The sequence below is a fragment of the Rhipicephalus sanguineus genome, chromosome 10 (assembly GCF_013339695.2).
Source record: "Rhipicephalus sanguineus isolate Rsan-2018 chromosome 10, BIME_Rsan_1.4, whole genome shotgun sequence".
Lineage (NCBI taxonomy): Eukaryota > Metazoa > Arthropoda > Arachnida > Ixodida > Ixodidae > Rhipicephalus > Rhipicephalus sanguineus.
In genome coordinates, this window is record NC_051185.1 from 41,940,926 (window position 1) to 42,013,014 (window position 72,089).

At 47.6% G+C, this 72,089-nt stretch overlaps 1 protein-coding gene across 1 annotated transcript; it reads left to right on the forward strand.

The window, feature by feature from the left end:
• The first annotated feature begins 22,230 nt into the window (after positions 1-22,230).
• Positions 22,231-43,264, forward strand: LOC119406360 (probable glutamate receptor). The gene is made up of 8 exons (XM_037673100.1): positions 22,231-22,266; positions 23,036-23,139; positions 26,145-26,235; positions 28,110-28,271; positions 30,379-30,532; positions 31,746-31,963; positions 35,614-35,900; positions 42,898-43,264. Exons 1-8 carry the CDS (start codon positions 22,231-22,233, stop codon positions 43,262-43,264), a joined length of 1,419 nt encoding a protein of 472 aa, XP_037529028.1.
• The last annotated feature ends 28,825 nt before the right edge of the window (positions 43,265-72,089 follow it).

A 72,089-nucleotide genomic window follows, 5' to 3' on the forward strand; every position in this document is an offset into this window, starting at 1 on the left:
TGACTTTGCACGTCTGATTTGTGAGAGCACATGTGCCACGACGAAAAAGGAGGAGGGGGGGGGAGAACAAAAGAGAAAAAAGAGAAAAAAGGAAGAAGAGTGTTGTGGTGAGAATCAAAAAGTTAGCGCAGCATGGTAATCAAATGGGAATACTCTTTCTCTATCGGGGCAATAGACGGGTGGCTGACACATCGATCCCCGCATCTCTTGATATAGAACGCTTCGATTAGTTCACAAGTGGCCAGTGTGGCCCATGTGTAAACGTGGGCCGCACTGGCCGGTGCTTAAATATTCGTTTACAGGCGTACAAAAGAGCAGTGGCGTCAAAGCAAGGTGCCTACTTGGCGCGGCACTGCACCACGTGCGGCTGTTCACCCTTTTTCGTTGACGCAACTGTTCTATCTAGGCATCGTGATAAAACCCCTCGTGTCTTTATATGTCTTTATATGGCATATATTTTATAGGTCTATTCTCGCCGTTCTTGGTTTGATATACACTCAATCACATTTGCAGCAAACTCGCATACAACGTTAGAGAATCGCCTGGCGCATATGCCTTGAAAACCTCTCCCAAAGTCACGTTTGTTGCATACCCGGATAACACAGCCCGTGGTATGCAAGTGTGCGCCAATTCAGGCTATTCATGTCCGAGTTAAAGAGGCGACAACGAGAGCCTGCACACGTGGATAGATAGATAGATAGATAGATAGATAGATAGATAGATAGATAGATAGATAGATAGATAGATAGATAGATAGATAGATAGATAGATAGATAGATAGATAGATAGATAGATAGATAGATAGATAGATAGATAGATAGATAGATAGATAGATAGATAGATAGATAGATAGATAGATAGATAGATAGATAGATAGATAGATAGATAGATAGATAGATAGATAGATAGGGCGAAGTGCCTTTGGTTTGCCAAGAAATTTTTGGCATTTCCAGCAAAACAGTCATAGACAGCCACAATAAATTCACATCGCAAACGTATTTTGAACCTTCCATATTGTATAGAGAAGAAATTGCAAAGGTTTAAGCTTAGTCTTTACACTCATCTTTTATCAGCAATGACTCAACCAATAAGAGAATGTAACTTTCGGGATGACAATGCCTCATTAAATTTTGACCATCGGTACCTCATCTGAGCTGATGAGCGGTTACCTCTGCCCGGCAACCCGAGCATCAGTTCCGCATCGGCTGCGCAAACAAATGATGATAACGGGCCGTGCTATCAGAGGACCTCTTGCCTGCGTCGCTATCAAGGCGAGCACAATCTCATCGGAGCGCCATGAAAAGTGCCGCAGTGCTTCGCTTCACTCGCAAAGCCACTTTGTTGCACTACAGACCCTTTCGAGGGGAGCATGTCAGAACCAACAAATGAACCTCTGGCCAAATAAGAAGCAGCGGTGCTCTATAGGAATCGCCAACTCCAAGCGACAAGCCCTCAGAGCCATTCCCTTCCGGGCCACACCACTGTGCCTGCCAGCTCGGAACATTCGTCACCTTGTTCGAGCTACGCGACGTGCAAGCCAAGGTTGAGTCGCTCAGCGAGAAAAACGTTGAGGATACGATAGAAAGCGAAGCCGGCAACTTGAGCGGCTACACGGCAGGTCTAAAATGCAGACTGAAGATGGACGACAAAGGAGCAATCAGTGCCTCCTTTGTCCTGTGTATCCGATGCGGTGAATGGGACACTTACATGGACTGGCCGTTCGCCAAGAAGCTGACCGTGGTCCTCTCGCACGTCGGCGGCCAAGATAAGGGCATCAGGCTGCTTATAACAACGAGCGACGAAAGTGACGTCATCAAGAAACCAGCTCCAGGATGCTGCAACAAAGAACGCCAGAGCGAGTCGCTGTGCTGGCAGAAGATTGAAATGAGAGGTCTCGTATTCAACAACACCTTGTACGTGAAAGTCGAATTCGAATAATGTAATCAGTGATCAGTATACTATTTACCGCAGGCTATAGCTCTCTTGATTTCAGGCCGCTTCACTCACAGTTAGTTCAAGCGTGTGTCTTCAACAATGCGCGTGTGTATGTGACATTTGAACACTACGAGGTAGTGGTATTTGTTGCTATTCTTTGGAAATAAGTAACACCCTTATTGGAGTTCAAACACCGGCGTCTGTTTGAATGCGTTGCTGAACACAGGCATGATTTTGAGGACGAAAAGTTTCATCTTTGCAAAGTGTATAACTTATACCCCTGTCACACGGGCCAACTTAAGTGCACTTTGAGGGAGTGCACTTCGCCGCTAGTGTCATTCACACGCTGTCACACGAGAACGCTAAGTGACACTCGCTGCAAAGCGCACTTGGCGGCGAGTGCGTTCGCCAAACTCACTTCGCTGCGAGGGAGTGTCGAGCCTGGGTAGCAGTGGCTCAAGAGAAAATAAGTGACTATCCGAAGCAGAGTTCGTTTTCGTTATTAGGAATATTGTTATGCGTTGAAACATGCTATACCACAAAAAATAATCTGCTATTCTCCCTCTCAGGCAGTTTACAGCCATGACCGCCAGGGGCATAGCCAGCACACGCCGTGCAAATTGGAGATCAGTGGCCGCAGCTGCCGCGTTTGTATGTAAAGTTTATTTTTTTTTGTTTATAGCTGTAACACATTATTACTACAGAAAAATTGCCTGAAACAACTAATATCTAATGTGCTGCATAAGTATCCATCGCGGTTGCAATCATTTCGTAAGAACACTTCCTTTTCTCGTGTAGCAGCGCGCCGCCAAAGTGACATTCTGGACGTTTAAGTGCACTCGCTCAAAATGACACTAAATTTGCCAGTGTGAGCGGGGTATTAGGAGGCAGAACCCATGACTTAGTCAAAGACCCATCAATAAATGCGAGGAGCGAAAGTAACCGACATGGCCAAACTGTACTTGTCGACTTTAGTAATATTCCACTGATAAGCCAATAAAATTTTATGTGTGTATCACGTGCACCAAGGGTAGAACACAAACTTTCAACGCGGTAACGTTAAAGTGGCCAAGTCGCAGAATTTCTGTTGCCGGCGTCGTTCGTTGTGAGCGACAAATCGTGAAGAATGCTAAAAATAATGATGATGATGGGAACAGTACGCGAACCCAGGCCTTCAGCCGGGCCAGTCAGGTGATCCACCACTGAACACGCCAGAGCTTGTTTTTTTTTTTCCCTTGAAGCATAAAAATATTGATTCAGTGCGAGAACAACAAGAGTGCTCGAAATTATTTCGAAAGGAAACCGCAAGCCACCGTCTTAGAACGGTGGCTTGCGGACAACGAGGTTTGTCACTTTTGCATTTCACATGCCCGCGAAACACAACTACATTGATTTCATTAATACCCTCAGCATGACACGCGGCCGTAGGCGTTGCGCACAGGAGGGCAGGGGTATAGCGGTAGCCCTTCTTAATCATCGCAGGCGAGCGCCAAATGTGCCCTAAACCTTTACTCAGTAGGGCCTGTCCCGTCATTGTTTAAAGTGTAGGCTTATGGCCGTGAAGGTTTTTGACGATCGAGCGAGGACACCTGATGTTGCGTTCCAGTAGCTCCCATCACTACCCCCGGAATCTCCGACCGCAGGCAGGATGTTTTAAGAAGCACGTCATCGCTTCATTTGCATTTTTGAATCCACCGCGAAGCTGGTTTTCTTTCGGACTCGTGCATTTTCTTTCGGACTCGTCCAATAAGGGGATAGGGGAGGCGATGCGGTGAAACTTGATTCCCTAAATGAGAACCCTGCTCAGGGCTATGCAGGTGAGAACACATGACAGAAAAAAAAACAATGTTTAACGTACGCTTTGTTTCTTTTCCAAGAATAAACGTTGTGAAGCTGTGCTTCTGACGCTTCCTTAATAAAAAAAATATCTGGGGTTTTACGTGCGAAAACCACCATATGATTATGAGGCAAGCTGCAGTGGAGGGCTCCGGAAATTTCGACCCTCTGGTGTTTTTTAACGTGCTCTCACATCGCACAGCACACTGGTCTCTACCATTTCGCCTCCACCGAAATGCGACCGCCGCGGCAGGGATCGAACCCGCGACCTCCGGGTCGACAGCCGAGCACCCCAACCACTGATCTACCGCGGCGGACTCTCACGCTTCTTTGATTGCTTAAAAGTTTTAACTGGAAATATGCACGGCATAGATTTCCGTAAGTGACTGCAGGAGCTGGTCGTCCAGAACATCGATAAGCACGGATCCAGAGTGTCTGACACATATCTGTAACTCGAGTAAAGATATGTTATGCCACATTTTATTTCAATGTAATGATTAGACATAGATTGTAATACTTGTTTGAGTTACCATGAGACTGTAATTATAATAAAATGTCCTCCAAAAGTAACCGGATAGTTATGTTTGTATGATAGTCAGGCTCCTGCCGTCTTTGCACACAAACCTTACACCAAAGAGAGAATACTTTGTCGCAGCTAAAGTGACCTATTAGGAACTAATTCACAAGAACTAGTGTGATAACATTTTAATGATCTCCAGGTGGAGGGGGGTTGCTTATATGAGAAGGTTGTAGGCCGTCATAATTTATGGCGTGCTGATTTTTAGAAATCACAAGAGCTTCAACTAATTTAAAATATTCATAGAATTTTAATGGGAACATTGAAACTGAGCGCGCCTGGCGTGCAAGAAGCATCGCCGCTCTGTTGCTTTAGGCTGAAACTTCCCGTGAAGAGGATGAAGTACAGAGAAGATTGACATACCGAAAAATACCACAACAGCAAAAAGTAAAGCGACCCCAACGCAAGACCTAGGACTCTGAGAGTGGCACTCGCACTGGCTGTGTTGGTAAGCTTGTGACAAACAGTGAGACATCTTTTTCTTCTCAGTCCATGCATTGGTCCTTGCGCACAACCTCCTCGAATGTTTTCTGCCCCTAAAGCGGTTTTGCACGGCCTCCGGGATCCGAACCATTGCAAGCTTTCCGCAGCTTACCTGGTATTGCGCTGCCTCCGGGATGGGCACAGCTTTGACCATGCGATGATTTCGTGTGATCACGTCATCGTGTAACGTAAGGTCATGTGATAGTGATGACACAGGACTGCACAATGTTATAAATTTAGCGGCCTTTGACGTCTTGACGACGTCACATGATGACTTAATTAAGAGCGTCGTCTCTGATCACGTGCCTTTTTGCATTTCTTGTGTTGACGCGGACGGTCACCTCGTTGGATGAGACATGCAAAGCTTCTGCCTTAAAATATAACTGTTCGCTCCTTTTTTTCTCACTTTATGGACACTTGAAATAACATAATAAGCGTATATGATCTTTTCGTTTTAGACAACTTTTTTCACGTCGTACTTTTTCATACGGGCGTTGGGCAGGTATTTAAAAAAACCTGTTATGCTATAATGCTCACACGAAACAGCTTAAATCGATCCTGGTGCTTCAAACATTACTCGCGACAACCATAATTACCGAAAAAAATTATGTGAAGAAACAGTTCTGTGAATTCGGTTCCACAGACTGTGCCAGAAAGTGAAACTGAGGGGTAAATAGGACTTATATAAGGGCCGATGTTGAAAATATGCATTTATAAGCATCAAAAACACAATTCGGCATTTAAAGAAAGTAACAAGGGTCTTATCAACGCTCATTTGAAAGTCAGGCAGGCTTGCTTCACTGAGGCTGGAAACAAAACTGAATTTGCCTGAAGTCCACTCTGTAATCAATATACAACGTTTTGCAATAAACTGGAAAGGCGGGCTAGTTGGTTTGGCTGCATAATAACAATTTTGCGCACGCAACACGAACACACAGACGAAAAGTTCACATGGTCCTTGTGAACTTTTCGTCTGTGTCTTCGTGTTGCGTGCGCAAAATTATCGTTACACAACGTTTTATTTAGGGTCATTTCCTTTGCATTATTGAATTTACATTCCCTACTTATTGTGCCTACATTCAGCAGACTGCACTGCCTAGCCAGATGTCTGCTTTTTCGGAAGTTACTTCTGAAAAATCCAAGTCAAATCAAGCATCACAATCCTTACTCAGTCTAAATACCGTGCGAGTCGACGACTTCATATTACGAAATCACCAAAAGAAGACAACGGAAATTCCGGCAGGACCCACGCAATGTGTAAATCGATTTCATGCGAAGTAGTCCACGAGTAGCAGGATGCATACACTTTGCAGATTACGGATTCTTTATTGCTTAGAGCCAAGCGTTACGAGGTGGATCAACGTCTTTGTGTACTTGGAGTAGTTGTGCGGACATCGTGGTCTTACCAGGCACGTCCACCACACTGGTGGGTAGCTCATGCTCCAACGTAACGTCATCACTCATGGTGCTGAACAGGCGTTAGTTTAATCGAAACAAAGTGCACGCCATGGTGCGACGATGTGCGTATCATAAGTAGCGGTTCCTGCGTCCGTTCGAACGGCAGAACATTCACTTTGTGGGGCACGTACACAGTATATATACATCGATGCTAAATCTACAGGTTAACTCGACACACTTTCTTTAATATTTAACCGAGGACATTCATAAAAAACAACAGAATTACGCATGGTAGCTACTTGAGTTCAATGTGAACGTACAGCGATTTGTTGACGATGAAACCGTCAGAGTCGAGCAGATCCCAGTCCACTGTGCCGCTACAAGAGCCGGCGTTTCCACGACCCGGCTCTGGTTTCCTCACCATGCCTTTCTGCTCCAGTGGTATGGGCCAGGACATGTCCTTGGTGTGGTCCAAAGGATGGGCGAGTGTGAGCGTGATCTTCCTTCCGAACGGCCACACAACGTTGTTGTCCCATGGACCGTCTATCAGGTAGAGAAAGAAGAGTACGGTTGAAGACCCGGTCTTCTCCTTCGTGAGGCGGCACTGCACTGCCAGGGTGTAGCCCGCAATAGTGCGCGTCTTCGTGTCCGCATTGGACGGGTTTGCGAAGAGGGAGTTGAACCGGGCGTACATGTCCGGAAACTCGAGCGTCCCGACGTATACGCCACCCTTGCTAGCTGGCCGGTAAGGTCCTGGAGTTGGTGACTTCGAAGCCAGTAGCCCCATGTCCTATTTGGCTCTGGATTTCCAAAAGCAACGTGCTGGTTCTGACACCCTTATGGCAGAAACGTGTGAAATATCATCGACGCTGAAGCTACACCACCACCGTGCTCGCGTGTCGCGTTGGAAGGAGTCGTTTTGAGTCTGACTTTCGAACCACTCTAGTATAGTTTGCGCCCTTTGTCACTGCGTGGTCGTTGTAGTTAAATATATTCTTTACGATAAGTGTTGTCAGTCACGTGTTTGAAAACGCAAGCGCCTCTACCGCGCTGGCCGGCTCTATCAGGCTGAAGATAACGCCTATCGAAGTTAGAAAAAGACGCTCGAAGGTCGATAAACAGACCCTTTGGTTTACATGCATTCGTCCATGACAAATAAACATGACGTAAAACCGAATCGCCAATCGATATTTCCTTGCAAAATAGGACAAAAATGGGTTACATAGGACTAGGGTAGCTGTTTGGGCTTGTTGGTTTGGCATGACACAGGTTGAAAGCGCAAAAAGACGAAGACAGAGAAGAGGCTTGACACACACGAGCGCTGACTTACAACATCTTTGTGCAACATCTGCGATCTTTGTGCAGATTGACTAGCGTGTGTGCCCCCAAGAATAGTGAGTGTGATAAGAAGCACAAAAATTCTTTCGTTGACTGCGCAAAAGGCACAGTTTATCAACTGCCTTTGACTTGCGGTAGCTATTATGTTGGCCAAAGTGGACGATGCCTTAATGATAGGCTCCGGGAGCATCGTTACAACGTATCCGAGATGAGAGGGGGGTTTTTAGATGCACACTGTAGATCTTGCACTGTTATGACCACGTGTGACCCGTCTTACGACGAGTGTTCAGTTGTGAGTAGAAATAGAAATAGGCTAACCCGAGAGATTATTGAGGCGGAGTTAATTGATAGATTAGGCGACGCATGTGTATCACAACCGTCTATTGCTCTTTCTAGGAAAGAATTATGTTTCTTGCGTCGGGAGATGAATTTTGTGCCGACAGCGCACACGTGATGTCTCACGGCTTCCGTGCTATATATGTGGTTGCCTGGTTCCGAATAAAATACTGTTGTAAGTCAGCGCTCGTGTGTGTCAAGCCTCTTCTCTGTCTTCGTCTTTTTGCGCTTTCAACCTGTGTCGTTACATAGGAGCTATGTAGAAGTGTTTAATAAATGCCGTGTTCTTTTTTGTTTTTTTTTTTCTGCAGCGTTGAATAGCCTTGGGGTCCGCTGACTCAACATACGAGAATAGCTCGCTGCGATTTGTCCTTTCTCTCCCAAAGCATTGGGTGATTTTTTGAAAACTGATCTATTTCATCTGGCTGTAACGTTGTTACAAAGTATCAGATTTTAATGCGGTTTGCAACAAAACATTCAGGAAAGATAAAAATTTAATGGGCCGTCCCATTTCATTCATTTGCAATGCCAAAAAATATAAATAAATAAGAATAAAGAAAAATGGCGAAAGGTTATGCAAAGAGAGACGGCTTGCGCCTATAGAACGTTGTTAAAAACTCTGATTGCTATGGGTCATACCGAACGTGACTGGCAAAGATTTGTAAAGCTTGTAAACATTCATAGTGATTTACCCTACTGCAGGTGTTCAAACGACGGCCCAAAATGTATGTGACTTGAACAGAACGATATCCCTCATGTATATAATTCCGCGGAATGTCACGGTTTCCTTTATTTCTTATTCATTCTTCGTTTTTCGGTGTTGCAAATTAAAAAAAAAACGGCATGAGCCATTAAATTTTCATTCCTTCCTGAATTGTTTTGCCGCAAACCGCCATAAGATCACATAATTTGCACCAAAAGTACAGCCCAACGATATAGGTCAGTTATAAAAGAATCACCCCGTATAACTACGACGCGCGATGTCCTTCGTTGCCTTTTTAATTCCTAATTCTTGTGCTAACGATTGTACAACCATTAATTCATGAAGCACTGCTTCCCAGTGCAATTCGAGCTACAATTCATAAGCGTAAGGTCTTTATTAAATTGATAATTAGTGGTTCAATGAGTTGATAACTTCGTCACGGTGAAACACACACGCAAAACCAAACAAAACGATGTGAAACAAACGAGGAAGAATATTTAATAATATAATATCTGGGTTTTAACGTCCCAAAACCACGAGACGCCGTAGTGGAGGGCTCCGGAAATTTTGACCACCTGGGGTTCTTTAACGTGCACCTAAATCTAAGTACACGAGCCTCAAACATTTTCGCCTCCATCGAAAATGCAGCCGCCGCGGCCGGGATTCGATCCCGCGACCTTCGGGTCAGCAGTCGAGCGCCATAACCACTAGACCACCGTGGCGGGGCGCGGAAGAATATTTATAAAGACAAATTTATTAACAAAAAAAAATTACAGAGGTTACCCTAATGCTGGATTTAGGTGTCTGGCAGTGGCTCTAGCATGTCGGCGTTTGTGTGCTCTGTTGAATTCCTTGAGTTAACATTGCGTTTTGTCACAATGCGAAAGCGGATCTCGGTGGCCACGTAGAAACAAGCGCGTGGTTGAGATCTGCTCCGCCAGGGAACGCAACAATCGTAGCTGCTCAGAATAAAAGCGCCCGCTCTTTCAATGAACTCATTCAATTAATTTGCATTATTTTCTTGACAGCTAACTGGTGCTTATCTTAAAGGGACCAACAACCGTTTTTTCTCGACCCAGATTTTTTACTGGACAACAGAAAGCTCACTCTTCGCAGTGTTTGTAGCTGCAGCGGCTAATCCCAAAAGCGCATGGTTATTTTATTAGCAGTATTTTTCTATCCGAAATGCCCCTGAACTGGACGTAGATGTCCTCCAGCGACGCTGTGAAGCGATAGCAATGCCGATAGCCCTCCTCGCATTATGCTCAAGAATTTGCTTTCACAGGAGTGGGTGAAACTGTGCTTAACCACCTTCATATTCACATTTTCGGCCGTTTTGGAATATATAAAGCAGGTAGAATAAGTTTTTCGAATGCTTGTCGTCACGTGAGATCGCTTTGCCATCCCGCGAGCTAGGCACTCGTGGCCTCCGCGATTAGTTCCGGCAACGCGTCGCCGGAGGTAATCTCGGACGCCGCGAGGCGCTCTTCGTACATTTCAAACACGTCGGCAGGTGCCGCTAGGCCCTCACCTAACAACGTCCATGCTGCCGCTCATGAGCATCGGGATATACGTAAAGCGAAAGCGGCGCCACGGTTCTGCCCAGTGCAAACTAATGCATATCTGCACGTTTTACGTTAGGAAAGATTATAATAAAAGGGCTGTATTTCAACGCTAATATAGGGGCAATTAATAGCGTACACCAATAAAAGGTCACGTGATCGGTACATGTGCACGTTCACTTTCTTGCTTCTAGAGGCGCCAAAAGTATTTTTCAGTGAAGAAATAAAAATACGAATCCGCGTTTAATGATAAGAACAGGGTTCGTTTTAGACAATACAAGATACAATCCTTCTATTAGTGGGGTTATCTCAACTCGCGTTCTGAGCGGTTGTCGGTCCCTTCAAGTAAACTTATGCTCCGGTATCATATGCCCCAATATAACTCTTAAGTTGAAACAGAACCATTGGTTTTGTACCAGTTTGATGTTTTTGAAAAATTTTCCTTAATACTCGGAAAACCGGAAGTAAGTGCTCGACCGGAAGCGCTTGGAAGAGAAACAAGATTGTCACTCGGTGTTCGTGCCATTAATTAAGAAGTCCTTTAATTGTCTCGATCAAGGGCCTTAAACACACGGCCGGCGGGTTAGATTGGCAAGCCTGATACATAAAGTTGAGTAGGGTACGTCAGCATCCGCACTGAGCTGCGTTCAAGAATTAACAGATGGGTCTGGACATCAGGAGCCCAATAAGGTCACCATCAAACCACTCCGTACGGATATCTAGCCAGCGAAGTTGAAACGTTCGGCCCCGGTATTTATCGCGAGCTGGAATCTATCGGTGCGTCTTCTGTGTCAGTTTTGGTCTCTCTATCACCACATGTTAAGCGATACATGCCTCAAACTTTGCGCTCGGTGACGTTAGCTTCAAAGATATCAAGAACACTTGGATTTTAGGGGTAGCTATTCATCCTGCGGCGCGTACCGTCGAAACCTGGAGAGAAACTAGTGCAAGCGCGGAGGCCCTTCGAGGTAGCGTGTGTTAGCATTGCTTCAATATAGCTTCTGCGCACTCACGTAGCTCCACGTTTTCCACCTCTTACCGTACTCATCTTCGCTGTAATAAGTGTACAACCTTTAGCACAAGTATTATGTGTTAAAGAAGGGCAATGCCGGACACGTACACCAGGGCGCGCGTCATAATTGTACCTCAGTCGAAGAAGGTCCGAACCGCTGTCACTTTTCATGGTATGTTGCGTCAGCGCACGCCAAGGCCTGAAATCAATAACCTGAAAATCTTGTCAGTTAGGCCTTCATTATGACGTCGCAACTGTGTAAAATTAGACACAACGCTAGATAAATGCACAAAAGACAACAAAAAAAGGTGGCCCTCGTTCAAGAATATTACATAGTTGTCACTGTTTAAACATTTCTTTGTCTTACTTTAGGGTGGCATAACGGTCAGCCTGATTTAGCCATTTTGTTTGTTGGCAATGGGCTAATGCGTGTAGTCAGAAGGGTCGCTTTATCGACCTTCGAGCATCTGTCATCCAACGTAGATAATCGTTATCTTCAGCTTGATAAACGCTGACAGCTATCAGTGAACTTTGACGCCTCCTAGTGGCGGCGGCTATACTTTATCGCAATGAGAAAAGAAACAAGAAACACTCAAACACTATGACAATATCTAACAACACAGGCACGATTACAGGACGGCACGAAGTAAATAGCAGAACACGTACAAGCAGCAAAACGAGCACCCAGTGGCACCCTTGTCCATAGGTCGGCAAAAAATGTGGAGCTCACTCAGACTCACTCATGAAATATATTTTGCCTTTAGGGCTCACTCGGACTCACACTCATCAAACTTTTCCTCATTCGGACTCACTCGGACTCACGAGTCACTGAAATTTTTCTTAACTAGGCTCACTCGGACTCCGGCTCACGAAAATGCTGCTCGCTCGGACTCACTCAGACTCCGACTCACGGCTCATTTCTTGCAGCAAAAACATGTTTCGTTGTCGCAAGGACACGATAAAGCCCATTCCGACGCAACGTTACCTTTTACAAAATCACCGTGCGCGGCCCTCGTGGTTTCCATATCGGTGGCCAAAGCAGACGACGCCGGCAGTCAGGACGCTGTCTAAGGCATTATGAGGACGTAATATTTTTTTCGGCCCTCGTGGTTTCCATATCGGTGGCCATAGCAGACGACGCCGGCAGTCAGGACGCTGTCTAAGGCATTATGAGGACGTAATATTTTTTTCTGCGCATGTGTGGAAGTTTACTTGTTTTTCAGCCTGCGCTGGCAATAAACAGTTGGTAGTTTGGCGCTCTTCTGTCTCTTTCCTCCGGCCCTTTTGCATGTTTCTAGCTTCGCGCCAGTTGCGATATGTTCAGCAAACTAAGGCACCAACTCGCCCAAAAACAAGTTCTCCATTGTTAGTCCTTCATTAAACTTTCGGGATTTACGTGACAGCACGGTGTGATTACGATTCACGCCTTACTAGAGGACGCCTTCATTATTATGGCCACCTGGAGCTCTGTAATGCGCACCTAGATCTAAGCACGCACACGCTTATGCCAGGTAACCTAGATCACGAAGCCTTGTGTAAATGTTGCCTCCATGGCTTCCAATTGAACCCGCTCCGTCAATCTCTGCTGCGCAAGACATCAGTCGCTGAGCTACCACGACGGGTGTGTATTACACCTTGAATTGTCCGAATGTGTTTTGGGCTTGTTTTCACAAAGAAAATTTAATCCAGTGCTAACGTTGCACTTACGAATTTGTGCATAACCTTGCGTTCATGGATGCGCGTAGTCCAGAGTTGCGGCTCTAAGATCTCGGAAACTTAATTACGCGACGTATGTTTGAGGTCATTTTCTTATGTAATTAATATTGTGAAAATCATATTATGCTGCACAGAAAATGTATCACCGATACGCTTAAAAACAAAAATAACGACAAAGACGGGGGGCAAATTCAGCTTGAAGTTAGTGGCATTCTTGTACGTTATTAACGATTTTAATCTTTGTTTTGTTTTAACGTCACAGCGTATATGTGATTTTTGTCCATGTTTCCTTGAAGGTTATGTTATATCTGTTACGTTTTATGTTATGCATGTTACGTTTTAGTTCAACAAAACCATGTATATACATATATGCCATTGTTGGCTATGTTGACTATGTTGTCATGACTTATGAGTGTACAGGATAATTCATCTACATGATTTACGTGCCACCTGCTGACTTCAGAACTTCATAAAGAGGGCATTATTTTTAGTGTTTTTCAGACGTCAAGTTGGAGTATATCGGAGTATAAAACTGTATATCGTATGCGCTGTGTATTTGTTATGGGCTAGTGTTACTGGTAGAAGGCCATTTTATATGTAATTTTATGACCCTGTACGTTCTATGTACGACCCCGTCAATAGCTAAGGAGTAGCCGGTGCCTTATTTGTGCGCCAAAACTTCCCTTATATCATGTAAAACAAAAGCGCTTAAAAGCATTTCGAACCTTCCAGACTATCCTGCGCAGGAATCAAGTCATGCTGTAAGGGACCATCATATAATCCCACATTTGTCGTAAGTCCAAGCAAACTGCAGTATTAAAAAATGTCGATAATTCTTATAAACATCGTGTAAAATTTTATTGATATAAAACATGAGAGCGTATTAATGCCAGGCGGGGTCATTGATGACGTCAGAGTCTTTGAATTTACAGCAATTTATTGGGCACATTAAGTGTCCAATATATAGATATGTATTACTGTGGCAGAGTGTACCTTGACGAATCTGCTTTTGCGGTATGAAGGTGTTCCGGATCTTGCCGATTGCATTTCTAAAGAAAGCAGCGTTAGAAGGTGACATGTTAGGAGGTGACATACGAGGTTCGTGAATGAATCTCCAAAACTTTGTCAAGCACCAAAAATGCATGCTTTGAAGCCATGCCAAAATGTTCCTAAAGTATTCGTATTTCCATATGTGTTTCATTATGAAGCAGTAAATAGCACGTGTGAAACCACTCTGTTTAGGTTGTTATCGGTAGGGATACCGCCACACTCCCTCAGATGATATATTGCGCTTGACAGTACACTTGCGCGAACCTAATACTTGGTTACCGGGACCAAAAGAACCACTGCCTTCTTGTAGTTCTACCTATAGCTTCGGTCAGTATGCAAATGAATTGGTGTAGCCGGGGAGGAGGGCGTAAAGGTGTTGAACCCCGCCCCCCCTCCCCCCGAATATTTGTGGGTTTAGCATGTGTGTTTACACGCACCGACATAAAACACACGCGCAAACACGCCAAATATGAATGAACCACCTCCCCCCCCCCTGAAAAACATTTGCCAATACGCCCTTGAAATGATGGTCGACTAGGATTGAGTAGAACAAATGATGCACGAAGCAGCATTACTGACAACGAATGACAGTGCAGAAAGTAACATTTCCTAGACAGAATAACGATGCACAAACCGGCATTACTGAAGGAATGATGGGGCCGAAACGAGCATTGATAACAAGGCATTGCGATGCGGAAAGCGTCATTGGTTAGAGGAGATGAAGATGCAAAAACAAGCATTTGCACTGAACTAATGATGGTTTAGAAACAAGCGTCGCTGACAAGCGTCGCATTTGCTCCGAATGATAGTGCAAATGCCAACACTGCTTAGAACAAGTGAAGAGCGAATTGAAATTTTTCGTAAAGTAATGATGGCACGGAAAGTAGCCCCGCTCACAGCGAATGGAAGTGCAAACATTGATGAGAACGTGTAGCACTGCAGAAACGAGCTTTGCTCATGACGAACGACAGTTCCGAAACCGGCGTTGCTCAGAATGACGACGCGGAAAGCATCGCAGCTGCGATAAAGAATTAGAACGCGTAAGCAACCATTGTTAAGAAAAAATGACGATGCGGAAAGGAGCCTTGTTCAGAACAAATGACAGAGCAGAAACGAGAATTGCGTGGGAAGAATGACGACGCACGAACCAGCGTTACGCAGAATAAGATAGTAGATGAGAAAGAGACGATTAATTAAGAAATAACAAAGAGGTCGATCTGGCACCGATTGCTAAAATCTGCGAGCATACAGAGGAGTAAAAGAAAAGATGACGGAAGGAAGGATTAGGAATGATGGTGTGATGAGGAGAGAGATGTACCCCGCCCTCGAGCGGATGGTATTTCACAGCCATCAGTCATGATCCACGTGCCTACATTAGTTGCTGAAAGTTGAGGGTGTTTGTGTGAAGCAGTACGTTAAAAAACGCTGCAGAGGAACTATTACAGTTATCATTCAGGATAATGAGCCTTACTATAAATAAGGTACGCATAATTGATTAATAAATAATCAGTCATCATTTCCGGGGCGTTCAGTGCCAAAACCACGATATCACTATGAGGCATGACATAGTGACGGCTGCTGGCGTAGCCAGGGGGGGGGGGGCCTGAAAATTTTCAATTTTGGATATGTGTATACAGATATACATATACAGCGACGCAAGCAAACGCACGCACAAATGTATATTCAGTAAGGTGAACCCACCCCTCCCCCATCCCCTGAAAAAAGTTTCTGCCGACGTTACTGGTGGTGGGCTTCGTAGGTTTTGACCATCTGGTGTTCTTTCACGTGCACTGACATCGAACAGCACACGCACCTCTAGCATTTTGCCTCCAGCGATGTGCGACCGCCGCGGCCGGGATCAGAACCGCGATTTGTGGGTCAACAGCCGAGATTAATAAATTTATGATGCTGTCGTTGAGAAAGACACCCGAGCTCTGTACGCTGTATTAATCGGGGTGCTCTCTATTCTACTTTAGCGTTAGTGATTACTGTGCATTCTTTAATTGATCCAAATTAACCAAAGTCTTTAAAGAGGCTAAACTTGAAATTCCGTGAGATGGTCCATAGCTTTTCGGAACATTAGAGCACAAAACCTGACTACACAATTCCTCTGTCTCTCGTTCCTGAGAATGTCTGGTGTTGCGCTCTAATGGTCCCAAAATCTTTAAAGAGACGCTGCCGTTATTCCAACTTAATTCATTGATTTAACGAACAAATCGTTGTTACAGGCTTGACAGTAGAATTATGATGCCCTCGCACGTATTATTGTTCAAAGCCGCACGACTCGATGCACTGAGCTAAACGGGGATTAACAATCACACGGGATTTGACCCTGACAAGAATAGCAGGAAAAAAATGCGGGCGCGGTTGCACTGTGAGCGACGAGGCGTCTTGTTTGCCCCGTGCACACAGTAAATGCCGTTTGATCAAAACAACATTCAAAAGGGCGCTCGACGTTCGTGAGTGCTTCAGCGTTGCGCGTGACAAACATTGCCGCACGAGAAAAATGCAACACAGACAGGTGGTAGGCTCAAGGGACTATTGCCTTTTTGGTCACAGATAACCACAAGGCAACGAGTATTTACGATCAACGGCCGTGAAACATGCTTTCATGAGTCACTACGACTGCAGTTGTTATCGATAGGTAGATATGAATTCCAACCGGGTGCAGGCAGTTATCTTCGGCAAGCACGTGACCTCACTTCCAATCACCAGTTACGCATCTCTGCCTGGTGCGACCCGTCGCTTACAAAGAAAGAATTTGCGATTGCCATTGAGTGGGTCCTTTAACAACGTAACTCTTTTTGTACGTTTATTTACATACGACATATCGTATCACCCCACGCCTGCTATAGCTCTATAAAGGGCTGCAGTATGTGTAAACAACAGAAAATAAAAAATGAAAAAAAGTAGGTAGGCGCCGGATGACGACGTAGCTGGTCAGACGAGGCCCCGTATATAAGAGCCGCGCGCCCGCACGATTTGCTGATCAGGAAAGCATCGGTGTGCCACTCCGGTTGAGCGTACACCACCTCGCTTGTTGTATATCCGCAACACACAGTCCCAGACATGCCGGAGTCAGGGAGGCCTGATAACAAGCGGAGAGGCAGCAACGAGCTACCGACGTCTTCAGATCCAGAACCGCTGAACGTTCCAGTTACTCCTGGCGGCCCGTACCGAGCCGCTTCCAAGCCCGGCGTCTTCATGTTCCTGCTCGAGTTTTCCGGAGTGCAAGACAAGTTCAGAAGTCTTGTCGAGGACGGCGAAAAGGCGGAGGAGACGATTGAGGTAGAGGCCGTCTCGATAGGTGGGTACACGTTCGGCGTCCTGTGCAGGCTCAGCAAGGACGATGAGGGCGAAGTGAGAGCGGTCTTCGACGTCCACCTGACCAGCGGAGCCTGGGACAACAACGTGCCGTGGCCGTTCGCCAAGAAGATCACGCTCATCCTCGCGCACACCGGGAATCGGGAAAATGACGTCAAGTTGCCCTTGTGCTCGAGCCGCGAGTGTGCGGTCGTCAAGAAACCCGAGCCGGGTCGCTGCAACCGGGGCCACCGGAGCGAACCAGTGAGCTGGACGGAGATTAAGAAGAAGGGACTTATATGTAATGACACCCTCTACGTGCACGTCGAACTTGAATAGTGGCTTTATTACTGGCTGCGCTTCTGCGTCCCTATGGCTATGGCTACGACTATGACTATGGCTGTGAGGTCGAGGTTAACCTTTCATTCGGCGACAGAATATACGGGAACAGTAAAGCCTGCGCCTGTCTTGTGTTTTTTTTTGGGTCAACCATTCGACGAAAGTTGGTCTCGTCAAGTAGGCGTTTTGTATTTAACGAAAATTGCGATCGCTAACGAAGTCAGAAAGAAGAACAGTTTTGACGTTTCGGAACCTGTATGTACAGTACTCTGGGAATGAAACAGGACAATTTAGGGCTAAGCGACGCACATACTTTCGTTTCCACAGTCTTCATTTCGGGTCACATCAGCGTAGTTTCGACTCAAACGTGTAGATCAGAGCCAACATTATCTTTAGAGACCGAATTCGTTGCGACAGGACGCGGTCATCTCGAGAAATTGAGTAAACCAGTCGTGATAATAAAAAAAAACATTGCTGTCTTGTTTGAATCCGTGAGTACCGCGCAGGTGCCTCGTTTATGTGGACGTAGCCTATTTAGTTGCTGCTCTTGAAATAAAGGTTTAGATGTTCTTCGATAAAGCACCAGTTTTACCAGGAGCCAGAAGCGCGCGCATCAATTGCATGAAGCTCAAGACAGCGAACCGAGTTTACAAAAAAAAAAAAAAAAATCCCGCGATAATGCTTGCGCTAGTGTCGTTCTTGTGTAGGCCTTGCGCTAGTTATAAATCCTGCGCTTAATGCAGCTCCAACTGCTGTGAAACCTGAGGAAGCGCGCAGCACGGGCAACACAGCGATTTCATTGGCAATCGCGCGCTTGTCAATGCGGTGGCTCCCTCCCTGGCGCGGCGCGGGTATCACGCGGATGCTTCAGAAGCGTTTTTCGCGATGTTAGGTAAAATATTGCGATTATTAAATGCGAAGCATTTCTTAGCGAACCTCAGGCACTTTGGGCGTTTCTATCTACGTATCTATCTATCTATCTATCTATCTAGCCGCCTACGTCTGGGCACTCTCCTGGTCGTCTCTATAACTTCTAATATACCAAAACTGGCATAGCAGGGGATCAGTGTATGGTGAACGCGATTCACTGGTCATGACATGAATAACGCAAAATACCTGTCGCGTACGTCATGAAACCCTTTCTCTCAGTCACGTGTGGCACATACCCGCATACCAGTGTTCAAGTTATGCGGGTATGTGCCACAGGTGATACAAAGTCTCAACCAACAAAGTAAACGCGAACACACACATTGACACGCAAGGAAAGTGATAATAATAATAATTGTTAGGGCTTCAATTTTGACCGTCTGGTATTCTTTATTGTGCACCGAGATCGCACAGTACACAGGCATCTATCATTTTGCATTCATCGCAATGCGACCGCCGCGGCCGGGATCGAACCCGTGACCTTCGGGTCAGCAGACGAGCACCGTAACCTCTACACCACCGTGGCGGACACAAGGCAAGTGAGGAAGCTGAAGACAGAACAACCCTCGAAGACGCTCAACTACAATGCACTCGTTCACGTTGTGGACCACGTCGATTACGCAAGAACCGGGGTCAATCCTTCCTACAATAAATCTGCCGAGAGAACCAGGCCTCTCATCATTACCGGTGGCTTCAACATTGACTTATCAAGACCCAGCAAGGCCTGGTCCTTATACTGCGTGAAAGACGGCTTGGATGTGGACAGGGCATCAAAAGACCTCGCTGCCACGTGCATAACATAGATCATTTCATGGTAAGAGGCATCCAGGATTTCCGCCAGCTGTGCTATACCTCGCACTTCACTACACTTTGACCCCTCGTAGCCGCGATCACGAACGGATCCGATTAACAAGTCCGGTCCAGCTGCTGGTGCTCACTGATCACGGTGATAAGGACGTTTTTCAAGAACTGTCAAGAACCTCTTCTACACATACACACGGGTTCGTGAAACGTGCGTGCGTTCCCATCATAACAGATAAGTATACGCATAACAACTGTAACGCAACTGTAACAACTGCAACTGTGATTGTACCGTACGTGCAGTGCGCCTGCGTGTGCCACTCGGCTGTGTGCATATCCAGGGGAACTTTGCTTAATGAAGCTAAGTTGCGAGTAACGCCTGTCCTGTGCACTTGTGTTTCTTCTTTGTGCTGTTCGGATTCGCGCTATCCAGTATTGAAGAATATAAGCACTACACATCAGCTTACCGCGTCTGGTGATGGTAACACCCATGTTGCTTTTGGCATCGTTACGCAACCGTAAACAACTGGTTATATAGAACATATGCGACTCTTCAACATATAAGTGTGTTTATACCACTTCCACATCTCTCTAGCGTCATACCGCAACGTTCCGCTCAGCATGAAATATTATGCCACAGTCACCATCTCGCGCATGCTTCGCATAACATCTATTCCCACGTTACGTGGGATCTGCCAAATATTTTGTTTGTTATTTCTGTGGTTTATATAATATTTTAGACCTTGTCAGTCTACGGTACATCGCACTTGTTTTCAGCATTGCTAGCCTTGTTTTAGGCCTGTATTGTCCACCACGTGACCACGCGACATGAGACGAGCCGGGCCCCTAGAGTGCTGCGCATTTAGAATAAATGCACATTTAAAAAATCCACCCAGCTCCACTTCGCGAACATTGTCTAAACAGCAAGCTGATGCCCCTTCATCAGGCTACATCCTACTTCTATATTTTTCAAGTCTTCCCTTCGTTGGCGTTTAGCTTCGGCCTTTCTTGCGGAAATATCGCAGTTGGCTCGGCGACGATATGCCCGTTCTCGCGTCAGCTCTCGATGACGCTCACGTCAGGCGGCTTCTTCATCGGGAGAACGAGAAACGTCCGCCATTCTGAAAGCGCAAACTCCTGAACACTGCCACCGACACGCTCTTTTATACTCCACTGAGCATCACCCTCACCCCGTGTTGGCTCGTTTCTCGAAGGTTCACCCCTCCTCCGAGCCTCGACATCCTCCGCCCTCGCCTCTCGCACCATGGCGCAGCCCTCCTCTTCCTACCGAGCCTCACTCTCGCCCCACTGCGAGGCCACGTGATCACCGCTAAGCCGACGCCGGACATGAAAGCCTCGCCTATGAACAGCTTGGCTGTTTAAAAAACTCTGATCACTGTGTTTGTCGCTGTAAAATTCAGTGACAGGCCGACTTCGGCAACCACGAGAGCTTATCTTGAAACGACGACATTGCTAACGAAGTGCGCTTTGTAGAAATGCATTCGTAACTTAGCGGTCTTTATACATTGCTGTGTGACGTGAAATAGCAGCTGGAACGGGGATGCAAGGGCAGGAGCAAGGAGCTAGTTGCCCCCCACTTCTATGCTGCTGCTGTGCTGCAGATGCATGTGCTCACTTGACGTGACCATTAACGCCTCTCCTCTTCTTATTAACCATACGCATATGCATTGCCGTGTTTGGCCATCTGGTTTGCAGTATTGTAGAATGAGCACTGTCCGTTACCCCATGCTTCCTTTATGTATACGACATTCATTTAATTTAAAATAGAACTACACAAGTGCAAATCAACAAGGTAATGAACACGTCATGCGTGTAGTCATCGTGCCACGTGACCAATATTTCCTAAATATACCTGATGTTCCACTCTGACGTGCTTTCTCTATTCCTTGATTGATAGCAGTTCACGACGAAATGATGGCGAGTCAATTAGGAGTGCGCCTCTGATTGATGGTAGCTCGTTGCAAGCTTGTTTGGAAATCGCCTCTATACCTCAATGATGTCGATACCAATGGAGCATTGCGGCCCCAGGTGGCCACATTCACCGGAAACAGAAAAAAAAAATGTGATTGCGGGTCACCGCGGTACCGTTCGCGCACGATAAATAATCGCTGCGTTGCATCGTTCCACATCGTACCTACAGACGTCTTTCTCTAATCGCGGAATACGAGACCGTGTTGCCAGCTCTGGTGAACACTACCGGGATAACGAAATTTTTTTTCTTATTCTTTCTTTTGGTAAATGAAGGCCACGATGCCTTTGAGTTAAGCACAGCAACGCGGGACTTCCCAAGTATCTCCCAGTTTCGGGCAACATATCGAGCGTCCGGTGAATTATGACCTTGTATACGACGTTGCGAATCATACCTCTGAAATAATTTTGCCGTCATATGTGCGATACCGTACGTATTGATCGTAGAGCGCCGCATTATTATTGATTACAGATTGCTTGCGTTAGTGATGAATTCCATCAAGCGGGCCAAACCTAGTCTTCGTTTATCGCCTCATGTTTCGCATGGATCGTGGATACATGCCGATGCTTCTAGGTTGCTCTCTCATTGGCCCGTTAGAATATACTCAGAAGGTAATAGACGTTGAATACAGTCACGTGCTTCCGTTTAGCCCTTCTGATTGGCCCTTGGAATCTGGAGAGGACGGCCTTTCCACTAAAAGGCTCTAAAAGGAAGATTGGCAAGAATGCATCGCTCGGTGCTCCAGCCTCTTGCCAACCACAATTTAGAGGATGTTAAGAAGAATGACTGAACTTTGAAAGTTCTACCAGAGCGGGTCACTTTCTGTTGGTGTGATTGTATTTTGGCGCGAATCTAAGCAACATTCAAGTGACAGTCACGGACTAAGTAGATTTCCATCTTACGGCAGCTAAACAGCACGGCAACATGTACAACAAAACACTGAGAGTATCCATCATACCGGTAAGTACTACTACTACAATATTTTACTAAGTGGGCTCTTTATAGGAGAAAGGCGGCCATATTTACCGCATAATTTGCTTCACCAGTTTGTCACATAATTATGAGTGATATTGGCACAACTTTTAGGGCGGGGGGGGGGGGGGGGGGGCATGCCCTAAATTTTAGGAAATAACTTTTAGGAAGTGAACATATACAGCTTTTTTTTTTTAAAAGATGCACAGAATATAGGGATATGACAGATAGGTGCAGAACGGTATGCGTACGGGCTAGGTTGTATGGTAACATTATGTTTATTAGCTTGTTTATATGGTGTAGATATTTTCTCTACACCATATTGTAAAACCATAAGCAACTGTAATCGAATTCTCCGTGACATCGCTGAAGTTGCAGTCAGTGACGAATTGTTCAGCACGCTACATAATCGTGTCTAAGTCACAGCTAGTCATCCTTGTTTTAAGTGAATCCAATTGTCATTTTTTTCCTACATTATGGAAATCTCTCACACTTGTTTTGTCTCACTGTGCATAACATGTGTCAGTATTGAGATAACCACTCTACTGTTTCTACATTGGGTGAATATCGATATCGTAATGAATAAGTGAAATGCTCACAAATCGAAGGATGGCGGTGATGATGAACACAGTTTAACTCTGACTACCAGGTGCGCGCTTGTTCTATTCCGTTGCTTCTTCGCAGCACACTGTCCCGTACGCTTTAACAGTGTGAATTTTAAGTGAATTGAACAAACTGACCATGCTCCCATGTCCAGTACAAGCCGCACACGACAATGGTTCAAGGCCCTGGTGACCAGGTGACCCTGTACGGTCCGTTGGGAAACATCTTCAATTCCCTGGTTCAAGTCTTGCGCTTCAAGTGAGCCAAAGTTTCTCATTTTCTCGCAGAAATTTCTGTCAGGGGGGACATCGCTGCCTCTGGTGACCAAATTAATCGCTATGAAGATTATCCCACAAATCTAGGCCGACACTGAAATGTTGAGGCTTGCCAAACGCCGCTCAAGCGGTCCTGCTGGCGAAACCACATGGTCAATCATAACTAGGTTTCTGTAGATCGCGGCCAGATGATTCCTGGACTGAGGGACCCTCCCACTTAGGGTGACCCTGAGCTTATGAGCTCGGGAACACTGTCTCGGCAAATTAAAAGTTTATTTCATCATCATCATCATCTGTAGATGTACAGTTGGCGTCAAAAGTTTAGAGACCACTATATTTATTTATTCATGACACTTTACAGGGCTCAATAGGGCACTGAGTAAGCGGGGCAAGCACAAAGCAAATATAAGAGAAAAATTCAACCAGCTCCGCTTCACGGACCCCGATGAAACATCGAAGCTGGTGGCGTTCCCTTCGTCAGGATAACGCATATCTATGTTTTGCAACTCTTTCAGATATGTTGTGGCACTTCTCTTTATTAAACGCTCTTTGTTAAGCGTTCAGGTGGTAGTATAGCTGTATTGCATCTTGACCATACCATCTTATACACAGCTTTACAAAGAAGCCTTCGCTTAGGATGCTCCAGTATGTTGTATCACTGTTCTTTATTGAACACTCTTTATTAAGCTTTGAGATGGTAGTATAGCCACCACCTTTTATAACAACGAAGTATCACGTGACGGTGGTGTGACTGGTTATGCGCAGTCCATTTGTTGTGCTAACTGTAGCCGTTTTTCTTTTTTAATGAAAGTTGTGTGTTGTGGGATTTACCCAATATCTGTGGCGCATACCCGTTTATGATGCCCACAAGCTTTACCACGAATCCCGGACATGAAAAGCTCGACCAAGAACCGCCTCGCTGTTAAAATAGGTAAAAAATTTAGGGAAGAAGATGAATTTAAGGGCTCGTGTTTGTTTGTTAGACACAATATTAATGCGTAATAACAGACAATAATGCCAAGGAAAGTATAAGAGATGTTATTTTGTAGTAGTTAGAACATAAATGTGAAGAAAGTAACGTGATGGAAACGATAACTTGCCGCCGGCAGGGACCGAAGCTGCGACGTTCGAATATGCTCTACCACTGAGCTACGGCGGCGGTCATCCTACGGCGGTGGCTCAGCGGTATAGAGCATCGGACGCCTTATTCGAAGGTCGCAGGTGCGGTCCCTGCCGGCGGCAAGTTATCTTTTCGTCCACATTACTTTCTTCAAATTCATATCCTAATTACTGCAAATAACATCTCCTATACTTTCCTTGGCATTATTATCTGTTATTTCGCAAAAAAATCTGCGCAGCTTGCACCAAGTCAGCTAGGCTGAGCCACAGCAGAGTTCGTGGGCATCTAGCTGGTCCTAGCTGACTTGGCTATACTTTTACACTCTCACCTTTCTCTTTCCTTCAACTTACTATGCTTTCTCACTTTCTTTTTCCTTCCACTGTACATGGCTCTGCTTCCTCTCTCTTTTTCTCTCTTTTGCGTTCGTTTCTTTCTATCTCTCTCTCTCTCTCTCTCTCTGTCTCTTTATTTCACTGTCTTTCTATCGTTTTCTCTCTTTCCTCCCTTTCTTTCTATTTCTCTCTTTGTTTCTATGTATTTCTGTCTTTTCTCTCTTTATTCCCTTTCTTTCTGTCTATTTTTCTTTCTTCCTTTCTTTCTACGTTTTTCTCTTTCTCCCTGTAGTCGCTTTCTCGCATTCTATCTTTTTCTCTTCCTTTCTATGTCTTTCTTTCTCTCTCTCTATACTCGTTCTCTCGCCCATAAGAGGTATTGCATCCCACGCAAGAGAAATCCGCGCACGTGTTCGGGGAGCGAAGCAGAAGAGGACGAAGACAGCGCGTGCCGTTACTTGATAATTTTCTATCAGCAACACACGGCAAACCTCGAGAATAACAGCTGTGAAACACAGGGAAATAATCGGAGGAAAAATTTACGGTAAAGTTAATGAGAAATTATTATACGCTACAAAAAATAGCAAACAAATACGGTGCAAGACAATTTCGAACAGAGAAATAGCATTACTTCTTCAGTGTGTGAGAAAACATCGAATGCCCCAGTAGTATGTGACTGCATTCGCTCGAACTGCATTGTACATTTCAGCTCATTTTAGCAGGGGCCGGTAATCTAAATTTAGGCCTGCCAACCAAAGAAACGGGAATATTCCGCGTTTTCTTGCACCTCGTTGTTCCTAAACTTTTGACGCTGAGTGTACGTGAAACGAGGATCCACGCTTGAGCCCTGACACGGTACACACGAGCTTACAAATCCGACTGCAGGCGCCGAGTTCACAGATGGAATAGTTAAGGATGCTGGACATCGGAGAAGTGGGTGTTAAGGCTCGTCTTGTACAGGTGCACCTGCTTTCATTCGTTTATTCACCACGTTTGCGGATTTGTTAATTGCGGATTGTTCCGGAGAAAGCATAACTGCCATGTTTTGCAAGGAAATTACTTAGTAGAAACTTCTAAGCCCGCGACCAACCAGAGTATTACAGACGTGCGCTTTAAAAACTTTAAAACGCTTTCTTGAAGACAGCAGCATTGCTGGCAAATATTAAGAAAATTGTGTTGATATTAAATAACCTTGCTGATTAGGCATCTCCTGATGTCTATGACGTGTTGAGTGTTATTTTGCCCGTATGTGTGGATTCATCCCCATGATGACCAGATGCATTATTAGAGACTATATTAATTTCCTTTCGGACATTTTCTTTTTCTTTACAATGGTTTTGTTTGATGTCTGATGCATGCATGTGTTCGAGTGTTTATTCTTCATGTACTACTGCTTGGGTGTTTATTTGTTGTGTTCTATGCTCGATCCATTCGAGAGCTACGGAGTTACCAGCGCCTTATGTGTGCACCAACATCTTTTACATCATAGGATTAAAAATAAGCTTTCACTCATGAGTGGAATGGTTATTTGCACAGTTACACAATCGGCGTACCACGAGAGTTGACCACGGGAAGTCCGCAGCCCGACGGCACCTGGACAGGGTCGATGGGCATGCTCCACCGCAATGTGAGTTAGCCCAATCAACGTACACCCAACGTCCAATCGATACGTCAAATCAACGCTGAGTGTAATAGATTGCTTTGAAATAGTAACATAACCAGTGGAAATGCAATGCCGAGAGGACGTCAAAAGCTGCACATCGTTGTCAAAGACTGCCGTATGAGATCGTTTAGATGACTATTGAATGCACACGAAGAAGTAGGACGTTTTTTTGTCGAGGTAGCAAAACTAGCACCGGAGGACATTATCAATAGTCTTTTCACGTCTGCACACAGCGCGTCTGAGTGGGGGAGTAATTTTAATGTGATTCATAATTAGCAAAGGTAACCGCCAAACCAAACGGGACACAGAAAGAGACAAGAAGAAGCGGTTGTTGCTACTTAATGTGTCCCGTTTGGTTTTTCAATGACCTTTGCTAATTGCGAATCACCAACTGGCCTACACCCACATATTTTTAAGTCCAATGCGCTAACTGGCTGAGTTACGAACAGTGCTGCAAGCTATGAGGTGGCTATTATATAGTAAGTGCCTAAAGATCTGGTGTGACACCTTGGCGAACTTTTATGTTGTGTGTGGACGCTTCGTTTGTGTGAATATTCGTGTTTTGGGATATTTTCTGTTCAATGAACATTTGTTTATATTGAAGCACTGAGACTAAGAGCGTGAGTGTTCGTCCATGTGCCTATGCACTACATTGCGTCCGCAACTGTAATGCAAGATACGAGCAGTAGCCGGCGTCACATATTTTTTAAACACGAAAGTGTTTTATGCCGGGGTCCACCAAGACTTCAATGACGTATTTACGTGACGGAAATGACGTCGAAAAAAGGTACACGAATAGATGGCAAAGAAAGAAACGTTCCGTCAGCGGGCATCGAACCCACGACCGCTCGATCCGCAAGAGATGCCGGGCACGCTATCCACTGCGCCACGGTCACAGACTCTAGAAGCTTTACAAACGCGCTTTTTATATCTACCACTCTCCCGGTTGGCGGGGCGGTGTTGCCCTCTGGGAGCGGTAAGGCCTCCGCGATTAGCACCTGCAACGCGTTACACGTCCGTTCCATTCGGCGCCTTTTCAATAGCAGTTCAATTTTGTCAATGCCTTAACACACCGCGAGGTGGCGACATTGGCCCAAGCGTGGTAAAAGCGTCGGCCTCGCTCATGGCATCACGCTAATACAAACCAAAGATAGCTCTGCGACGCGCGCCTGCCACACCTGGCTGTAACACCGCGTGCCCCGCTCACGCGCTCGCCCCGAGAGAAGTCGCGGCCGGGCTACCGGGGCGGCACGACGCGCTTTGCGTTTCCCTCTAGTCCGGCCGTGGTGTTCAATCACATTTTAACATGCCGCGGTATGGCGACCAAGTTCTTCGTCCAATACGCGACGCTCTTCTGGCTATCACAACTCGTTCTCTGGTTAGGCGTTCCCCGTTAACTACTACAGCTACCACAAGGGTTTGTTTAATAATTTAACATGGACGTTAGTCATCGGGATGGAGATGTACCACCAGAAATCAAAGTGGGTGCGTACACGTTAAACGGTGCCATTAGCTGCCAGACATCAATGTACATTTTACAAGCTCTCCTCATATCAATACACAGTAAACATTCAGTTACTTCTGTAAGGGCACGCTTTACTTTCGTGTTATTCCGATTCCTATGATGGAGGGATCCCAACCATATTTTTACATACTCATACTGTTGGCCTCTCTGCCGTTACAGGGTGGGTCAAAAGCTGCAATTCTACAATTACTACATTACAAGAAAAAAAAAAGAAACTAATATTTGGCGCCATCCTCTCTTCACATACAATGCATTAGGCTAAAGAAACCACATGTTTTGCTAGAACACCTGTGTGCTTCGTGATGCGATGTAGGAGAGTGACCTGGCTATGGGCCCATTCTTCCCGGCCACCGAGCGTCTGGAGATTGCGCATCCATCGGCCGTCTTCTACCTCGAGGAACTACGCATCCTGGCCGGCCGAACGACAGCGCAAGAGAGCAGCGTCTTCGGATACATTATGGCCTTTGACTGGATGGTGCGTTGGCGGCAGCAGCCGAGCACATTTGATTCTCGATCCCCATGGTTATGCGTGGGAAATGAAACGCTTGCTTTCGAAAGTCTGAGGGCAATGCTTATCAAGAATTACAATTAGGAAAAGTATTCACATCAGATAGATATATACATCAATGCATCCACATGTGTCGTTGCGTTGCGTGACTGACGTAGACCAAGTTCCCATCACTGCTATGAAGTGCTTGAAGAGATGTTTTGTAATATGATGATCGCACGACTCATAGCCACTAATAAAGGATGTGAGAGTCGCTGGGGGCTGATGGCACCTCAAGCAACTTCATTAGAGTTTTTATATTAGCCTCCTCTGTTGTTTAGTACTTTTTGCACCGAAACAAATACAGAAAGAAAGAGATGGTAAAGTTCAGCAGTTACACTGTTATGAGCATATGTGAGTTGGTCAACTGTCATCATTGCGAGGGGAGTGAAAATTCTGATGCGGGTCACAGAGTTCGAAGGAAGCCGCAGTATACCCGTGAAGTGCATGTGCACGATGTTTCAATAACTCTGTGGTGCACAGTGCTATGAGGCTACGTCATGGCATGAAGAAAAGTCACAGTTTCGTCTCAAGGGCGAAGCAATGAATGCGATAGCAAGAAATTGGAATGTCACAGGAACAAGGGCAAGTAGCTAGAAACTTGCTGCTCGTTGCTCGAGCACAAAGGACGCAGGAAAAAAAAACACACACACAATGCGAGTGCTAACTAACAACTGTCAGAGCTCGACACTTGCAGTGCGCTTCTCCAGCAAAAAGAAGGACGCACGAAAAGAACGCACACGTACACGCAGATCTAGGACGAGCCCAAGATGTCACAGTTGTTACTTTAAGTAGCCTCTACCTTGGCTCTTCTAGATAGCAGCTCGCTCCTTTCGCATACGCGGCCGCTGCAGCGAGCAAGTGACCTTCGTGAGGTCTATAGCTTCAACGCAAGCTTTGCGGTAAAGCACAAGACGTTCAATACTCCCTCTCAAGAGATAAGCGCGCGAGCGCGGTAGACCACCACCTGTATGTCAAAGTACAAGTCGGAGGCGCACATCCCAACTCTGGTGAAGCACTACAGTGTTTTCTAATTGGGGACCGAAGAAATTTGCGAGCCGCCAGGACGCATGCGCAGAACGCAAGGCACTCTCGGATTCTTGCGCTCGCCTTGTCCCAAGACCAGCAGCGCCTTCCTTTGGGCGGCGAACAAAACCGGAGAGCGCGCGACCTCAAGAGAAGAAAATAAAGATGGCGTTTGGCAGTGTGCTTTGTGCTTATGTTAAAATTCAGCACTGGGAATGACGTGAAAACCACCTTTGCAGATAAGTTATGTATCCATGAGGACACAAAGTGAGACAATAATTATCGTGGCCAGGCGCCCAATTAGCTAAGATTGAATAATGAACGTTTTAATGAGTGCCGCAAGCGGGCATGTTTGAATTGAAAAGTTGGAGGCAGTCGCGTTTCTATACATTTCCACTTGGAAGAATTCTTCTAGCATGCCTGTGCCCCCGAGATATCCCACTACAAAGTTTAATTGCGGTTTGCACGATTACACATGCAAGACGGTGAGGATCGGCGCAATGTTCCTCCCTGATGTGACGAGCCGTCATTGCTTGCTATCGCCAGCCGCTAGCAAAAGGGTAGCCGCTATCATCTTTGCCTATGCCTTCGACCCATTGTCAGACGAAACGCCGCACGCAACTGCCGCAGCACATTGAGCAGGAGCTTTGCGCAAGTGCTCACTGTCTTGCATGCGTAATCATGCAAACAGCAATTAAACTTTGCAGCGAGATATCTCGGGGCACAGACACGCTAGAATAATTCTTCCAAGTGGAACTTTGTACGGGCTGGGTTCTCACCGCTCAGTCTGCATTGAAGCGATAGACAGCACGAAGATTGCTTCGATCGCTGCAGCGGCCGCGTTTGCTTACGCCAGAGTTTCGTCGAGTTACTATAGATCACATGCTAAAGGAGTGAGCTGCTAGCCGCACGTCATATAGGATTCCACTTTGTTGCTTTGACACTAATTGCTTCGCCTTCGCGGTGAAACTTACATTTATTTTAAATTGCGCCCTTTTCTTCATTAAAGGTGTGGATGTTTCTTAGCGTAGCCCTGGTTTTCATCTCTCTCATCACGGCCCTGTTCAATTCAATGCACGCATCGAGAGCGGGACGGAGCTACTCCTTCTACGGCTTCTTTAGTGACGCCGTGTGGCAGTACCTAGAGAACCTTTTCTTCGAAGGTGAGCAGATACCGATCACTTCCTGGGCCTTGTGCCGTAAATAGAGTTCTCCTTACCCTCCTCAGACAATGTGCTCATCGGTGTGGACAAGAGCTGTTGAAAGTTTCATTGAGCAACCGGAAGTGGTAAACTGATATGATCGGGGGGTTGTGTTCTCAAGCGACGACTTTCGGCGATACTATTGCGGTACGTTCGCCGGATGCGTCGTCGTCTGCGAACGATAACGCTCCTTAGCGCGTTTGGCTCAGTGCCAGACCACTCTGGCCCTCTGACGGCCCAAAACGTTTATCAGTAGTCTCGCAAAATCTAGCCGTAAATGAAGGTATCCCCGAAAGTTTTCGTCAGAGAACACCTGTCTTTGATGTAATAATTTCTGGCATTTTACTTGATAAATCTCGATGTGATTATGACGCACACAGTAGCGGGTGACTGCGGGTTAATTTCGACCACTTGGGATTCCTTAACGTGCACCTAAATCTAGGCAGTTACACGGGGGTCCTTGCCCTTCGCCCCCATCGAAATGCAGCTGCCGTGACCAGAATCGAACCCGCGACCTGGAGTTCAGCAGCGCGACACCTTACATGCTAAGTTACCAGGGCGTGTTGCCTCTGGTGCAGTGTTCTGCTATAAAGGCCTATACGCATGTTATGCCTTATGTGAAGCGTGTAATAAATGTGTGCGGCTGGCTTTCGAGAAAATGTTTAGGTCGAGTCAAACGCACACTGCCGCATGAAACATAAAGTAAGAAAAAGACTTATGGTGAAACGCCCAAGAGGTAGAAATTTATTTGTGATGTTTAAATTGCGCGCGATACTACAGCGAAAGCTAGCGGAGTTCCACGCGTTTAATAATTGAAACGCGGCCGTTGCTTCGCCTAGTCACGTATAGCACCGTAGCCGCGAGGCTCCCAGCGTGCGCAACTGCGGCGCCTCTGCGCAACGGATGAAGTGGCGTGACGTCACGCCTGCCACACTTAACTCCTACGGCTCGCGCTCTCGCGGCGCAATGTCACTGCGACGCGATAAATGACCTTGGGAGAGATGGCGTAGAACAGCTTTCGCTCTAAAATGAGTGCGTTGCACTTTCATGTCCCACAAGATGGCGTGGCAGTGCAGGATATAAAGCCAAAGCCGGAAACGAAAACGTGAGGTAAAGCATGTACACGTGTTTGTGAGAACAGCCGGCATTGTTAAATGAACCCTTTCCTCTGCAGCATCTGCGCATGCTCCCTCTCTTGGCGGCGAGCGCCTGCTGAGCGCGGCCTGGTGGCTGGCCACCCTGGTGCTGATGAACGCCTTCTGTGGCCACATGCGCGCCTGCCTCATGATCAAGTCCGAGGTGGAGAAGATCGAGAGCGTGCGCCACCTCGTGCGTAAACCGAGCACCGTGCCGCACATGTGGCTCGGCACCTCCTACGTCGCTATGGTCGCCGTGAGTGTCATTTGCGCGCCCTTATTCACTAATGCCTGGTTCTAAACGCCTCATTACAACATAAAATTCAGAAGCCTTTGCCCATAGGGAAAGTTGGGGCAAGCGCATCTTGGCGTGTGCATGTCTGACGTGCTCCTTTATTTATATCGAATTACACAACGCTCCCTCCTAACTGTTTTCTTCCTCCGTGCCAGGCATTGCACCTTCACCTCTAAACACATCTTGGGCGTCTGCCCGCGATATTCGCATTGTCCATAGACTGTCAGGCCACCAAGCGGATGTCAGAAGAACCCCCACGAGGAGGGTCAGCAGACGACAAACTGGCAGCTCTGGCAGCCGTTTCCTTGTTCGTCTGTGCTAGTCCGATTGTTAACGTGTTGGCAGGAAAGGAACACTACGACTTTGCATGTTTCCTGCATCAGTGAACAAACCGGGCCCTCCGTAACAAGAGAAATCTGATTCGTCCTTGCGAGACGCGAATATTTCCCGAAAATACGTGGCAAGTCACCTTTTCAACGATAGCCCACATCGTACACATATCAGCTTCGCGAGGCTTTCTGTAGCCACGTAGGTTAGTTAAATGTCTTCGTCCGACCTTTTCAGTTGAAACTCACTCTGTTATACTTGCGTGTAGCATTTGTCAGTGTTTTTGTAGTGCATGAATACCATAACATTGTACGCGGAAAGTCGCGCGGGCTCGCGATGTGCTCTTCTATAACTGAGCAATTTCAAATTGGCTTTACTTCAAAATAGGGCCTCTATCCTTTGTCAGGAAAGCGCTCTTATGAATCGTGCGAGGGACGTTTCAGTCATTCGAGGACGCGTCCGCTCTGGAGCGAACGCTCTGAATGCCGTCTTTCACCTATGCGTTGCTTTCATAGCCAGCGTTGCGCCGCTTCGTTTTGTACATTTGTTGATAGGTGGGAGCCATCGCAAGCAATGTTCTTGTTGAAAGTCTTGAGAGCAAGATGTTTTTCGAGCCCAGACGTTTCTCTAACTAAACGTGGTGACACGGAGTGTTCAAAGCCTTTCGGCGGGGGAAAGTCTTCAGATTGCTTTCAGCAGTGATGTTGAAAGAAAGCAACTTGACGACGAGGATTTTTCACTAGACGTAAAAGACTGTGAAAGCGCCGAGAGTGACAGCGACGATGAACGAACACTAGTGGCATAGGCAGAAATATTTTTCGGGGGGTGGAACCTCCTTAATCCGACAATGACTCTGGGCCAATAAGTGGGGTCGAGTGCCTATTTGTGCACACTCGACTGTATCCCGTGGGAAAAAAAATGGGGGGGGGGGGGGAAGGCAGGTGCCCCCCCCCCCCGCCCCCCGCCCCCCGGCTACGCCACTGTACTCACGAGGAGCGAGTCGCACTTCACGTCCCCTCGTGCGTTGTGTTTTTTTCACGCTCGTAAGTCACTTTGCTTGTATTTTATGTATAATATTCTTGAGCGAGACCAAAATAAAAGTATAGTTTTTCTAGTGCAGTGCATGTAGCGCAACATATTGTGGATTTCATGGAGCGCTGCATGCCGCCAACGTGCTCGAGCTCGACCAGTGGAAGCGAAATGGTTAGATTGATGAAACGTGCAGTTACAGTCACGATCCACGACTTTCCGCTAACTTCACCTGTACTTCACAGGTACCATCCGAACGCCAAGTTTTCGCTACGTCGAAGAATTCGACGCTGCGATAAGCATACGTGTGCATTCTTTTCGATGTTCATGTTTCGATCATGCTGATCGAACCTGCAACTTCCGAGAGAAGGGAATTGCGCACTGCTAGAGTCTGAGCATGGCTGTGACACAAGCACTACTGAATGGGATGGTGAATGCTTGTGTTCCGTTGAAAAAGTAACTCCGTGTTCCTCACTGCGCAAGTAACGACGACGGCGTAACATCTTCGGAAACCATCAACACGTTAAACATGCAGTCTTGTGCAGCAGCGAAGGCTCTACTTGCTAGCGGCCTACTACTGCGGCAAATCCGTCAGGCAGGCTCCATACGTACTACTTCGAAGTGCCGTTCAGTTCATACGTCAGTTATAGTTCATGCACTTTTCTATCGCACGCACAGGATTTCACAAAGCATCGTTGATGAACGGTCACGGAGCCGAAATATAACCTTTCACGCTGCGGCAAATAATTAGGTAGCGAACATTTAGCACTTTCAATCGTTTGGGAAAGTATTTTGGTCTCATATCCATTTCAGTGCAGCTCATGACTTCATCCGGAGAAAGAGGCACGGGCCGTAGGTCCGCAAGTCCTATCTGTGCTAAAAAACGGTTTGACCGTCCTCCGCGCGCCATCTTGAATCGCACAGCGCGCCACCTATAGTTCGTCGGCATTGCGAATACCACACTAAGAAAATCGATGGTCACCTTTTTGCCAAATTCTGTCAAGCAACGAGTATCGGAAAACGTTCTATTGGGACCCCATACCTCGTCATGAGCACAACATTCTGAAATCTCTGAACAAGTTTTCCACATACGCCAAGGCTGTCTACGGATACAAAAAGTGGCAACCACTGAAGTTTGTATATGTAGCACTTTCCAGGGCTACCAACCTCGACGGCCTATACCTCACCAACGCAAAATGTGACTTCATGTTCCGACGTGTCGCCGGCTCTATCGACAGACAGTCTGTCGACGACATGACCCGGCTATCAAACAGGCCTCTAGAGATTGTCTTGGAACGGGCTACCGCCTTCATTCGATGCCACAACAACAATCACCTCACGCTCGCCATCAGCTTTTATGTCATAATAAACCTCTCTCTCTCTCACCTACAAGCGACATTTCAGTTCTTGCAGGCAACAACGACGGTCATACGTTCATATACAGGAAACAATGAAATGTGGCAACCTGAGATGCCAAGGCACTTCGGCAAAACATCAGATTGCCATATCAGGATTGGCTGATCGCCGAGAAGCGCGCGATCGAGGGAGCACCACTTAATAGAAAACGGCTCATACGAATACGCATGTCAGCGACGTAACCTTCGAGGGCCGCGTTTTTGTACGCCAACTGTAGCCGGGTTCATCGTGTGCGACGTCGAAATCTGTGAGTTATGAAAGCTTCGCTTAAGACGGTCGGGAAAAACGTGCGTAACATTGCGCGCTGTCTATAGTGTCCAACCCCGCGTATGCTCCCAGAGAAAGCACAGCCGCTCACAGGTCCGCTATTACAGCAGAGCTGTTATGGTCGAAGTTTGCCGTATGTCGTAGATAGAAAATTATCATCATCATGAACCGGCACGCGCTCTATCACCGCCCAAGCGTTCTGTACACATGGTTAACAAACGAAGCTGAAACGTTCCCACCAGCTCTGCTCTGATCCAGCCTTGCGCGACTTAGTGGAAGCGGCGCGGATTGTGTTGTTCCAGAAGCTGTATTGGTGAAGAGACATTTGCAGCGCGAAAAAATAAACGAGGGACGAAGCGAAGGGATTCTTCAAAGGTGTAACCGGCATTGTCTGATAGTAACACATCATCCAAGCAATCGAGGCACACGCGATCTATTTTGTTCCCGTAATTTGTCCCATGGCAACGTGCTGGCCCCTGGTGTATGCGGTCGCATGCAAAACCTCTACAACATTCTGCACGAGCCCTCGAAACGCTCTTAAACACGCACACTGATTCCGCTTTCTCCCGCAGCATTCGACCAACCCCGAGCTGCGCCAGATAGGACGTGTGGTACGAGACCGGGGCACGGCGGTTCCGGCCTCGGTGCTGTACGGTCAGCCCCTGTTGCGACGGGTGGTACAGGGCCGTGCGGCCGTCATCAGCGACGGAACGTCGCTGGTGTTCCGCATCTCTTCCGTGTGTCAGTCGTACGAGGGCGCCGAGTTCTACCTGGCACGAGAGGGACTCGTCTCCCACCCGCTGAACAGCTTTGCCCGCAAGGACATTGACCCTACGCTGTTCAGGAACATCAACAAGGTGTACGTACTACGTCATACGTACAGTTTGAAGAGATAAAAAATTCGTGAACACGGCGTGGACGTCACGACAGCCGACGTTTCGACAAGTGGACTTGTTCTCTCCAAGGCAAGTCCGCTCGCCGAAACGTGGGCTACAGTGACGTACACGCCGTATTCACGAATTTTTCATCTCTTCAAGCTTTCCTCTTTCTCTCAACTTCTGCCATTGTTTGGATACGTACAGTCTGAATTACATTTGTCTAGATCGACCGAGCGAGTGTGGACGCTGGCGCCGTCCTTAGCTGCTAGCTCGCATCTAAATGCTTTCGTTCATGCTTGTATTACAGCACATGGACCAAGCATGCGGTATGACTGATTGGTATCGTTATGACGTCGAACTCGGCATATTTTTGCGAAAACCGGTGCCTGAAGTGGCCGACTGGCCGCTCAAGACAAGTATGATTGAGATTCAACAGGGGTTAATAGAGGATTTTTCTGAAGAGGGTGTGAGCCTATAAATTCAAAAATTAAAGATGCGTGGGCGGGGGGGGGGGGGTCAGGACATTTGGACCCCACCTCTGGATGCACCCGTGCATCAGTATATGTTGCTGTAGCGTGTTTGCATTTCCTAAAGAGCTCAATAATGATACTTCTTGTCGTCGTCACATGCGGGAGAGTCATGCGACCTCAGCTGAAATGTCATGCATGACGTCACTGGTAGAGCGGCACGTCGCTGTCGAACTCGTGAAAACCGCGAAGCGGCAAGGCGTAGGCTGCTGGCCTCCTAAGTAACACGGGCCAACCACTGACGTTGGCAAAGTACCAATACCTATGCAGCGCCAGGCAGAACCTTGCCTTTCATTCAATTTGTACACCGATCGTATGGCGTCATACGTGACGTAGCTGTCGAAGTTGAAATAAAACTTCTCGTATGCCATGCGTATAGGACACCATAATGTCATTTAAGTTGTTGGAGGCAGCAATTAAGTCTTGGTGTGCGATCAACACTCGCGTTCCTCAAGCGATAATGGGTTCTGGTAATGAACACGCGGCCGAAGATACAATTCACGCAACCTCATTTAATTTTAGTTCGCAAGGGGAGCATTTTTCACATAAACTAGCACCTGTGAACTAGGCATGCGAAATGGTTCTGAACAACACACTGAAGCTAAGCAATTCTACAGCTAAGAATTGCGAATCACCAGGTCCCTTTCTCTGAAACGATTGATGGAAAAGTGATATCCTCCTAGTATGTTGTGGCCGAAATAATGAACTGTTCTCAGGTGAACAATACAGCAATCTTAACGTTACAGTCTGATCAAGACTGTGTCCTAACAGAATGTCGACAGCAAGCTGTTTCGGTACCAATAGCTTCGGTTTAACAGCCCGAAATTTCTTTCTAACGGCTGTCAAAGTTTTCTTTCTTTTTTTTTGAAAACGTGCTGTCTGGCCTGTATACAAAATAACCCTACTTATCCGACACTACGGCCTAAGTTTGTGCCTCACCAATAATCCACCTACAGTCAGATGGGATCAGATAACTTAATTTGCGTACGAAATACCTTAAAGGGGTCATGAACCACTTTTCCAAGTAATGATCTAATGGCCTCAGTATCGGAGTGTACTGCCTCCCGAATCGATTGCCGCAAAAATTTCTCGAATCCGTCAAGAATCAGCGGAGTTACGGGGGTTTGGCGCACGCTCCCAGCGCTTTCTCTCTTTTCTCGTGCCGACGAGCGCACTGGAAGCTAGACAGGGAGGGATGGCATGGGGGAAAGAAGTTACGCCAGCGCGCGTCATGAAACGCGATCGCTCTCCCGCTGTGATTCGCTTGCGCGAGTGCGGCGCCGGCAAGTGGCGACATTCCGCGGCAAGAAGCGCATCTGATCCGAACGCCGCTCTCGATTTACGTCGGCTATCGGCCAATAAGCATGCTATGTCTCTTGCGACGTACAGCGGACAGACGCCCCGCCCACCGACGAGAGTGAGAACCGGCCTCTGTTTGAAAAGAGGGTGCCTGGGGAAACGGCAACTTCGCGCTCCGCTTGTGGCCATTACGCGGCGCGCACGACTGTAATATTTGGCAGAGCAGTTCATAGCCGTGTCAGCTTTCCGCAGGATGTGTTTTTTCAATCAGCCCAAGGGGTGCTTCATGACCCCTTTAATGCTAGCAATGCAGTCTGATATACGACGCCGGGGCTCTTCTTCAGGGGCGAATGTAGTGGGCACAGCGCCAGGCTCAGAACATCTGCGGTGTTTAGTTCAGGCTTAAGTCAGTACTTAGGGCCAAAAACTCAGACTTTTTAATGACTATCACTTACTACGGAATTTCCGAGGACCAGCAAGTTATTTGGCGCCGAGTTAGTAGAAAAATGTTTTCCTCTTACTTGGTTGAAGCTCATGAAGTTTCAGCCCTCCACAAGAATTCCGCACGCTGGTTGTCTGTCCCCATCCGATCGGCGTACCGGTGCTTCTAACGACGATCGTCTCCCGGGAGTAAGCAGTGAGACTTTAGGTACTCTTCACAAAACCAAACTTGACGCCAGAATTTCGCAGAGAGTATAGAACAAATCCTTGTCGCATGTCCGGTGGATTATTGCAAGAAGCCGCACATATTCTGGGCTAACGGGTAGAGGTGATTCCATGTAAAGCACGACGTAGTCCTACGACGGAACAAATAACACGAAGCGTGTAGTAGGTGCACCCTTGCAAATATTTAACAGTACCGCGGGAGCACTGAGCGCGGGATATGGTAGCTTCCAATGTTCTCGAAAGGTAACGAGATGTGTCGACGATGCGCAAGCGCACAAAGCAAACTGAACTGCGACCGCTGTCTGCTATGCTGATGCCCAAAAAGAGCGTCATCAGTGGGCGTGTCTTGGCCTCCTCGACGCTCACGCTTTTCAGGTGGATTTGTATGGCAATCATTACAAAAAAAAACAAAAAAACAACAAAGGGACTGATAATGCAGCAGAAAGCACCGTTATAGAATGCGCCTAGCAGAACAGCACAGCCGAGGACACTAGGAACTTGGCTGCACATTGCGAGCATGCGCATACTCTTGACCATTTCTCCGATGTGCTCCGTTGTACGGCGCTGTTTACCTAAAGATTACGTAAAGACATGTTGAAGTAAACAGCGTAGCGAACAGCGCTAGCACTTCAGTGTGCTTTCCACGTCTACGCATCGTCGGCAGATCTCGTTACCTTTCGAGAATGTTAGACACTACCATATACCACGCTCAGCGCTCTTGCGATGCTGTTAAAAATTGCAAGGGGGTACAGTTGTGAGCATGCTCAGCGTCAACACACGGTGCTGTGTGCAACGCGTCATTGTACCGGTACGTTATCCTGTTTCGGCGTAGTTTCGACTAGCTGTTTCCACGTAGTTACCTTACTATCGCGCGCGTCGTGTCATCGGCGGGCGTCTCCGACGAAGGGGCGCTGAGGTGACGCGATGCTAAAATCGTTTCGCTGCTAACGACCTCTGCATATGCCAAGCCTCGCGTTGGTGTATATAGGCGTAGCCGATAGCACCGTGTGGCACGCGCTCCCACGGTGACGCTAACCACGCTCACAACTGTACAATGTGAAGCGTCTGGCAGGTATTCCGTGCAACAATGACTGCCTTAAAGGGGTACTGACACAAAATTTCGCGGCCGAGATAGCCTGCTGGATCGATTCCCGTGTACGTGCGTGTACCATCTGCAAAATATCGACAGCGAATAAAGCTTGGAAGGTATTTTATATGAATTTTGAAGTTCGCGAGCGCGATCCAGCATTATAGGCCGTACCTAGTGCATTGACACCCTCGGAGGTGACCCGAGGTGACCCCCCTACTTCCCCTACGTAACCGTTGTAGCCGGTACAAGTTATAATGACGTCATAGCCGCCATTTCTGTTTTGACGCGCTTCCCGACGAATCGCTCCTCGCCAGCGGATCAAACCTGAAGTGATTCGCCACGTCGAAAGTTCCTTCCATCCCCGTCGCAAGAAAATCGACGCCATCAGACGACGATGAGCCCGACGACGACAGACCGCGCGGATATGCGTCACTGTTCTGTGTGCTCACGTGACCGAGCGTTTCACTCGCTAGGTGGTGATAGTTGCACCTGGCGGCTTGTCGTTTTTGGAGCTCTGTGAAACCGAAACTGAGGCTGCGTCGGTAATGAGGAGCTTGTAATTAATTATCTGTCGCGCGCTGCAGCAAACAATGTGCCGTGTTATGAATAACAGGCCCCCAGCAACACACTGCAGTAAAAAAACTCGGGGCGAAAATTTTTGTGTCAGGGCTCCTTTAACGTTTTTTGCTGCTGTGGTAAGCTAGATAAGACACGCGCCACCGTGCCTGAGAGTCATCAGCAGATAATAGACAAAAGGCACATTCGCTTTGCAAAACATACCAATAGACTGCTGTGCTGGCCTGCTATATAATGTTCCTTTCAGAAGCAGTCGCTCCTACGTAGGACAGATAGGCAGTTGCGCTAGGGCTTAGCAGGACATAAATGGTCGTTAACCGTAAATTTGCCATGCGATCTTTCTTTTCATTGACGAGAGTGCAATTGCGCACCAAAAGTCGATGAAATTGTAGTTTTATGCAGATACAAGAATGAAGAAACACGCTTAGTCGTTGAGCTCGGGCACACCGATGATGTGGAAGCACATGCGTGTGCCAGTATTCGATTAACTTGCGTGAAGAACATACAAAATGTCTAAGCAGTTATCTCTCGTGTACACCCGCACAGGTGGCTGAGGAACAGGTGGCCCTACCATCAGTGCGCGTGCACAGATAAGTTTCTGTCTACTTTGTTTTCCGCAGCATCGCGCCCTTTCACTTGACGGTGGGCGTTTACGACGTCTTGTTCTCTTGTGTCCGTATTGGCACGCGTCTCATTGGTTCGCGGCTTTCTTTTGGTGAAGGTGGGAAGTAAACAGACCTTGGCACGCAACGTGGAGTCCTCGGTTGAGACTATCATCAAAAACCTCCATGGCCATAACGCTACACATTAAACAATGAAGATGCAAGTCCGCCTAAATAAAGTGCATGATTAGTGGAGGGGGTGGGGGCGTGGGGCACCCCGGCCCCCTCCTTGTGCACATGCCTATGCGTGCCTTCATGAGTTGCATTATGAGAAGCCTCCACGACTTCCCTAGTCCCACTTTTGCTACTTCCCGTTTATCCAGCAGCCATTTACGCTTCAATGAACCGGCGACCTGGTTGACGTGACCACCTGTATTACGTGTGCTGTCAGAGGCGTCAGTTACGGCGGGTGAGGGTGTGCTCCTCCTTTTGAATAGCAATTTTTGAACTAAATTTACCTCGAAAATTTGCCGCACAATGACAGCGCTCACTCTCGGCTGTTCGTGTTTCCTTCTTTTGTTTGTGTGTTAATTTTATCGCGCTAAATTTATTTAACGATGGTCAACCATCTAGCCCGACAGAGTGTTCTTCCGCATCACGATGGCATTTATTTTGTGTACCTCATTCAATGAAGTGAGTCAAGCTTGACTTCCCATAAAGCTCAAACTGGCAGACGGCAGCTGAGTACAGGAGCGGTAAAGGCCTTCACGTATAGTACTAATTGCTTATCAAGGGTGTCCGCGCGTTTATTTTTCAAAACAAATTTCCTCATATCTATTGCCAGCCAGCGCTTCGTCTCTTGGGTTACTTCCTCGTGTACGTCGTTTCCGTGCTGTTAGCACATAATAAATTTGTTTCCCCCCTTTACGTGTTCCCGAACACTCGCATCATCCGGTACCCGCCACGGTAGTCTAGTAGTTATGGTGCTCGACTGCTGACCCGAAAGTCGCGGGATGGAATTACAGCCGCGGCGGCCGCATTTCGATGGAGGCGAACTGCTAGAGGCCCGTGTACTTAGATTTAGGTGCACGTTAAAGAACCCCAGGTGGCCTGTAATTCCGGAACCCTCCACTAGGGCATCACTCATAGCCATATCGTGGTTCTGGGACGCAAAACCCCAACAATTATATGTTATATGCTAGCTCTTAATAAAAATAATTTTATTTCGCAATTCAAAAGAAAGTTATATAGATGTTAAGCCTTCGAAAGCCACATATGGCGTGAGCGGCAGTGTCTGGCAGCAGAGGAAAACAGCAATAGTTTGAATTTATACGTTTGCATATTAGAAAAACAACACAGGAAAGAGAACAACCAACTTTCCTAAGGTGATAAATAAATCATTCGTCTCAGAGCTTTTTTAACTTACATTTTGTCCGAGTGAGTAGTACACTTGGGTGCGACTTATTAAAATACAGAGGAACGTAGCAGTCGCGTATTCTTTTCCCATATCTTGTGCGACGCCTGAGTACTAGGAATGGATACTTGGGACGCAAACAGCGTGCAGGAACATACTTGACTTTGAAGCTATTGTTCTAAAGGTGCCCAATCATTACAATTTCCATTAGTGGGTGAGTAAAATCTGGCATACATAACGTTTCGAAAACATCATTTTTGGCATTGAGATTGAGAATATAACTGACGTGTTTTTAACCTATGACGAAGAATAGACTTCACCCTCATTTGCCAGCACGTTGCGCAATCATCATATGCTGTTATGCCGTACCTTACTGCACTGCTACCCAAAGCATATACTACACGTTTTGGATAGAGATAGGCTTATAATATCTCAAGTTGTACAGCATACATCATACAGCACGAATTTGTTTGCATAGATAGGTAGGTAATAAACTTTATTTAGAGTCCAACGAAAAATCACTGGCCCGGGCTAGGCCTCCAGGAGCCGTCGTCCGGGGAACATCGTGCGATGTCCTCGGCGATAGCCCTGGCTCACTGAACAGCCCAGATTTGGTCCACTAGATGTGGGCTGAGAAGGGCGGCTCGCCACCGCTCAGCCAGTCGTCCTGGGGTACACACTCTCTCGTCCGGGTAGTGGCGGCGAATACCGCACTCGCAATGTCATATAGTCTATATGACATTTCGAGGAAAGATCGCTTAATAATGTTGTTTCCTCCCTGTGCTTGTTCCCACATCCTCGCAGCATCCGGCGGTTGGTGGAAGCAGGCCTGGTAAACTACTGGTGGACCCGTGCCACGGGAGACGTGAGTCGCTGCGGCGGCTCGTCCTCTTCGTCGGGTCCTGAACAAACAGCCTCCACGCTGGCCTTCGCCGACGTGTTCGGGGTGTTCGTACTCTGGCTTGCCTGCGCCGGCATATCGAGTGTCGTGTTCCTCGCCGAGCTGTGCACGCCGCGCACCGACGACATGTTCAAGAAGAGGCTCGCCGCCGTGGCCGCCGCTAGGGCTCGCCGCGGACGCCTTGCACACCGGCTGCAGCGGTCGCCCTCGGCGTCGCAATCTTCGAACGCAGCGGTCGCTGGATTGCGTCTTCGATTATCGCAGACTTGAGTGAGCGGTTTTCGTTTAGATGTAGTAGTCACTAATACAGCTTAACGTGGCTAGCTGTATATATGTCGGAGAAAGTGCACAGTGTTGTATTGCTAATATATCGAACCCTAAACAAGGTTTATTGGGTCTCTCAGGTCTGGCCATCACCCGAGGAAAGGGGATCCTATTAGAGCAAGTCTCCCGGCCCTTCGGCCTCCCTTGATCCCAGCAAAAAAGTTCTCTCTATCAATGTCAATTTGCGTATGTATCTAGAAAATATCGAGAATAAAACCCTTACTGCACATGATAAATGAGTTTTCCATTATTTCTTAAGGTACCTTTCTGGGCATTTATTAGGGGTGTGCGAATGTTCGAAAACATCTAAGCACACGGGCTTCAAGCATTTTCGCCTTCATCGAAAAAGCGGCCGCCGCGAGAGTAATACCCTTTCACACTGGAGGTGTTAATGTCATCCGGTTTTGAATGTCATTCGGCGTAAAGAATGCCATACAATTCGTGGTGGCGCTACACGGGAAAAACTAATATCATTTGCGTATGATATCAATGTCAATAATTAAAAAAAAATGGCCGGTAAAGTTCACGAAGGTAAATGTAGAGTGGTAGAAAAGTGAAGTTGTTTATTTTAAAAGACATGTGGGAAGCCGCTTCGCTCAATAAACACGCATAAAAATTTTATGTCACAGACTATCTGGCCACCGCAAGCAACGACGACGCTTAGCCAGTAGCCATAGCCGATAGAATGAACACATGAACACAAGCAACATGGCTGACATGGCAGTGTCACTGAACTACGACGCTGCACCAAGTAAAGCGTTTAGTTGCTTTGTACTTGGCGTTACGAGGAATGCGCATAAGCCAGAAGAAGAGACTTGATCGTGGGATAGAAGAAGAATCAAGGCACAACCTGTTGAGTCTGCACGTAAAGCAAGGCGGTGTGCGTTCGCTTAAGACATGCGCGGCATGACGAAAAAAAAAGAGAAAAAAAAAGAACGTGTCGTGTCTATTGAAATTTCTCGAACGCAAAGTGACAGGCGTCTGTTTGTTTACATTATGGCCAACAGCGCCGGCGGTCAGATGCCACTGAGGTGGAGAGTACAAAGGATTTGCGACATCCTTCCGTACACCTAGCTGTTCTCGTTAAAATCACAGATGGCTAAAAAAAAGCAATAATAAAAGCGTGTTTGTATGAATGCATGTCAAATTGAGAATGCTGAGTACCATATTTTAAGTAGTCTCTGAGGTAGAGAGTATACATTTGGTTCCACAGCGAAGGCGAATGTGTTTTTGAAACTCATTCGATTCTAATGACATTAAATATTGCTGTGTAGCAGCCGCCTAATGTCAGTAGATGCGGATGTCATTCCGCTAGAATGACATTAAAATGTCCAGTGTGACAGGGGTATAGCATAACTTTTGCGAAATAGAGTAGCAGGAGCCCTCCCAAGGGAGTAGTAGCATATCTAAATAAATATTAGAAGTCGGGCCGAAATCAGGATTTAAAATTGGTTTTGGCAATTTCCATCATGTTCAGACCGTAATTATGACTAACAAGCACTACGTCAAAGAAAAGAAAAAGCGCGAAAGAAAGACCAGCGAGGGAGATGCGAACCCATGACGCCATCATGCACCTCAGATTTCTAGTCCGACACCCTACTGCGACACCATACTGAAGACGGCGCATACGTTCTTCTTTTCTTTATGTTATAAGTAATGTCCGCGATCTGTTTGTTTTTTTCAATTTCTTGTTCAAAAATGTCGATTTGTGTGCCTGCGTACATGCGACAACCAAACAGAAGGTAGTTCACATGTTTATTATGTGCTCCCCGGTTTCAGAACTTTCGCAGTAAACAAGATTAGCGTATAACCGAAGATATCTGCGGCATGCGCAGTGACTCACTAAGCGGTTAGTCATTTCTATGCAATTATCTTACGTCTGAACTGCACACTGAACACTTTAGTTTTCGTCACCCGCTCGGACATATTTTCGGTCATTGTCGTTTACGTTCCGCGACCACAGCCGTTCACTCTAGCCGTGCCCGTTATTACAAGCTTAGGGCAGCAAACTCCTGCCTACGCAAAGAAAGAAAAGTGTTAGATCAGATAGGCACAAGCCACGCTTCCTACAGAGAAGGGCTCTGGAATGTTTGACCTCCTGGCAACCAACGAGAGCCAAGCAGCCAACTAATTAGCCCACAGCGGGGGAATGACCAAGAAGCGGGTGGCACTGACCCACCACCAGAGACCCTTGTTGCCTTTCCTCAGCGCAAGGTAAACCTAATATTGAGATTCGGTTAATCGCCCGGGATCACCCTTAGGCCCTCTCTCCCCATGCAGAGGTAATTATGAGGACCCTGTAACAGTAAGGACCAAAAAAAAATGAGTAATAGCCAAAGATATGCCAATAAGTGCGGTGAGACTTTATTCAAGGAAGTTCACATAGCGTCAAAATGTTTTCTCATGCAATGAAAGATGGACTATCATGTGCGGGAGATTGCGCCAAACGTAGAGGAGGTTCAAATACCGCGTATCGAGAAATAATATTGGCACGTCTGCACACGCCAGAATCACGAAATGCCATGGTCCGCTATACATTCGCCTAGGACGACTCGAAGGCGAGAACCATCTTCTTCTTTTGCTTCTTCTTCTCAGTTGATTGGGAATGGTCCATTGTATTGTAATGACGTCATGCGGCGTCATGACAGCCTTATAAATACGTCACCGATTTAGGTTATTCTGCGACGTCATGATGACGTCATCACATCATTGTTGCGTCAGTACGTGTTGACACCGAGGCGCCGCCAACAGTCACTTTTCCCGTTTGATGAGGCATCTAAGGCTCTCGCCTTAATAATACGACGAACTTATTCATTGATTCACTACAGTACATGAGGAGACTCAGATGGCGCCATTAAAAAGCTACATAAGGATGCGTGGCGCCCACTAGAGGGTTCTATCTTTGACATATGCTTCCCGAATATTATCATACGGCTAGACGTCAAAGAAGTTGAGGCGACGACTTGTGGGCATCGAGCGGCCTCGGCCGACACGCGTCGTACCGGTCGCGCGTGAAGAGCGGCGCGACAGTCAAGTACGAGAAGTCGTGCCGCAGACATGGCTGCACATAGACGACGAAGCGCCCAAATAGCGGCGTTTTTGTTCGCGGTGAGCACACTGACGGCATCACTGGACCCAACAGATGCCATGGCAGCGGGTTACCATGTTTTACGCATCGTACGTATCTAAAGTGTCCTCATTAGAGAGTTTTAGCTAGTTACGGAAATACGGTACGCAAATACGCTACCGTATGACGGTACCGCTCCTCCTTTCCAGGTCGTCGACCTTTTGCCGGTGAAGGCACCCCAACGCCACAAAAGCTTTTTCAAAAATTACTGCGGGGTTGTCACGGCTTACTGTTGCCTGTCAGCCCACGCATTGTTAACGAGACACCTGCCGTATGGGGTACGCATTGTCACTGGGACGGGGAGCGGCAAAAGCACAACCAGCGGGGAAAGGAGGAACGCTACCGTACTGCCTTACCGTATTTGCGTACCGTATTTCCGTAACATGCTAAAACTCTCTATTGCTTCTTCCTCAACATGGCGGCAAGAACGACGTCATTGTAAGCCCAGCGTACACGCAGCGTACGCTTTAGCGAGCGCTTAAGCGATGCCTTCAGTATGAATGGTGTAGATTCACATAGGCGTGCGCACAGGGGGGGCAGGGGCGGGCGGCCGCCTCCCCTAATCACCTAAGAGGGGGGGGCGCAAAATCTGCCCCGTACATTGACCCTTCTAGTCACCTAAGAGGGGGGGGGGGGCGCAAATTCTGCCCCATACATTGGCTTAGTAGGGCGAGGGGGCGCTGCAATGAACCTTTGCCCCCCCTGATGGGGAACCCTGCGCACGCCTATGTAGATTCATTTATACATCTGAACGCACAAGCCAAGTCTGGTACCGGGACTCGATAATACAGCGAGCACTTCAACGTTCAACAAAAGGAGTGATATGGCAATTCAGTAGATATTTTAGAAAAAAAGATTTCAGAGCATGATCCTGTTGTCAGATGCTCTTCTAGGGCTTAAGACTTTATGATAACCTTCATGCTCAAACACATAGATAAAATGGATCTAGCCATTCCGATGAATGAGCTTAAACCTCTTGTTGTCCCCATTAGCAGTTTATAAAGTAATATGTCATAAACACATGGTCTTCATGACCCTGCTTACAGTCAGAGAGAGAAAAAAAAACTTTATTAGAAAATCGGTCAATGCACGTCAGGAGAAAGTCTACTTCCCCCGTCGCCCCTAGCCAACGGCCGGAATCTCTTGAGACACGGCAGCAGCAAGGGCTTGACTGATGATGTCCTGCAGGACATCATCAGTCAAGCCCTTGCTGCAGGTCTCAGGATTCTTGAGTGTGCGAGCCATCATACTGAGCCTGACATGTCCACACCATGTGGACCAAACCTGCTGCCTCATCACAAATTTTACACTGCGACTTGAATACTTCTGGGTGCCACTTGCTGTAGAGTACGGTGTTTGGAAACACCCCCATCTGTATATTTTGCCACATAACCTCCTCCTTCTTAATGAGTGATCTGTCCGCTCCCGGGTATATTTGCCGATTTAGTCTGTAGTGTGCTGTGATTTCGTGGTATGCGCGCATATACTCTCTTCTCTTTGTAATTTCGGTGACTTGGGAGGCTCGGGAGGTGGACCGGCAAGCGAGACCTCGGGCGACCGAGTGCGCCTCCTCTTACAAATACTGATAAATACTGTTAGATCGCTGAAGGGCAGTGGTCGCTGTGGTATGCCACTATCAGATGTATTCCTTCAAGGGCCCCTCACCAGGTATCATTACAGTATAGTTCTTCGCTGAAATTTGCGTGGCGCCTTCTAAGGAGTATGTTACCGAAATAATTATTTCAATTGTGTACTTATAGGACACGTTAGGTGAAATTGAACACCTGGCGGAGCAGATCTCAACCTCGCGCTTTCTTCTGCGTGGCCTCTGAGATGCCGTTCGGCAGTGCGCGGAAAAAAATTACACCGTCTCCCGCTGAAGGGGACCATGAGGCGATGCGAAGCCGGAGCACTTGCACGATGCCGTTCCGCTGGCGTTCGTTGGGCACGCTACCGACCTCGCGTCGTGGAACGCGAAGAGGAACGCTACGCGCGTCGTGTCTTCCCTCTAGCCTGGCCGTTAATTCTCACAGGGCGAGCGCGGAACGCGGTCGACAGGCGCGCGAGAGGGGGGGAGCGTAGGAGAGGAGAGAGAGGGGGGGACGCGCATGCACTGGCGCTGATCGCGGAGTAGAGAATTAGGCGCAGGAGAGAATGAGGTGCGAGAGGGGGAGTAGAGAGGGGGAGAGGAGGGTTGTGAAGACGTGGAAGGGGAGAGTGGAGAGGGGGAGTGGAGAGGAGGTGTGTGTAGAGGGTTTGCGCATGCGTAGTAAGGGTGGTCACGCCGCACACCACCACCACCAACTCCACCGGATTGAACTCCGCCATAAGATGCTTCGCATCTAACAATGTGAACCCAAAGAATACACCAGGGTATGCGAGTGCCGACGCGCGAGTTCCACTACCAGACACCTAAGTCAATGTTTACGGACGCCTAGGATATTTAACAGCGAAGCTGCTTAGCAAATCATTCCTTGCGGGTCGATCGCAGAAAAATTTCATAATCTCAACGGGTATGGGTATGTGCTACGGAATTTTGGGAGATCCCACGACCCACCGCTAAGGTGTGGCCTGTAATAACGCTGAGAACGAGTATAGAGAGAGAGAGAGGGAAAGAAAGAAAGAGAGGAACAAACAGAGAGACGGAAAGAAAGATACAAAGAGAGAGAAAAATTCTTTCCGAAAAAAATTTTTCGCGAGGCGGGACTCGAACCCGCGTACCCTCGATCTGAAGCCGAGCGTCCTAACACTCGGCTGTCCACACGCTAGCAGAGCATAGCCTTTTATAGTAAGTGTAGCAAGGGGGTCAGAAAGAAAAGTGAGCGTGAGCAGGCGGCAAAAGAGGAGGGGAGAGAGTAAAGCGTAGTGCAGAAAGAATGAGCAAAAGAGAAACAGAGAGAAAGAAATGACAAAAACAGAAAAAGGGGCAGATAACATCAACGAAAGAGAGAAAAGGAAGTAGAGAAAGAAAAAAAATGATAGAAAGAAAGAGGAAGCAAGCATCGTGTCGTCTAGCGACCAAATGCCGCACCACCTATCCAAGCCGCGCATGCGAAGTACCTAAGCCGCGCCCACCGACGGAGGTATCGCTCACAACCTCCGCTCTACAGTGCATAGCCTGGATGGGTACACCCGAAGTGAAAGCGCCGCATCTCGAAGCTAAATGTGTCGGTCGACGGGTACTACGAGTGGCGACAGGCCCGTGCTTCACCGTTCCCCGACGTGATGCCGTCCTGTGGCGCAAGCTTCAGACGGGTGTCTTTCCCAACCCCTGGCTTTATAGCGAGGTATACCCACACCTCGTGACACCACACTGCAGATACTGCTCACAATCAGCCTCCCTCATACGCATGGCGTGGACGTGCCCACAGTACGCTGACGCTTCACACACACAAGATACGTGGGAGTCCCTTCTGCGTACCACCGACTCGGCACAGCAACGCCGGGTAATCTCACGCGCATTGGAGGCCGCGGCGTCCCAAGGGATTCCCGCTGACCTCTTCTAAGCAACGTAACCGATCTCTGGGTCCCTCTTTTGGGAGTTATAAAGCTTTGATCATCATCGTCATCATCGCCGTACGAAGCTTTGCCCGACTTATTGCAAACTGCCCGCAATTCTTTTTCATGAAGCTCACCATTATAATCAAGCATTCAAAAGAAAATGTACACATTTATCGTCCTTTTTTTTCTTGTATGCTCAAAAACAGGGCGACATTGCTAGAAAGAACCTGATGTTGCTGTACGACGGCGTGACTGAAGCTCTGGCCGGTATCAAGTTACAGCGCTGGATCGATGCGGTCGCGAGCACCCTTCCACAAGGAGACTCGATCCTGCTGCTCCAATTGTCGACCGTGATCGTGGCTCTGAGCATAGTTCTTAAGATGCTGCTTGAAAGGTAGGCGCTTGTTCATTGGCTTTCGCACTAAATAAACGAAACAAAACATTGCCGCACGCTTTTTATAGCGGATCTGTTACAGCCAAGCTCAAACGGGCGCAGTGTGCACGCAGCCTAGTGAAGGAGAGTGAGGAGGAGGGAAGAGAGTGAGACATAGAATAGCCACTATACTATACATAGAATAGTATAGAAAAGCAAGGTGGTGGAAAAGGGAAGTCAGGGTGAGGAAGAGTGGTGTGATGGGGAGGGAGAGGGAAGAGGGTAAAACTATAGCACAAACATGTGCAGCGCGGTATAATAAGGGGCAAGGAGGGTGAGGGCGAGTGATGTGAAGGTTTGATGAAAAGGAGGAGGCGATTGGCAAAAGCGTAACATAGCCACGCCGGTTAGTGATGCGAGGGATAGGAGGGATAGTATAGCGAGGGGTGGGAAAGGGAACTGAGGGGGAGTTGCAGTGATGTGAAGGTGTGGTTGATGGAAAGGAGGGGGGGGGAGAGGGTAAAGAATAGCATAGCCGTGAATGCGGAATACGGAACAGCATTGGGCACAGCCGATGGGAAGTGAAAAGTGTGAAACGCAATTTCTTTTTTTTTTAATTCTGTGATTTTCATTTGGACTGGCGTCCTTAAAGCGCAAGAACAGACAAAGCTTTTCTGATAGTATGTTTCTGTGCGCTGCCTCTGGCACAGCGTGGTACTTTGACACGAAGTCTCGCAATCTTCTGGCATATATCCTACAGCCTTGGCTATACAGGATTTGAACCTGCCTCGGCCATTAAAACTTCGTCACACTCTTCTGCTTTCGGTTCCGGACGAACTCTCGAAACAATCCCCAAATCTGATAGTTCTACGCAGATACTGAAGAGCACGTGGCTCGTTTTTGTCTGCCGCACGACCGCTTTGCCTCGACGGCGCTGCATGCACAAGCGATGTTGGACCGCCACCGTGGATGGGCAATTTGGGGGAGGGTAGCATCGGCTACGCCAGTGCTGCAGAGCGCAATACTTCATTTGAATTGATCTCAAAATTAGCGCGGCTCCGCAGATAAAGTTCGTTCAACTGAAATATTCACTATTCAGAAATTCATTTAACTGAAAGATTTTTGCATTGAATGCATAGGAAAACCGGCGGGGATTTTCTAAAAGTTTGTTATTTTGAAATATTCATTAAACCGACGTTCGTACAAGTGAGAGTTCACTGTACAGCCACGCATAGTATAGTACAGCAAGAAATGGGACAGGGAAGTGTGGGTGAGGAGGAGGAAAAGGAGGAGGGAGGTCAATGCAAAGTATAACGGAGCCGAGTGGAGGAGGGATGAGAGTTCGAGTTCGGAGGTGGTCAGCAGGATGGGAGATTCCCTCAGTGGTAAACAGTGCCCACCTTCGCCTTGCTTTGTATCACATTTTCATCGCTTAGGCTTCCCGTCAGCTGCACTGTACGTTGGCGTTTAGGACGTTAGGACAGTTAAAGCCACGTAATTTTTTCGCAGCGTCAGTAGAACGCAATCGGATGCTTCAGTTCAGTTCGTATTGGGAAGCATCGGCGCGTCACCCAGTGGACGAGGCACTCGCTTACGGATCGGGTGGACCCCGTTTCAAACCCCAACCACGGAAGGAAAGTTTATTGTTTTATTCCTTACTTCTTTGGTGCTCGTCACCTGTGGGTGAGGAGGATTTTTGGATGAGCGCGTCACGTGTATTTTTTTTTCGGGGGCTGTGGGTTTTTTGGTACACCCCCACCAACAAGGTTAGTTTTAGTAGGCTCAACTAGGCATAGCTTCGAGTTGTGCTGTTTCTTTTGTTTTGCTCATATCGAGCATGCTGTCATAAACGCGCGAGACGTTTCTGTATGCGTGTGTATTAATGTGTGTACTACTGGCGCAAAAGGGGGGGGGGGATTGAAACCTTCCTGTAATCTTTTGATTTTCAATCTGTGTATATATACGCGCACATACAAACACGCAGATACATATATAAAGGCCAGGTGAACCCTCCTCCCACCCACCCCCTTAAAGGGACACTAAAGAGCAAAACGATTTTTCTCGCGTTAGTAAAGTAGTCTTCCATGATACCAAAAACACCACGCTTGCTGCGAGAAGAAGCTTAATAAGCGAGAAAACGCGCAAAAAGAAAACACAAGTGGCGACGCCACCTTTGAATTCCCACATCATTTGCCGTGACGTCATATATATTTGACGGCGCCTGCTTGGGCCTACGTAGTTCCTAATCGGTTAAATCGAAGTACATTATCCTCTGAGGGGGCCAGAGACTTGACATAACGAGTTTGTGGAAATTTCGTCGAGCCAGTGGCGCCAAAATACATTAAATGCTCTTTGAAACCTTTTACGTCACGAATTACAAAGTTCGGCGCGAAATTTAAAAATGAAACCTTGAACTTGGTTTTCTCCTCTAATAATAAACCTATGGGGGTGAAATAAACTACACAAGAGTTCTTCGAGCACACTTTATCAATCTAAACCAATCCATTGTTTCTCTTTAGTGTCCCTTTAAAGGAATTACTGGCTAAGCCATTGAACTGTGTCCCACTGAGATATGCGCACCTACGGGTTAATAAACATTATTTCAATACATAAACAGTGCAATTAAGGGGGATAGCAATGTGTTTGCGTCTGTACTCTTGTATAATGCCGCTCAATCTTGCGAATATATTAAGGCGAAACCCTTTGATGCCTTATCGAGCGCGAAAACTGACCGGCGTCCCGCGTCGGCAGTGTCAATACAAGTAACGCAGATAATCATCATCATGTGAAGACGTAACCATATAACGTCATCATGACTTCACAAATGGCCAGAATTTTTGACGCCATCGCGTCCTCATCATGTGACATCCCTGCTTGCTCAAAGGTAGGCCGATCTCGAAGGCAGCGCAGGCAAGCTCAGCTGCCTCCGATCGTGGAGGCAGTGCAACACCACGTTAAGTGCAGAAAGCTTTCAGAGTGTGGCGGGGCAGCATCCACACATAGACTGAGAATGGGCCTATAGAGTTTCGTTCGTCAACTGGTTTGTTGCGGTTTGGGGATAGGACATTTTTCTTAATATTCCGCCAGTTGCTAAACCCTCAGTCCTCCTACACCCCCCCCCCCTCACCCTTTCCCTTAAGCCTTTCTTACCTTTATCTTGCTTACTTCTCAGCGTCACTAGCTGATTTTTAAGTTTCACGCTTTTTCTGAAGAGTCTCAATCGGTGATGGGACCATTTTATATTAAAAAAATTGGGGAGGGGCGAAACATGTAGGGAAGGGTGTTTCAGCTCCACTAACGTGAAACGTGTGGAGCGGCGAAGCATGCAGTGTGCGCCGGTGTATCCCACAGCAAAAGCCCTGCTAATGGGCAATGAGAGGCAGAAGAAAGATTACACACAGAGACCTACAGTCCGCTTTTTAATTTAACCTGCGGACTGCGAATCTCTATTGTTCAACTACGCAGAAGAGAAATCTCCCAGTGGCACTACCACACAGAGTAGCCCAAGATTCAGTGCCTACACCGTGGCCTATATATATATACGGGGTGGCCGGTGAACGGCTGTGCAGCGCGAGCAGTCGTTTTTTAAAGACGATAGTCTTGCTTGGGATACGTAAACGGAGAATTTTTGGTCTGTCTGTCTTTCTGTTTGTCGGCACGTCACTCGATTCAGCCACTCGGCCAAAGTTGAACCACTTGCCCAAGGGCCAGCCATCTTGAACTGGTACGGCTGTTCATACTTGTGAACGTTGTGGATCAAAAAAAGTAAATATCACGCATATCTGAGGCGCAACATCACTAGGTAAGTATTAGTTGGTGTGTTCCTTTAATAGAAAATGCATACATACGTAATTCTAAAGACCCTAGTTTCTTAGCTGCGCTGAAAATGCGACTACGCTGAAACTTGCCTTCCTCCGTGCCCTCTGCACGAGCTCATTGTTGTGTTTCGGTTTCGGTTCTGTATTGCACTGTACGAATGCCATGGGGCGTCGCTCTGGCATTCCTGTTTTACGCAGGCGACGTGTAAATAAAAGAGTGTGTGGAGAGTACTCGTTGAGTGCGGACGTTTCTTCTGCTTCAGCGCTTCGCGCCAAACCGCGTGTTCGGGCTGGCTGGCGTCCCCGCCGGTCGCGTTGGTCACCGCCGGCTTCGCATGCTGCTGCGCCGGGACTACCAGCCCGCAACACAGCACTCATGTTTCCCGACGTATTGCCAGATGGCGTCCATATCTTACGCAGCGCCTCTTCTATCGTCTTTAGACGACATTTGCAGCGAAGCACGCAGATACGCGGCCGATTTTTAAATCAAGAAACTCGCTAGCAAACGCTGCCTGCGTCATCGTTGTCTTCGGCGGGCGACGGCGCGTTCTCGTTCCTCGCGAGCTGGTAGTTCAGCGTTCATCGCAGAAAGGGCGTTTCCATAGTCAACGCCAAGGAGGTTAAAAACCTCCTTGGTCAACGCGCGCCGTTCGCTCTCTGTCGACACACGGCGAGAACTGAGACGGTGGCGCCCTCTCTTGCGCTCAAGCAAATGGACAAGACACGACGATGCATGCAAGCAAATGGGTCACGACGATGCACGCGGCGACAGGAGACGACGATGCACCGCCGACAAGCCGAGACGCTAGGGTGTTTCGCCCCTAAAAGAAGATGGATTTCACCTTCGAGTCATATTTGGTGACCGCATCAGGGACTCTGTGAATTTTTGAAGGAACCACCCGCGGTGGGCAATATGCCATTTCTAAGGCGAGTGCAGCCTGGCTTTGGCTGTAAGCCTGTGCAAGTAGCAGAAAAAGTAGTTTTTAGGGAGCCTAGGAAAGCACTTTGTTAAAAGAGGCAATGTTTCGACGAAAAGCCTATTCCTCCATTCTGGCTGTCGCGTTTCACATAACTTTGATACATAGTAGTTACATGGAAGCTGCATACCTGAGTGGAGAAACTGCGGCGGTAGAACATGATAAAGTTGAAGTATAGCGTTTCCAATAGACGACTCCAATCAAAAGGTTGGCCTGATGGCTTTCCTATATAGCACTGCAAGTCGTTGAAACACAAGCATTGTTGCTGATTGCTCTTCACTTAAAGGTGCCTGGAACACTTCTTCCAAGTAATCATGGAATAACATCGTTAAGGGAGTGTATTGCCTCACGAATACACTGCCGCAAACACAATTAGAATCCGTCAAGTAGTCCGCCTTGAACGGCTCTGCTGTCGGCTCTCTCTCTCGAATAACGCTTATACCTCCTCCTCCGTCAAGTGCGAGTGGAGTTGCAGGAATTATTCTCAAGTTTTACGCACTTTCTCTCTCCTTTCCTACCAGCGAACGCGCTTATGGCTATGGAGGGGGTGCGGGTGATAAGGGGGTGAGAAGCTACGCCCTTTTATCAGCGCGCCTGACGGCCATAACATCTTAAAGTTGAGGTCATCACGGTCACAAATGACACAGTATCGTCCGCAACCTAGCGAAGGAGGGCGAGGAGCAGGGAAGAAAGTGAAGCATAGCATAGTGATGTAGGGTAGATTAGAGCAAGGGTGTGGAAAAAGAAGTGAGGGTGAAGAGGAGGGAAGAAAGAGGGGAGAGGGTAAAACGTAATATAGCCATGTGTAGTTAGCATAGCAAGGGGTGGAAAGGGAACTAAGGGGGAAAAGGAGGAAACAAATGGGAGAAGGTAAACACATATAGCCAAGTATAGTATGGCAAATGGATGGGAAAGGGAAGTGAAGGTGATGAGGAGGGAAAGGAGGAGAGGGTATAGCGGAGCCGAGTGGAGGAGGGAGGCGACTTGGAGGTTGGAGACATGCAGGTGGTAGGGCGGAGAGGGCACGATGCCCATAATTGCCCAGCTTTGCATCACTAGGCATTTCATCGTTGAGGCTTCCCCTCAGCGCCACTGTACACCGGCCATCCGCTGTACTTCGGCCCTGCGGGTGCACCGACGCGCGGGACACCGCCGCAGCATGCTTTCCGCAGTATTTGCGGCTGTTGCTCGACAAGCTTGGTTTAACCGCGTCCAACCAGATGATTTTAGGAGCGAAGCTCCTTAGGCCCGCACCCCACCGTCGCCGTTGAAGCTCCCTTCTCTAAAGCATCGCTTTAGGTTGCAGTGTCCGGTGATTTAAAACGAAATATTTAGGACTTGAGCGGTTTGGTGCTAGCGCACCAGAAATTCGAGGTTAAAAGAAATAAGATCTGTGCACAACTGGATATAATGGTCGTCTTCACTTTCACCACCGTTATCGTGGATAGTGAAATGACAACCATTATTGTGGCGCACTACGGGCGCTTTGTCAAAGGTAGTAGCAGACGGTCTCCCCACCCGGCACCGGCGCAAAAAGACAATGAAACGCTGCGTGCGCCGAACGCCGCACGCGGTCTTCCGTCGCCGCCGTCGAAGATCCCCGCCGCATCACCGCTCGCACCCCTCTCCCACCTGTCTCTCTCTCCTTGCGCTGCGCGCGCTGCAGTCACTCGCTCAGTCGTTCCTGCCACCGAGCACAGCAGATGCTTTCCCCACCCTACCACCTTCATGAAAGCAAGCAGCGAGATCAGGCGCATAGTCGTTTGCGTCCCATTTCTAAGGAGCTTCACTCATCGGTTGTATTTTTTAAGCGATTGCTCCCTGTTATTTGAGACGGCATAATTCCAGTTGTTTTGTCATTTCTGCTGGGCTTCACATATATTGCTAATCTATGTATCAGGTGCAGCACTGCTAGCCCAACGTAGTTCGCTTCAAGCTGCCAAGTTACGTATGCGAGACGGTGGGTTCGGGTCTCACCGGCGACAATTAGGTTTGGGTGGTCAACGAGCGGAAGCTTGCGAAAAGGTTTGGTACAGCACACATGAGCACGCAGAAAAATCCGAGGTACAGTTGCAAGAAAGAGCCACTACTTTTCTAAGGAATGGTACATATGTAGAAGCCTATGTTCAGGAGGAGATATATGTTTAGGTTAGAAAATAATATTTTTAGATTGTATGACACGTACAAGACTTTCTCGTACTTTTCTAGCTCAGAGAAATTGCTAGATGAATTTCGGCTAACAATGGGTTGTTCGCTATTCACTCCGATAACTGTTTCGTACACGCTGATTTTTCTACTGCTACACTGTTTTTAAGGCGAGATCCTGAAGTGGCTATTTCGGCTGTCCCCTTCACGACGCTTGCACGAGACTTCACGAGACTTGGCGAGAACTCTGCGAGCCCGCCTAAAAAGCCACGTGACCTATTCCGAGTGACAGATGAAATCAGAAAGGCCGAAATCTGCGAGGTCATCCTGATGTCAGGATGCCGTCGCTACATGGCGTCAGATGACGACGTCGTCAAACGACATCGTCGATCGGTCAAACGTAGGCCGATCCCGGAGGCAGTTCAATACCACGTGATGTGCAGAAGGCTTAAGGAGAGGGGTGAGAAATAATGGAATTGACTGAGCACGTGAAAGTAATTTAATTCGTGTCTCTCTCATTGGGACTCAATAATAAAAACACTAATAATTTGCGTTGTTTTACGTGTCAAAAGCATGATGTGATAAATAGAGACGTCGATGTGAAGGGCTACGGATATTTCGACAATCTGGTGTTCTTTAACCTGCACTGACATCGCACAGTGCACGCGCATCTAGCATTTCGGCTCTATTGAAATGTGACCGCCACGACCGGGATCGAACCCGCGACCTTCGCGCCAGAAGCCGAGCGCCGTAGCCACTGTACCACCACGATGGACTCTCACAGTACGGCCCGTTATGCCTGCAAGGTGCCTGGTCTCGGACTGCGTAAGCTTAATGCATTACCAAGTGAGCAGCCGGTTTTCGCCTTCAAGTGTTACAGAGTGTGACATGCTGCCGATTTTTGTTTTCATGGGTGCTGCTAGGGCAACGGTCGGCATTCAACGAGAGACATTTATTTTAAATTAAAGACGAAAAAGAGAGATCTCCAAACAGAAGGTTTATTTTAAGAAACCTGACGTTTGAAAGCCTGACCGGCTTCTTCTTCAGGGGTGAGACGGCCCGAGGCGCACGGCGCTTATATACGCTTTTTTGCCGACAGTTGCCGCAAGCCTTGACAATAGGGGGGGGGGGGGGCAGGGTCTCCGTGGTGCGGTTGATGTTCCCCGCTGTTTGCTGTATGTGCCACGACTCGAGGAGAAGCCACCGGCGCCAACAGCTTTCTTGTTCCAGGATCACCGCATCGTCAGGACTAATGCGGTGGTCAAACTTCTCGCAGTACTCCGCTACTGCACTCCTTTCGCTGTTCAGCTGACGTAGATCGTTCTTATGCTGCCGCATTCTTTCGCGGAAGTTCTTTGTTTCCCAGACGTACGCGGCGGGGCAGTCTGAACACGCGATTCTATACACGACCCCCTGCGCTTCTCGCAGTAGCGGAGCACTGCGAGAAGTTTGACCATGCATTAGTCCTGACGATGCGGTGATCCTGGAACAAGAAAGCTGTTGGCGCCGGTGGCTTCTCCTCGAGTCGTGGCACATACAGCAAACAGCGGGGAACATCAACCGCACCACGGGGACCTTGCCCCCCCCCCCCCTATATTGTCAAGGCTTGCGGCAACTGTCGGCAAGAAAGCGTATAGAAGCGCCTTGCGCCTCGGGCCGTCTCACCCCTGAAGAAGAAGCCGGTCCGGCTTTGAAACGTCGGGTTTCTTAAAATAAACCCTCTGGTTGGAGATTTCTCTTTTTCGTCTTTAGTCTATCACCCAACCAGGCAGACTTCTGCCGAATGTTTACCTTTAATTTATTTTAAATGTTTCAGGATCGCAGATCTACCACCACTCCGCCAGCAAGAGCCCGTCCGTGTAAATCGGCAGAGGCGGTACCTGACTGCATTCACCGATACCGAAGAAGACGCCGGCTTAACGCTGCGCGGACGCAACCGCAGTCGTCCCCATCGCAGTGTGTCCGTCTTATGCAACGAACACAGTACGGAACATTTATGCAGCGCTTGACGTGAATGTCAAATTGAGTCAGATTGCCTATCTCCACCAGTTTTCTTGCCTAACAGTTACAGGAGATGCACTCTTAATCAGGTTGAGGGTAACGTGCCGGCTACAACCAGGAAACTAGGCGTGAAGGTGTAGTATCCCGGCTATACCTAGTATTTTAGGTAAGAGTTGATGATGAGAGCGCAGGTAAAGATAAAATGTAGTTCTCGCATGTGCGGTGACTATGTCACGACCCTTTGAACCTCCAATACTCCCACCCAGAGCCGTATATTCCCTTCTGCTCCCACCATACTGGAGGAGTAGTTGGTGCACACTAAAACACCTTACGAAAACGATTAGTTTTACAATTAAGTGAGCCTGATGCAATTACGAGAGAACGTAATTCAGTGCGGGAAGGTAGAATATGAAGTGAAGTCACAAAGCGAATTCATGATGGTGATAGTCATCACCTCTAACTTATAGGTACTCTAATCGCTATACTGCGGCGGCAGTAGAGGTTTCCACAGAAAGGATGTGGCGCAGTGCCTTTTAGAGCTTCACGCACTTTATCGGATCATGATTATAAACTTTGCAAACTAAGCTTGACAGGCAAAACGCTCAGCTGTTCGTGCTCAGCAGGGTGCTTTCTCGACCGTGCATGCGCAGTGCTGTAGGTTCGTAAGCCTGATATGACAAAGTCAGCACACCTTCAGTACTTCTTTCACAACACTTTGACATACAGGGTGTCCCAGCTATCACGCAACACGATTTAAAAAAAGAGGGACGGCGTTACGCGAAGCAGACCTACTGCATATTATTCCTAGCACACTGGAGTAGTCACTGCTATTTTTTTCGTTAATGAGGTTTGATTAATTAGTCATAATTATATTTGTAACTCGACAAGTACTCACCTAATTGTCAAAATGTCAATGAGTTGTATGTAGGCATGTTCAAATGACATCTAACTGCGCTACTTTCAACAACGTGCTAATTGCGCGCTCATTTTTTCCGGTTGATCAAGAAAGCCCGCGAGATATGAAACGTGACATGTGACTACACTGTTGCGCGCTTCTGGAACCAGCGCCCTCAAATAGGCTCCCATGAGGTTGCCACTATCAAGGAAAAAATGCAGAAAGAAAAAAAGAATGCATCGCCCTATCTGCCACTCCCCGGCCTAAGAAACGCACGGCTTGGTTTTACAGAGTCAGGCCGTAATCAGAACACCTGCCGCGTTATCGGTGAGAACAGTCGGCCGTGAGATATGGATAATGATTGTGGCGTACTATCGAACGAAATGAATCCCAGCGAAATTGCACGCACATCGTTGGCGCCCGACCTGTACCCTTGCCAAAATGCGGAACGCTGTCTCTCGCAACGGACAACAGGCAAAGCCGTTGTTTGCATTAAGCTTATCTGAGGGCGCTGGTTTCCTTTGCGGGTGGGAGCGTAGTCACGTGTTATTTTTCATATTTTGCGGGTTTTCTTTATCATCCGGAAAAAATGAGCACGTAATTAGTACGTTGTTAAAAATTGCGCAGTTAGATGTCCTTTGAACATGCCTACATACGCCTCATTGACATTTTGACAATTAGGTGAGTACTTGTCGAGTTACAAATATAGTTATGACTAATTAATTAAACCTCATTAACGAAAAAAACAGCAGTGGCTAGTCCAGTGTACTAGGAACAATATGCAGCAGGTTCGCTTCGCGTAATGCCGTTCCTCTTTTTTTTAAAATCGTGCTGCGTGATAGCTGGGACACCCTGTATATGCTGTTGAGTGAACAGCCTAGCGTGGTATCGTACGTGTCATTTCTGCTGTGTTTCCAGCTGTCGCTCGCGGAAGCTGTTCTGTTATGTAATGTCATATCCACGTTTCATTTGCTTATGACTTCACATGTACGGTGCTTCCATGACTTGATTATATACTCTAAAGCCTAGCGTTTGTCCTTCCAGCCAGCTACTGCCTATGTACGTTCTTACGCTATAACTGACATGAACTAGACGAGAAACTATCTAGCTTATCTTCTTATCTTGATCCTTATAAAACGAGGCGTTTAGGGGTAGCATTTGTTTATGAAACAAAAGAACATTCACGCCAAGTCATTTGGTAACAGCAGAACTAGCGGAAGCATCGAGCTGACCAACCGTCGTCTGATTTACGACTCAGTGCGCCACCTGCGTTTCCAAATAGCACTGATCTTGTTCACTGCACTACCTATTTATGTCTGTCTATTACAAAACAAAATTATGGCTTCAATCCACTCTGTGAAGGGGGTTGGACAGCGCAGCTGTATACCAAACACCACACATGCTGATGGGGGGGGGGGGGGGTGTATGTTTTATTATTACTTTAGGGTAATGGTAGTGCTAACTGCTTTGTGGCCACTGTGGTAGGCCGTGATTGGTTCCGCAACTATTTTCAGCTAGGCGAATTTGTTCCTTTCGTCAAGCATTGTACTCGTGCTGTTCTTCTGGTGCCTTTAATTTGCGTGGTCGACCCATGGCAGTCATAGAATGAACTGAATGAGTTGCTAAACACGTCTTCATTTTATATATGAAAACGGGGAAAAACCCGCGGGGAGAAGGAACGGCCGTGTGACGTCATTCGGAGCCCTCGTGTGAAGTGCAAAGCAGCTGCAACCTAATCTTTACCGGCAATGCTTGGGAGGGTGTTCCCATCCTTCACAGATGCCTTATCATCCATCATGTGGTTTTTTATGCGTGTTTTGCGTGTTTTTTTTTTATTGAAGCGAATACTGAGCTCTATGCTGTATGTCCGTTTGCAAGGAAATATATGCCGTTTCCTTCAATTGTTAAAGGGCCCCTCAACCACCCAGAGGTCGAAATTTAGTTGTGGCGTTGTAGTTGTGCACGAGTCTCCAGCGAACGCGTTCGTCGGCTCGTCTGTCCACCTCTCCGAATGCCCTTCCACAGCGACCGAGGTGAATACGCTAGGATCGCACGCATATGCTAGCGGAGGAGCACGCGAGCTCGAGCCTTTGTTGGTGGTTTAGGGGCCTGGCGTTTCTGACCACGGAGACGAAACCATTGCTTGGTGGAGGTATACAGGTTAACTGTAAAAATTCTGGTATTAGAAGTGTGCCTACTTCCGCGAGGAACTTACAACGCATTGCTAAAGTTGACCCTTCGCCCTGAGTTGAACCTTTTGTTTTTTTCCCGTTCTCAATAGGTCTTAATGGACTCGAGAAATTTAATGACGAGGTAGACGCTGCCGGGGAGATCCAGCACCGGGTCCAGAACCCGTGCCAGCCGTGCGTGGAGTTTCTCGAAAATTACGTCCTGCGCCCACCAAGCCCGGTAGAACCCTGGATGGACCGAGAGACAGGCGCCGTGGTGGTCACTCGGCTCGACCCCGACTTCATGTCGTCTATCGAACAACCGGGCGAGCCTTCCTTGGTAGACGTCGAGTTGGGCTCGAATACCACCGTCGGCGCGCTGCCAGTTAATGACGACGCCGAAGGTACGAGCTTCCACGGCTCGTCCAGGCGCCGAGGTGGAGCTGCCAGTTCCTTGAAGCGCCTTTTTCCATCGAGGAAGCAAAGTTACGGTGTCTTCGCTTCGCGGACGAAGCATCGCCGGTAGTAGAAACGGCTCCGATGGCTCCGCCGGAAGATGACCAGCAGTGACCCCCCTCGTTTGCGGCTCTTTAGACTCGTGATGAAATTTACGCGGATAATACGGCACGACAAACAACAAAAAAAAATTGCATGGCGTCGTCCGGGGCCTGCGTATAGTCCTAATTACGAGATAGAAACGAACTTGAAGCGCGAAATTGTTGTAAAGTGTTCTTTCATTCGTCGAATATTGAAATAATGATGTAATTCAATGAGGACATGAATATTAGCCTGAAAGGTTTAGTAAATAAATGATGTACATTGTTGACTCGGCAATTACTGCGATTCGTTAGTTCCAAGTTTGCTGTTTTGGAAGAGAGAGAGAGAACATAATAAATGATTTCGTTTTCGAATTACGTAATTTTATTAGAAGAGTGCGAATATTCCCAATTTCGAATATGAATTCACCACTTTCTTTATTGGAAGCATATTCGACTTGACAAAAGAAATGCATGTACTGATTTTACCGAAATTCGACCGTGGCGAAATATTCGAGACAATCCGAGTATGCTTATTTCGAATCGCATATGCTTCTAATAACAAGAAATTCGAAAATTGCCCAATATTTGGGAAAATATTCGAGTCGTATTCAAGATTGAATACTTGCACACCCCTAATTTCAATTTATAAAGTATTTGCGCCCCAACTGCAATTTCGAATTACGGCACCGTACTGTGTACGTGGGCCGCAACCAAAGTTCTTATCTATTCTCACTACCGCGTTTGATAAAGAGAACGGGTATAAAGAAAGAGGAGGAGAGAAAATGTTATTTATACAGATTAAGATGCCGCTGAAAAAGAAGAAAGTTCTTGAAGAGCTAGACAATGTTCAAAGTGATTTATTCGCTCCGCTGCGGCGCAAAAAGACTTCTTGAGAGCCTGGAGCACATCGCGTTTACAACAAGAATCCGGAGAAGCTCACAACAAAGCCTCGTTAAATATTCGAAATGTAAGACAACTTTATCTCTAAAATAAGGTGCCGCCCGTTTCATGGCCGATCACCCGCAGTGGGTTGCGCCAGGTTGCCAAGGAACAACCAACCGACCAACCTCGTTAAATAAACGTTGATGGAAAAACTTCGACAATACTTACATTAACTACTATTTTTGTACGATATGCGCTCTGTGATTTTCTGGAATGTCGCGCTTCTCGCCGTTTACAAACTGACTGAGTGGCCGATAGGGTGTACGTGGCGGCAGGCATAGGCGTCACCATAGGGGGGGGGGGGGTAAGGTCAAGTTCTGTCGTAGTGACACCCATCCTCCTCTTCTTCATTGGACAAGTGCCAAAAAAAGGAGCTTCGAAATGCAAGGAAGCACAGAAGAAAACTCCAGCATCTCCTATGCGTTCTCCTAAGACGATTCGAAGGCGAAAGGCATTTTCCTGTTCTTTTTCTTCTCAGTCGGAGTATTTATCTTGCCCCGCCCCCTTACTGCACCTAACGTGGTCTTGCATGCCTTCAGGATCGGAGGCATTGCAGGGTTTGTGCACCTTACCTGGTTTTGCACTTCCTCCGTGATCGGCCCACCTTTGACGAAGCGACGATGTCATGTGATGTTGTCATCACGTGACGTCCCATCATGTGACGTCATGATCACGTCACGAGTTCTGGCCATCTGTGACATCGGTTGGTGACGTCATTGCGCGATTACTTTTTTGCATGCCTCGTGCTCACGCCGCCGGCTCAGGACGCCAACGGTCAATTTTCACGTTCGATGAAGCATTTAAGGCGCCTTGAAATGAACCAACAACGTGCAGCTCTCGCAGCGTCCTACCTTTGGTCTCCGGCTTCCGGGGGTAAAGGTGAGAGAGGTGAGAAGTAACCCGTTCTCCAAATACAATGTTAGGAGGCCACGGTCGCCATTACTGTCAAAAACCTGCATTGCCATAACCGTGCTCTTTAAACAATGATGAGGCAGGTCCGACTAAGCTTAGATACGGGGCTCGCTTGACCATTCGGGTTATGCTCAGCGCCAGCCACTTTTCAGCATCCAGTCGACAGCGGGTAGTCAGGCTGAAGTGGCAAAGACGCTTGGTCTAAGTGGACGACGTTATTGTATATTCCAGAGCATTCGAGGAACACCTAAGAAGGTTATTCAGAGTTCTCAAAGCTCAACGCTTGGGGAACTGTGAACGCTTGGCTTGCCTGACGGTTAAGCCGGAAAATGCCGCATCTTCAGTAACAAGGGTGTTCGACCTGACCCTTACAAAATAGACGCTGTGGCAAAGTTTGCTGCACCACATGACAAAAAAAGCAGTGAGGCGCTTCATAGGGCTGTGCGCCTATTACCGCCGGCTCATCGCGGACTTTTCACCTATTGCTGCGCCATTGACAAGACTCGCACGAGAAGACGTATCCTTTCTTTCGGGCGAAAGGGAGCAAATGGCATTTAACGAACTACTTCAACGCCCCCAAACGCCCCCAGTTCTCGCGCACTTCGACCAGGAAGCACCTACAGCACTTCACACGACGCCAGCAATACAGGTGTGGGAGCCGCACTGGTGTAGTGGCAAGACTGCTCTGAAAAAGTAATAGCGTACGCCAGCAGAACTCGCTCTTGCACGGAGGAGAACTACTCAAATACAATGAGGGAGTGCCTGGCCGAGGTGTGGGCGGTTACGAAATTTCGTCCGTATGTGTACGGCCGCTCATTCAAGGCTCTCATCTCTTTCCTGGCTTACAAAACTTAGACCCATCTGGCCGTTTGGCAGGCTGGAGTCTAAAGCTTCAGGAGTTTGACGTGACCATTATTTATTAATCCGGGAAGAGACATGATGACGCCGACACTCTCGCGGTCGCCTGTCGAGCCTGCCGCTATTGACGACGAGAACACGGATGCTGCATTCATGGGAGTCGTCAACACGGTCACTATTGCACAAGAGCAGCGCGGTGAGCCAGAGCTATTACCGCTCAATAATTTCTTAGAAGGACGACGTAAAGAAGCTGTGTGAGTATTTGCATGAGGACAGCCGTCTTTTTGCCTGTGAAACGATCTTCTCTATAAGAAAAACTTTTCTCCCGGCAGCACGTATTTTCTCGTCGTCCCTGCTTAGCAAATAAATTCTGAAAGCGTGCCATGATGAAGTCACTTCTGGTCATCTAGGCTACACCTGGGCATTGGGCCGACTGCGACGCAAGTACTACTGGCCAAAGCTACCTGCCGCTGTTAAACATCACGTGCAGATTTGTGCCGACTGCCAAAGACGCAAGGGGCCCCCTGGCAAGCCAGCCAGTCTCGTACATATAGTCGAAGCACCAGCAAAGCCATTCGCCCAAATCGGAATGGATTTCCTGGGCCCATTCTCAACTTCTACTGCGGGGAACAGACGGATTATTGTCGCCACCGATTAGCTGTCTCGCTATGCGGAGACTAAAGCTATGTAGGGGCACAGCAGCAGAAGCAGCTCAATTCTTCATAGAAAACGTCGCTCTTCGGCACGGTGCCCCAACAGTTTTGATCGCAGACAGAGGAACTACCTTCACCGCAGAACTTTTGGAGTCGCTTCTCACGCTCAGCGGTACAGCTTACTGTAGAACAACTGCATTCCATCCATAAAACAAACGGTCTAACGGAGCGCCTTAATAAGACCCTCACAGACATCCTCTGCACGTACGTCGACACGGAGCATAAAAACAGGAATCAGATCTTGCCTTACGTGACCTTCGTTTATAACACCGCTCCACAACTACTGGAATGACACCGTTCAGTTTGACTCCGGAATTTTAGCAGCGGAGCTGTTTAAACTTCTCGTTTCGCCGTTTCGGGTGACCAGCCACAGATGGCGAGTATTTGCCAGGCAGCTCCTAGGATAACATATCCATGCATGCTATAGTATAGCAAGGAGGTCGAAAACGGAAGCGAGGGTGAGAAGGAAGGAAAGAAGGAGGGGAGAGCCTAAAGCGGATTTGGGAAACGGAAAGCGGGTATGTTCCAAGCAGCTGTTAGCATAGCATTGCCATCGATAGTATAGTATAGCAAGTGGTGGCAAATGGAAGTGTGCGTGAGCAGTGATAGAGGGAGCAGGAAGAAAAGGAGGAAGAGGGAGGGAAGGCATGGCCTAGTAAGTAGAGTTTAGCAAAGGGGTGGGAATGGGAAGTGAGAGAGAGGAGGACTGATGTTAGGGTGAGGAGGAAAGAAAGGAGGACGTGAGAGGGTAAATCATAGCATAAGCATGTACAGTATAGCATAGCAATGGATGGGAAAGGGATGTCAGGGTGAGGAAGAGTGACGTGAGGGTTTGGAGGAGAAAAGAAGTAGAGAGGGCAACATAGATAGAGATAAGGAAAGATAGATGAAAGAAAGAAGATGTAGAAAAAGATAAAGAAAGAAACATGAAAGAAATCACACCATCTCCCGCTAAAACGCTGCTTCGCATCGCTTGAGGCGATGCGAAGCAGCGTTTCGGCATGTCGAGTCCTCGTTTCAGAGGGGAGGAGGGGAGAGGGAAAGTGGAGAGGGGAAAGGGGAAGTGGAGAGGGGAGTACAGAGGGGAAAAGGAGAGGAGTAGTGGATAAGAGAAACTGGGAAAGGGGAGTGGAGAGGGGAAAAGGGGAGGAGGTGTAGGGAGAGGGATTGCGCATGCGCAGTAAGGGTGGTCACGCCGCACACCACCACCACCACCGGATTGAACTCCGCCATAAGATGCTCCACATCTAAAAGAAGAAGATGATGAAGAAAGACGAAAGAACTCAATCTGTCTTCGCCAGGTGGTGGCGGTTGACTGCGAGCTCCGTTATTTCCTCATGCTGGACAGGCGTGGAACTGGCTGTAACTTTTTTGACCTCCCGGCGACCAACTACAGCCAACCTATCAACTAAGAATGCCCATAACGGAGGAATGGCCATAAAGCGGGTGGCACTGACCCACCACAAGAAACCAGTGTTGCCTTCTCTCAGCGTAAGGTTGTCTTAATACTGAGATTCGGTTAATCGAACTGCTTAGCCGTAACCCCCCCCCCTCTCCCACTACAGAAGTAGTCACGAGAGGCAAGCAAAAGGACTAAAAAATGAATATTTTGCAAATATATGCCAATGAGCGCGGCGAGGTTTTATTCAAGGAAGTTAACAGCTGGGTAGAAATATGATTTCTAATGTAATCAAATATAAACTGGAATGTGCGGTAGATTGCGTCAGACGTAGCGGCGGTTGAAATACCGCGTGTCGTTAATTATTATTGGCCCCTCTGCCCATCCCACAGTCACAAAATGTCACACCTATGCATTGACCTGAGACGACTCGAAGGCGAAAACATCTTCTTTTGCTTCATCTTCTAAGTCGATCGTGATGACGTCATGTGACGTCATAGAGATGTCACGACGGCCACACAGCTACGTCATTAATTCAGGTTATGCTGCAACGTCATGATACAGTCGTTTAGCAAGTTACGAAAATACGGTACGCAAATACGGTAAGGCAGTGTGGTAGCGCACCTCCTTTCCCGCTCATTGTGCTTTTGCCGGTGAAGGCACCTCAAAACCACAAAAGCTTTTACAAAAATTACTGTGGGCTTGTGACGCCTCCTTGTTGGCTGTCAGCCTACGCATTCTTAACGAGGAGCCTGGCGTTCGGGGGACGCACTGTCACTGGAACTGGGAGCGGCTTAGGCACAGCGAGCTGGAAAGGAGCATCGCTACCGTACTGCCTTACCGTATTTACTTACCGTATTTCCGTAACTTGCTTAACGACTCTAATGACGTCATCACATCATTTTTGCTTCCCTTCGTGTTGACGCCGAGACGCCGCTTACGGTCACTACGCATTTGATGAGATGTCTAAGGTTTTCGCCTTAATATTACCAAGTACTCTTTTATTGATTCAGTACTATAGATGATGAGACACATATGATGTCATTCAAGAGCTACATAAGGATGCGAGGCGCCCATTAGAGGGTTTTACCTTTGAAATGATGGTTCCCGAACATTATCATACGGCTATACGTAGACGAAACGGAGGCGACGGCGTGTGAGCATAATTCTTCAATTTTTCTGTATGCCCTAGATGGCCGATTAGTTCTTTCTCCTTCGTCTCAATTGTAAATTTCCCCACCTGTATTAACCGCCGGTTTTATGGCCAATCCCCCGTAGTGGATAAGAGCCAAGAATTAAGGGGCAAGCAAGTAAGCAAGCAAGCATTGTGCGTCCTCTGCCGATACGCGTCGTACTGCTCACGCGTGAATATCGTCGCGTCATGTACAAGTAAGCGAAGTCCTGCCACAAACGTGAGTGCGGATAGACAACGAAGCACCCGGAATGGCGGCGTTTTGGAACGCGGCGAGCACACTGATGGCACCACCGGACCCAACAGAAACCTTGCCGGCGGGTTACCTGCTTTTACGTTTCGTATGTATCTAAACTGTCATCTGTTCTTGATCTTCAACATCGAGGCAACAAAGACGTCATTGTAAGCCGATACCATAGACACCGTGTAAGCTGTAGTGGGCGCGTAAGTCATACTTTCGATAGGAGGGCTGTTGATCCATACATCTATGTGAACATGCAGGCGAAATTTATTACCGAGATTTCATAATACAGCGAGCACTTGAGCGTACAGGTGAAGGGATAACGTTACAATTCAGTAGATATGTTAGAAGAAAGATTTCTGAGCTTGCCGCTGTAGGGCTAGTCACCTTGATAACCTTCATGCCTTGATAACTTTTATGCCGAGCCAATTCGTAAAAAAATCGACGCCATTCGTTCGTCGCGACGAATGAGCTTAAACCTCTTTTTTGTTCCCATTAGTAGTATATGAAGCGACAGGTCATAGAGAAGTGGTCTCAAGGTCCCTGATTACAAATACTGATAAATACTGTTAGAGCGCTGAAGTGCAGTGGTGGCTGTGGTACGTCACTATCAGATACCGTCCCTCAAGATCCCCTAGCTCACCGGACATCATTTCCTATTTTAGTTAATCACTGAAATTTGTGTAGCACCATCTAGGGAATGTTTTACCGAATTAATTACCATTCAACTCGTTTCCTTTCGGGACAAGTTCGGCGAAATTCAACTGTCCATTACAACGGGCCCATCTATTTAGGCTAGCATTCCCAAGGTCTGCGTCATTGCCTGCACCTTTCCAACTGCTGGAGTGCATCATCAGAGAAATCTGCGCGAGAAATGGAGACAAGGTAAGGTCCACACGCACACGGCGCTGTGGACGCGTGGTCCTTTCTTTGTCTCAGTTTTTCTCGCTGATTGCGAGATGATGTAGCACCAAATCGCTCTGCAAGCCACTGTGCTGCTCGAGATGAGGGAGCGCTTTTACGTTGAGATGTCGAGCTACGCCTATTTAGTGGCACGAGCTACGAGTGGCACTCTTGCTTCTCTTCCAAGCACTTCCAGTCGAGCACTTGCTTCTGGTTCTCCGAATAGTCAGAAAACGTTTTTAAAAAATAAATTTTGTACGAAATGAATGGTCCTCCTTCAAGTTAAGTTATACCAGATATATGCAATATTCGAGTAGAAGTTTGCTTAAGATAAGAACCGATTAACTGCAAAGGTAATTAATCAAAACTTCTTGAATACGTTCACTGAAAGAGCAGACTGCTTTCTCGAGAGCAGCTGGGATAGTTGCAGCACCTGGCGGCGCAGATCTCAAACACGCGCTTCTTTGTACGCGGCCTCTGAGATCCACTTCGGCAGTGCGACGAAACAAGATGTTAACCAAGGAATACACTCGGGCACACTAACGCTGACGTGCGAGGGCCACTACCAGGCACTTATGTCAAGGTTTAGGGTCGCCAGTAGTTTTTATTGCGACAGCAATTATATGGACACTCTCGACGAGCTTTTGCCGTCGCCGTCATGTCCCGTTTCTTCTTTTAATGTGTTGTCGTTTATCTTTTTTTCTTGTTTGTTTAAAACAGGGCGAGAACACTAGAAGGAACCTGATGTTGCTGCATGATGCCGCGCTTCAAGCTCTGGCCAGTATCGAAATTCAGCGTTGGATCGATGCCTGCGCCTGCACCCTTTTACAAGGAAACCGGAGCCTGCTGCTCCTGTTGCCACTGACCCTCCTGCTTCTAAGCGCGCAGCTGAAGTTGCTGTCTGAAATGTACGCGCTTTTTCTTTACCTTTAACACTATGTTAACCAGTCAAAGCATGCTCTGTGCAATTTTTACAGCGGGGCTGCTAAAGCCGAGCTCAAACGCGTGCATTTCCGTCCGCAGCCTAGCGAAAAAGGGCGAGGAGGAGGGAGGAGAGTGAAGGATATCACAGCCTTGTATAATATACTATAGGAAGTGGATCGGAAAGGGAAATAAGGGTGAGGAGGGTTGACGTGATGAGGAGGGAAGAGGGTAAAATCATAGTATAGCCACGTATAGTAAGGTATAGCAACGGTCGGGATAGAGATGTGAGGAGGTGCCATGTGAAGGTGAGGATGATGGAAAGACGGAGGGGAGAGGGTATAGCTTAACATAGCCATATAAAGTACAGTATAACAAGGGGTGGGAAAAGGAAGGGAGGAGTGATGTGAGGTTGAGGATAATGGAAAGGAGGTGGGTGAGAAGCTAAATCACAGCATAGGATAGCCATGTATGGTATAGTATGGGCGGGAGAGAGAAGTGATGGTGAAGAAAAGCGATGTGAAGGTGAGGAAGAGGGGAGAGGGTAAATCGTGGCATACTACAGCAACAGATGGGAAAGGGAAGTGAGGATCAGGTGGAGGAAAAGAAGGAGGGAGGGTATAGTATAGTTTACCGGAGCCGAGTGGAGGAGGTTGGAGGTGGTCAAGCGGAGAGGACGTTCGCTCAATGGCTCAGCTGAGCTGTACGTTGGCTTTTACGGCATTAAGTCAGGTAAAGCCAAACATTAGGAAAACTTTGGCGCAAAATGACGCAAGGACAAGAAGGGAGGACGTGTTGCGCTACACCCATAATCCAAACATAATCAAACATAAGCCAAACAATTTTTTTTTTTGCATCGTCCGTAGAATGCATTCGTATGCTGCAGTTCAGTTCACATTGGCCTAGCATTGGAGCGTGGTCTAGTGGTCAAAGCACACGCTTACGGACCGGGGGTACACGCGTACAATCCCCAGTCCAGGAAGCAAAATTTATTTTGTTTTATTTATTATTTCTCTTATGGCGCTCATGTGGCTGAGGAGGGTGTCTGGGTGAGCGTGTCACGTGTTCTTTTTTTTCCGTGGCGGTTGCATTTTCTAGAACGCCCCCATGACTACCAGCTTTAAAGATCAGTCAGCACAAGCTTCG

What these genes read in the sequence shown, in the direction of transcription:
- LOC119406360 (XM_037673100.1), top strand. Translation starts at nt 22,231, where the DNA reads ATGTACAACAAAACACTGAGAGTATCCATCATACCG. An exon ending in TGGGCATGCTCCACCGCAAT is followed by an intron (nt 26,236 to 28,109) that starts GTGAGTTAGCCC and finishes GATGCGATGTAG; the next exon opens with GAGAGTGACCTGGCTATGGG. An exon ending in TTATGGCCTTTGACTGGATG is followed by an intron (nt 28,272 to 30,378) that starts GTGCGTTGGCGG and finishes TCTTCATTAAAG; the next exon opens with GTGTGGATGTTTCTTAGCGT.